Source organism: Coenobita brevimanus, chromosome 40, assembly GCF_032717465.1.
Source record: "Coenobita brevimanus isolate Jiangsu-jjx chromosome 40, ASM3271746v2, whole genome shotgun sequence".
Lineage (NCBI taxonomy): Eukaryota > Metazoa > Arthropoda > Malacostraca > Decapoda > Coenobitidae > Coenobita > Coenobita brevimanus.
The window spans coordinates 45530553-45602641 of NC_136993.1; the positions used below are offsets into that span (position 1 = coordinate 45530553).

A 72089-nucleotide genomic window follows, 5' to 3' on the forward strand; every position below is an offset into this window, starting at 1 on the left:
ACACACACACACACACAGCAAGCTTTGTATGACTCCATAAGATTTTGATACGAATTTTCTAGTAAACAAGAATCTGACAATACTGTTGGGATATTTTGGGCAGCTCACTACCTGATATATTATTTCAGTGATTTGAATGGTAATCATCGGTAATCATGAACACATCTCCGCAAAAAGATTAAGCCTGGCCAACAGATTTATGAGACTTCCTAGCACGTTGCTGCAAGGCTGAAGCTACGTGATTATCATTATGACAGAGCAATTTCTAGAGGTAACTACCACTATTATATTGTGATTAAACACCTTTACACTTAAATATTCCGAAGAAAGTGAGCCCTCCTTACGACTCACCAGACAGTCGTGACCCAGAATGAGATTCCTCTGTATGTAGCTTGAAGAGGAAAATGGCATGTAGAAAATAACTCACTGGTAAGCTGACTAAGCCATCCCTGAGACGTAATAGTCACCAGCTCGTAGCAAGGAATGTGTAATACATGCTTTCTCTCTCTCTCTCTCTCTCTCTCTGAGAATGGCGTTCGGCAACTTTTAACAAGAAAACTGGTAGATTTTGTATTCATCATAAGCCTAGTGTACAAAATTCTTTCGCCATATGTTGCTTATTTACTTAGTACGGACTCTAATATTTAGTTTCCATTACAGGAAAGTAAAGAGATACCCCTCAGCCTCAACCACACGCAGGGTGGCTTCTACTTACTCTTCATTACCAGTGTCTTGGCCTCCTTCACGATGCTGGTGGAAATCATCACTTACTCTCGTTTCAAGATGAAATCGTTACTTTAACATTAACAAAACAATGACGTTTGTTTCTAGTGTATCCTTAGAAGCTCCAAGTGTTTATTTATTTTTTTTTATGTTTTTTTTTAAGAAAAGGTGTGAAGCTATCTCGATTATGCATCACTTCCTTAAAATCAAATTAAATAGATCAAACGATGACAAAAACTGATATTACGTTCTCGAGGGGTTGGGTGTACTGTCACCTTTGCGATCCAGACTTTTACGTGGTCAAAAGGGCCAGAAATCAAGTCACTAGTGATGACCACTGTGTGTGAAACGGTCGGGAACTCAGACTGACGGAGACTCTCTCCAACTAGGGGCCTGTTCGGTTGCGTTTATTACTTTTCAAGTGGTCAAGTTGAGAGTGGTAGCATGCCAAAATGATAGTGTCAGTCTCCAACTCGGCCAACCCAAGCCTAACCTTCGCAATTTCCAAATAATACTTCTAAGGTTACACATTAACAAACTACTAGGTAAGATCTATACCACCAGTTCTCAAGGGTTATACAAACAATAAAGTTCGAGCGGGAGGAAATGTGTATTAACAAGACCAAACAGAAAAAAAAAGTAGAATCTTCCTAGCTGCCAGCCTTACAGAATAATCCTGAATCAGTTGGCACATTATTATCTCTCTCTCTCTCTCTCTCTCTCTCTCTCTCTCTCTCTCTATATATATATATATATATATATATATATATATATATATATATATATATATATTGTCCTAATGTCAAATGCCACAAAACTTAGCTCCTTCGTCCCGGGTTCAGTCCAGTGTGGCTCTCCATAACCGTCCCTCAGATCTCATAGTTCACTGGTCCAATCGTCTCATATTCTTGACCTTTACTTCCACACTGGGACCTTGACCTTGATTCACTCACTGGGACTAACCTCCACACTTCGACCCGCTAGAAGTTAATATGTACAATGAATAACTATTCTCCCTAATGCATGTAATCCCTTCACATGATCAAGAAAGTCTCATAATAACGAAACACTCGACATTTCAGTTACAAACAGAATAACACATGGTACTACAGACACATAGGTCTGCTCAAAATAATACTTACGGTAGGGATAACGTAGAAGAAAAATACTGCAAATAAGCATGAATAACTCTAACTCTAACCAGGATAAACTTCATTGCATCGATATCATTGTGCCTCACAAAGTAACTACGTGAACATTAACTCACAACAAACACAGTCCTAATAACCACTGAATTGTAAAGTCATCTCAACACATATTAATAATTCACAGTTCCAAGGCACCTGATATTTGGCCCAAAATAATCACACATTTATATAAGGCTCAGACAGAACTCTGTAGCTAGCATTCTGTTATTCCAGTTACTATATAATAATACTATAAAGTACAGTACACAAATATATGGAAAATACCTCACTATCCAGCTCAAGAAATACAAGGGAGGTGAGCAGGAGCACTGACTCGCTTCTCCAAAGGCTAATGGCGTCACCTCACGTGACCGTTACACATTTCCTGAGGAATGACAACACTGATACTAACACGAGTCTATTTCTTATTTTCGTCACTATTATCACTTGTGGAGTATCACTTATTCGCACTTCAACATAGCAAATATCAGTATTATCAAAATACTTACATAATTCCTTGGAGGGGAGGGATGAGGAGGATGACAACAATACCGACCATCCGTTACATATCACCACCAGTGAGCGAGTGAGCATGATGGTCTTGCGTGGTGGAAATGGAGGGGGGGGATGATGACGGATTACACAATTTAAAATTTTCATTACTATAGACTCATGATAAGCACTGTGTGATGCCTTTCCCCTTACAGTTGATTACCCGAAAATAATGACATTCCCTAATTACAATAATTACTCACCAACACCTCTCTCTATAGGCTTGCATTGAAAAAACAATGAAGAATCATTGTACCTTACATCACTTGGCACATGCGTACATGATGCTAGATTACATGACCATTGGCATACATTCCTTCTCACTCGAGTTTTTATATTATAAAGAGACTTAATAGTAATAAATTTCTGTAGGAAAAAAAAAAAATGAACTAGCAACTATGTAACCTAATCTACGTTCTGATCACGTCTGCATGGAAACAACTATACCCTGGCCACACACTCTCACTAAACCGAACTTTGGGTCCTAAATTTAACAAAATACAACTCATTATCACTTCCAGGCACTACATCCGCTCACGGTTAGGGAAGACCAAAAGTTTGGACGACTGGACCTGAACCCCTCGGAAATACCCAGTACCCATACTTAAACTCTGTACGTAAGTTCACCTACTTGACCAGTCTCCCTCAATACAGCTACTGTGGGGTGTTCCACACATTCCTTGCTCATGAAGGGAAACCAATCTACATGCCTCCAAAGACACCAGCCAACCTGTCCTATACTGCAACTGTGGGATATTACATAAGCTCCATGCTCGAGAACAGTTGGTGGCAATCCTGTCCGCAAAGAAATAATTCCTCTACCACGAGTAAATCTTCTCATGCTACTCACGATATGCAACTGACGACGTAAGCCACTCACTAGGTACATTACCCACAGGAGAATGCCCTGCTACAAGGAGAAACTTTGTGCTTAGCTGAAAGTAACATGAGCTGCTCCACTGTGTTCTGTCCAGAGAGACTGAGTGAAACCTACCTACCTCTCCTAACATGCGAGAGCCCCATAGTTCAACTTCTCCAAGCCCTACTGAGAAACTGGAAACTTCCCCTCTCTCTCTCTGAGCAAGCCTATACTGCAGTTTGGGTATTACATACACTCGGCGCTCGAGGTTCTCAAAGCAAGTAGGAAACCTCCAGGCGGGAGACCATCAGGTAGAACTACCCCTCACATGAACAATTCCCTAAATCTGGGGAAAAAAAAAAAAAAAAAAGTCCTGACTGTGAGATCTCATTTTCTCTAACTAAGCCTAACAATCTAACCTAAAAAAAAAAAAAAAAGAAATCGAGGTAAGGCAAGAACGACGGTCTATACACTGTGGTGCACTCGATTTGACAACACTCAGCTTCCACGTCTCATCTCTCCTAAAGCTGGACATACCCTAAACAACTACTCAACCCTATTAATCAACCCGAAATTAAACTCATAGGTACTGGTAAAAAAGATAAATACACAGGTAAAGTCTGGAGAGACCTGGAAAGGCATACCTGACTCCATGATCCCAGCCTGTTAAGGCAAGGACAAGACGTGCTCTGAGAAAGAAAAAAAAATGAATATATACTTTACATACACCCTACACCCATCATCAATGTCATCACCATCCATCATCACCACAACCATCACCATCATCATCAATTGCGGATGTTTCCTGCTTTACACCGACTCCCTCAGGCATTTCAGTCTCCAGGTCGATTAATTTTCCAACACGGGACTCCATCATGAATTATACAAACATGAGCAACCTCAGGAGGTGAGGCTCAACTATTAAAATGCCCAACTGCAACACCACAATAGTACACACTACAGTACAAATACCCTACAATTCTACTTATAATGCCAAGTACATATACCTTTGAGAACTGGGGGATGAGCTACTACCTTAATCAGATTTAATGACAATCATCTAAATGACCTCTCAATTACTGTTTACAAGTTTAATTACCCTCACATTAATAGGTCAGCCCAACGCTGTGCCACCACCTGTTCTGTCGGCTCTGTGATCCAGACTTTTACATGGTCAAAAGGGGCAGAAATCAAGTCACTAGTGATGACCACTGTGTGCTGGAACGGTCGGGAACTCAGACTGATGGAGAGTCTCTCCAACTAGCGGCCTCTTCGGTTGCGTGTATTACTTTTCAAGTGGTCAAGTCAAGAGTGGTAGCATGCCAAAATGTTGGGGTCAGTCTCCAACTCGGCCAACCCAAGCCCAACCTTCGCAATTTCCCCAAAATACTTGTAAGGTTACACATTAACAAACTACTAGGTAAGTTCTATACCACCAGTTCTCAAGGGTTATACAAACAATAAAGTTCGAGTGGGAGGAAATATGTATTAACAAGACCAAACAGAAAAAAAAAAAAAGAGAATCTTCCTAGCTACCAGCCTTACAGAATAATCCTGAATCAGTTGGCACGTTATTAAATAAATATCAAAGCTGGGAATAGGGCCGCTATTAGTAGTGATGATGGTAACGCCATTATTTTAGCCGGTAGCGGAACTCACAGCATTGCTACTTTTTGGCTGTACTCACGCGTTATCGCGCTCCTTGCTACTCACGCGACGAATACAGGTCCGGAGTCGGTGACTACATACAGATATGCCGACGGTTTGGTTGTATTTATTAATGACGAAAAATAATACCTTCGTCAGTTCTGTCAGTTAATGATGTTTGTTCTACATTGCATCAGTAGTTTATCAAGTATTATTTATTAGTAATGTGCAATAATTAGACAAGAATTTGCTAGTTAATTATCGATCATTAAAATTTAGTAAAGATAAAGAAGGATGTCAGCTAGATGTAGGCAACACACACACACACACATCTAACAATCCCCGTCTCTAACTCCCGCTCTCTTCCCCACTCTCTCTTTCAGACTAATTCTTACTACGTTATTATTTCGTAATAGTATGTTACTTTCAGTTTAATGAAAAAAATAATAAAATAAAACATTGCTACTGTATAAACAGCCTTTTAAAAGAAAGCCCCAGTTCATTTTTACTTTCGTTTTCGTACATATCTTAAATAGATATCATTGAAAATATAATAAATCTGTATAATATGTATCAATGGTAGGCCAAAATTTTTTGCCCTTTATTTACGTATGTTACTTTCAATAGGTATACTAGGTAACAATGTAAAAGAACATTTGTTACATTATTCAGTAAATAGCTTTTTCCAGTACCTTCGGCTCTAAGCTTCATTAAAGTGACACCGACATGTATATGATTTTTTGCATTTTTCAGAATAAATATGCAGTATACTGACACTACTGGTACACAACATACCCACTCAGACTGACTAATATTATCAAAACAGTATATAGTGCATTGCTGTATTACAGATTTTTTTTAACTTTTCTTCGTCTACGGTTTCTTATTCAAAGTAGCGGGAGCGGGAGCGACGCTACATTTCGTATCAAGTAGCGAAACCAGTAACGCCACTATATTTTCGAGCTAGTATATATCTATCTATCTATCTATCTATCTATATATATATATATATATTATATATATATATATATATATATATATATATCAGTGTTGGGAGCGCCGCTACTTTTTATTAGTAGCGTTCCCAGCACTGATATATATATATATATATATATATATATATATATATATATATATATATATATATATATATATATATATATATAAAATCCAGACCACAATGCCCATCTCTTGGATTTATTCTTGAGAAATAATCCAAATCAATACAGGATAGAGGTACTGTCACCACTTGGATCCTCTGACCATAATCTCATCAAAGCCTCATTAGTTAACCCTCCCACACCTCCCCGTTCTGAACCTGTCAGGGTGACCTGATGGCACTTTGATAGGGCTGACTGGGATGGATTTAAAAATTATCTTGCTGATGTTCCATGGCACTCTTTCTTCTCTAGTGATCCCAGTTCTACCTAGTCCCACACTTGCGACTTAATACTAGCTGGTATGGATTTATTCATACTAAGTCAACAGTTCACTAAAGGATCGAACTCTCCAAAATGGTTTATGGCAACTGTGCCAGAGCAACAGCCCAAAAGTCATTAGCATATAACTCTTACTTAAAACAAAAAACATCTGAATCACTCTTCCAATTTAAAATTGCTAGAAATCATGCAAAAGCTGTATTAAATCTACCTAAATCAAACTTTCTTCAAAAGCAAGCATCAAAACTACTTAACAACCCTAATGACAATAGAATATTCTGGTAAACTCATAATTCTTCCAATAATAACTTTAACAAGTCATCTTCCATTCCCCCACTAAAATCTTCAGATGACAACATTTCAAATGACCCACGTGGGAAAGCAGATATCTTTGCCAGTACCTTTGCCAGAAACTCTACCATAGACAATACCAGCCAGAATGCCCCAGTACTGGAACTTGATTCTCCTGAAATTACCCCACTTAAAATACAGACAAGATACGTATAATCCATCCTAGACAATTTACCTACCAACAAAGTTCCAGGCCCAGATGGAATTCCGCCAATTGTTTTGAAAAAGTGTTCCCCTGAACTTGCCTCTGTCCTAGCTACATTATTCAGACTATGCATACGTACTTCTTTATTCCCAAATTCATGGAAAGAAGCCAATATCCACCCAGTTCCAAAGAAATGAAGTTCGTCTGACCCCTCCAATTACAGACCAATATCTGTCACATCTTCTCTTGGTAAGGTAATTGAAACTTTAATTACTAAGCACATTGTTAAACATCTTGAATCCAACAACTTAATTAGTGATAAACAATATGGTTTTCGCCACGAAAGATCCACCATTGACATACTCAATCTCTTAACTCATACCATCCATCAATCAATTAATCTTTTTGGAGAAACTCATGCAGTAGCTCTTGATATCTCTAAAGCTTTTGACAGAGTATGGCACCGTTCCCTGCTGTCCAAACTCCCTTGCTATGGACTAACGTCTTTTGTTCCTTTGATATCTTCATATCTTAGTGACAAGAAAATAAGAGTAAAAGTAAATGATGTATATTCCAATTTCCACTCAATTAACGCTGGCGTGCCGCAGGGATCAGTTCTGATGCCAACCCTATTTCTGGTTCATATTAATGATCTCTTATCTGTCACCCACAATCCCATTCACTCATATGCAGATGACTCAACACTACATAGTTCATTCACACTCAGACATCCATTTACAGAATCTTATACTTCTTCCTCTCAACTCAGTACAGCCATCTCCATAATTCAAGATCTATCTACGATCAGTGAATGGGGACAAAACAACCTTGTCTCTTTTAATGCTAGTAAAACTAAATATATACAGTTTACTAATAGACAGATATTGTCAGATTCGTACATTATCTTCAGTGCTACTAATATTCCCATCTCCAAAAGTATTGAAATTCTTGGCATCTCACTTAACAGTGCCCTCAGCTGGACCTCTCATGTCAGATCACTTGCTAAAACCGCCTCAAAGAAACTTGGATTATTGTACAGAGTCCGTAACTTCTTCGCCGATAAGCAGTTAGCTATAATTTGTAAGAGTCATGTGCGTTCTCAGCAAGAATATTGATCACCCTTGTGGAATGGTTGTGGAGGAGTTGCATTAAGACAACTAGATAAAATTCGGAATAAAGCTGTTAGAATCATTAACAACCCTGCCATTACACATGAACTTCCTCCCCTGCAAGTAAGAAGGAATGTTGCCTCCCTTGCATTATTTTACAGATATTTTTTTGGCAAATGCTCAGACGAAGTTGCGTCCATGGTGCCACCTCTCCATGCCTTCCCTCGTGCTACACGGGCATCTGGTAGTGCTCATGACTGGAATGTCACTCAGCCATATTGGAGAACTTCTGCCTATCAGAATTCTTTCATTCCCCGAACTGCATCTCTCTGCAACTCGCTTCCCCAGGGTTATTTCCCTCCAAATTCCAACCCACAACTGTTTAAGTCTAACTGTTACAGATATTTTATGAACAGAGGACACCAGTAATCTGGTGTATGTGTTATTTTTTTTTTACTCATTTGTTTTTCCTTCCTCCGTTCTGTTATTTATAATATTATATATATATATATATATATATATATATATATATATATATATATATATATATATATATATATTGCCCTGACGTCAAATGCCACAAAACTTTGCTCCTTCGTCCATGGTTCGGTCCAGTAGGTCTCTCCATAACCGTCCCTCAGATCTCATAGTTCACTGGTCCAATCTTCTCATATTCTTGACCTGGACTTCAACACTGGGACCTTGACCTTGATTCACTCACTGGGACTGACCTCCACACTATTCTCCTTAATGCAAGTAATCCCTTCACATGATCAAGAAAGTCTCATAATAACGAAACATGAGTTACAACACTCGACATTTCAGTTATAAATAGAATAACACATGGCACTACAGACACATAGGTCTGCTCAAAATGATACTTTTGGTAAGGATAACATGGAAGAAAAGTTCTACAAATAAGCATAAATAACACTAACTCTAACCAGGATAAACATCATTGCATCAATATCATTATGCCACACAAAGTAACTACGTGAACATTAACTCACAACTAACACAGTCCTAATAAGTACCGAATTGCAAAGTCATCTCAACACATACTGTATTAATAATTCACAGTTCCAAGGCACCTGATATTTGGCCCAAATTAATCAGACATTTATCTGAGGCTCAGACAGAACTCTGTAGCTAGCATCCTGTTATTCCAGTTACTATATAATAATACTATAAAGTACAGTACACAAATACATGGGAAATACCACACTATCCAACTCAAGAAATACAAGGGAGGTGAGCAGGAGCACTGACTCGCTTCTCCAAAGGCTAATGGCGTCACCTCACGTGACCGTTACACATTTCCTGAGGAATGACAACACTGATACTAACACGAGTCTATTTCTTATTTTCGTCACTATTATCACTCGTGGGGTATCACTTATTCGCTCTTCAACATACCAAACATCAATATTATCAAAATACTTACAGAATTCCCTGGAGGGAGGGGGGGATGAGGAGGATGACTACGGTACTAACCATCCGTTGCATATCACGGCCGGTGGGCGAGTGAGCACACTGGTCTTGTGTGGGCAGCGTGGTGGAAAGTGAGGGAGGGGGGGGGGATGACAGCGTACACAATTTAAAATTATCATTACTATAGACTCTTGATAGGCTCAATGTGACTTCTTTCCCCTTACAATTGATTACCCGAAAAAATGACATTCCCTACTTACAATAATTACTCACCAACACCTCTCTCCATACACTTGCATTGAAAAAACAACGAAGAATCATCATGCCCTATATCACTTGGCACATATGTACATGATGCTATAACAGACTTAATAGTAATATATTAGAGTAGGAAAAAAAAATGACTTAGCAACTAGGTAACCTAATCTACGTTCTGATCATGTCCGCATGAAGACAACTACCCTGGCCACACACTCTCACTAAACCGAACTTTTGGTCCTAAAATTAACAAACTACAACTCATTATCACTTCCGGTGTCGTTTGCACAAAGTGACTTTATGCTGGAAGTTACCGTACCTTTCTCTATTAAGCCTAATCTAACCTAACCTTAACCTAACCTTATCCTAGATCAACCAAACCTAAATTAAACTAATCTTAATTCACGAAATGACTAATTTCACAATCTGCCTGTAACATACATATATATCTTCATTTATATATCAATCAATCAATCAATCAATCAATCAGCTTTATTTCATATCTATTGATACATAATGGTAATCAGTAGCAGTAGCAGCATCAGTATGGCATCAACAGCAGCAGAGGTACATATATATATATACAAAAAATCTGTACATATAGACATCACATTATAAGTGGTGTACTGTACAATTATATATCTATAAAAAAAATCATATTAAAAGACCTGAGGGCATCACGGTGCGCATACACATTATTAACATATTAGAAAAAAAAGCATTAATAAAATATATAAAAAAAAGTAAAAAATAAAAACTACCATCAGTGCAATTACAAAGAAGTCCAAAGTGAAATATAAAACTGGCATCAATAACCAATACAGAAGGTCCAAATAAAATATGAAAGATAGCATCAATTAAAAATAAAAAGGTCCAAATAAAATACATTATCTAGCATGAATTAAAAGTAAAATGATCACAATAAAATATCAAAGGTAGCAGCTTTAAAAAATAAAAAGGTCAAAAAATAAAATTATAATAAAATAGTCCAAGTAAAATATAAAAGCTGGGGACCAAGAAAAAGTAAAGAGGTCAAAATAAAATCTAAAAAGCTAGCATCAATAAAAAATATAAAAGAAATAGCACTGGCTCACCTTAAGATTACTACATGGTTTCGTCTGTGCTCATGGTTCTGCACCCAAGATATTCGTGATCGAATTATATCCATGGCATGACAGGTAATGTCCACTCTGTAGTGTAACTTGAAATGATTAATAACATATTTACAAAAGAAACCCATTTTTCAGTATGGTAGGTTCAAGTTAATGATAGCACTATTAGATTGCATCAACCTTTTGTAATAGCGGCACTGTGTGAGGGCCACATGGTGCCTCAGTAACAGCTGGTTACAGGAGGCAGCCACATCATGGTTGCTGGCATAGGCTGGCATTCCAGTCATTCGTTTTAAAGCTTTACTGTAAGCCCCCTCAAATGCTTGAAATGTACATGATCTTCGTGTATCCTTATGGTTTAAAAGAGGCAGACCATAGTCTGGCTTACAGTACGAGTTAAAAAGGAATAAGAACGTATTAATATCTATACCACTAAAATTTCTAAAAATGCAATTAAAACTTGAATAAAACTTATTAAGCCTTTTCATTACATCTTTGTCATCTTTAAGGTCATGCCTAATTATGTGTCCCAGATAGTCATATTCATATACAATCTCTAATTCATCGCTGTTTAAAGTTAAATGAGTTATATAATTTTGCTTGATCTTTGAGCCTAAGAACATGCATTTTGTTTTATCTTTGTTAATTTTAAGTTTTATATCACTTATCATTGATGAAAATTTGGTATACAAATTATTCATGGTTGCAATGGAATTCGCACAGAGCACAATATCATCGGCATAAGCTAGAATATTGATTCTGCTCATACCAATCATGCACCCTTGGCTCATGCTTGTAATTTCAGATAAAACATTGTCTATATACAGTTTAAATAAATAAGGAGATAGAACACCACCCTGTCTAACCCCGTGTTCCACGTAACAAGGTACACCATGCGCCCCCTTCCATTTAATACTAGCTATCTGGTTCCTTAAATAGTGCATAAGTATGTACACAACATCTATTGGAATGTTCAGCCTTAACATTTTCTTCCCCAAAACGAAATGGTTAACTAAATCAAATGCCTTAGAGAGGTCAATAAAAGTTATAATGCCATTATCACTCTTGCTACTATACTTATTCATTATCTCTTTAAGCAAGAAACAAGCGTCTGTCGTAGACATACCTCGCTGGAAGCCAAACTGTCTTGAACATGGAAAAACTTTTTCTTTTAAAACATCCAGTATTATCATCTCAAATATTTTTAATATACAAGATGACTGCATTACAGGTCTATAATTATTAGAGTCTGTTAAATTACCCTTACTATTCTTAACTATTGGAGTTACTATACCTTTTAAAAGTGGCTGTGGTAAGTAACAATGAGTAAAACAAGCATTAAAAAACCGAGACAAATAAATTAAAAATTCATCAGAGACATTCCGTAAAAACAAGGAGTGGACCCCGTCATGGCCCACCCCGGGGTTCAGACGTGCTATGATCCTCCTCAGCGACACTACCGACACTCGAATAAACATTTTTCGTCCATTTTCCCATTTCTGTTTAAAGTTATTCATGAAATCAAATTTTTGCTTCAGTATCATCATGTTGTGCTGCTAAAAATTTCTTATGAAATATTTTTACAATATCATTGTTACATTGTTTACCGTCAATGATATTCGTGGCTTTCATTTTCCCTTGTTTTCTTTTCACTTCACACCAAAATTGTCTTTTATCTTTATTTCTAAACTTTTCCATAATGCTCTCGCATACTTCACTCTGCTCGTCCCTCTTACAGTCATTCAAAGCCTTTTTGAAATCCTTCCTAGAAGCTATCATTTCATTATGTTCAACAGTCCCTGCTTTCTTACCTGTTGCTAACCACCGCAGATATTTCTCTCTGGCCACCGAATGCAGGCACTTAACGCGCCTGTTCCATCCGGGAATAACCTTATACTTATTTGTCTGCACAGTCGTTCTTGTGTACTCCAGTGATGCTTTTACAAGAGCAGAACCAATACTATTATATAAAAGATCAATACTATTAAGGTGAGAGACATCTCTACAGCCCACCGTCACACACAGATGAGCTGGGAGATCACGAAGCTTACTCAAGTCATCGTCAACTCGTCTACGTATTTCATTTATTTCATCAGGCCTTAATTTATTCCAGTTTATTGTATTCAGAGCTTCGTCTTCATTGGATGTAATAGTTGCTAATTTACAAGGTTTGTTAACATTTATTGAGAGAGTAAATGCCATCGGCAAGTGATCCGATCCCATCATACCATATAATATCTGAAATTCGGAGACAGTCATTGCATAATGATCCCTCCCTACCACATGATCTAACCATCTACTATAAGTGTTCCCGTAGCTTATAAATGTGCAAGTACTCCTCTCTAATTTCTCGACATCAAAGCATCTTAATAGATTTTCCTGCATAAACGTTGTGAGATTACGCCAAGCCCGTCCTGAGTGAGGATCCGCATTAAAGTCTCCAATAAAATATATATTGTCATATTTCATATCATTTATAATTCCTTCGAGAGCAGCAAGCGTCTCTAGGTATTGCTCCAATGTGTGGCTCTCCCATACATCACTATTGAGATAGACATTAACTAGTAGAAGTCTCATTTCATTAACATTAATATCTAAAATAATAAAGTTCTCATGTAGAGAGATCTGATTTATGAAAAATCTACAGTCTTTCCTGTATAAAACTGCAAGACCCCCTCAGGACGTCCCGCCATAGCCGTTTTCGCTCTATCAGACAAATAAGCGGCCACACCCACACTCTCATAGTTCTCACTTACAAAATCTAATTTCCATAATTTATCGTTCACTAGGAAAGTTTCCTGCAAGAATATTACATCAATCTCTTTCTTAGTTATTTCTCTTACCAAATCAATATTCTTTGTAAGTGAGCAGCAGTTAAATGTACATATTTTCAGTGTGTGTGTATGCATTGTTAATCCTTGAAAACGCAAAAGTAAACTAATAAAACTGTAAACACCCAAGGAAAAGTCAGAGAAAAAGAAAGAAAGAAAGAAAAAAAAAAACTATGCTATAGAAGGTCTATTAATAGACTTTTTTGCTCTGTTATAAAATTTGTCTATAACAATATCTTCCGGCCATAAGTCTGCCTGAAAGAGTTTTTCTCTGTCTTGTAATCTGACAGTTATTTTAAAAGCACTGAACTTATCGGATAATATTCCTAATTTTGTTATATCCACTATATTCACACCAAAGGTATTAGAAATATATTCGTTTATATTATCACTAGTTACCTCCTGATCCACTCGTCCCAAAAACAAGTCAGCAAATCTTGCTGCTGCTTTCAGTATAATATTCTCTGTCTTCCTTGAGCCCGTTATTCCACGGAAATAATTTCTTTTCTGAGTGTTATATTCTCGCTTCCTTTCACTGCGAGATTTCACCACTGTCCATTCACTGTTCTCCATGGAATGATGTCGCTCATCCACTCTTGTATTTGCTCGAAGGTTCTTTGTAATGGCACCTGTACTAGGATCGTTCACCTTAGTTGATGGGGTAGTTGTCCTCACACTGGCCACGGATACCGTCGTTGTAGGTGCACCAACACTGTCCCACACTGCCTCACCTCGTCTGGCCGATCTGTCTGCCCCATTTGGTCCCAGCATCGATCCTGAATGCACAGCGGTCGTTTTACCCTGACGGTGACCAACATCGCCTTGCTTTCGGGTATTGGGGTGCGGCATCCCGTCGCGGAGTTCCTTCCATCCCCGCCACTCCACGCTGCACCCACATTCTCCGTCGATGCTGCCTCTGCATAGCTGCGCGTATCACGTGCATCATCTCTTATCACATGAACACTACGTCCTGGTGTCGGCATGTTCATTCTCATATCCTCCATATCCTTAACATCATTAATGGTTATGTCCTTAGCAGCTTCCTCCATGCCTGTGATTGCGCTCGCGAATTTAGTTTTTATGTCGCACAAATCAATCTTTATATCACGAACAGTATCAGCTGTGTTTAGCACTTCAGATTTGATATCTAAGATTTTTGGAAGCAAATCATTTATCTTAGCTATTTCTTCAGATAAGTTTGTCAGCACAGGAGCCAGAACCTGGAGTCCCACAGGAGGCATTGTTTTATATGAATCTGTCACGAACTTCACCCTCATTTTTGCTTCACTCAGTTCATTATGGAAATCAAACAAGTCTCTCAAATCCTTTCCCTTCTTATCAGGATCTCTGCGCCACACGAGATCTTTGGTAAGTAGACCACAGAGTATTTCCTTTGATTTCTTAATTTCTTCATGTGAATAGAATGTCCTCACTACATCTGAGAGTGCAGCAATGTCATAATCTTTTACTGCCGAGTTGATGAAGCACAGCAGGCTGTTTATTATTATTTCCTTATCCGCCATGTTGTTTCTGTCACTGTCTCACGTTTCATTCACTGTCATGATCGAGACCCCCAGATCAGCCTTGAGGGAGGATATGACGCATTATATAAAACACAATCAGTTTAGCAGCAAGAATTTACGTAATGATTACCACAATCCTTTCTCAGCAGTATAACAGCAAATGTTCTGAGACATCTGTTCTCTACACTCTATTCAGAGAGCGTTAAACCGTGTGAGGGTTCGTCGACGCCACAGCTGTTTCCCATCACAACACTGGCCAGGCCCCACTCACTACATAAAACGTTCATATTACAATAAATATGCACATGATACTCACTGCACGCACAAAGTCCAGTACTTGGTCACTTTAGAAAGGGCTGTAACACACAGAATCAGTCTCAGTCTCACTGATGACAAAAAAATGCAGAACAAAATCGAGAGCAGATCCAGCACCTCCGTCTCCGATGGCGGCCATGGCAGTATGCATATGTCACCCCAAAGTGGGTGTCTCCAGATTCTTTAAACTAACTGTACAAATGACATACCAGAATGTACAAAGAAGGATACACAAACAACCTTTGTATTGGCAATTAAAAATTTAATTTCGAATATCAGATTTAAACCCCATTTAAACTTACACAATTCCCTAATGAAACACATTTAGCTATATACGAAAGCATACAGTATATATCGGTATATATACATAAACCCCTCCCTGCAACAGGGACTTAGCAACACACACCTACACACACACACACACACACACACACACACACACACACACACACAAGACTAGAGGGAAACCAATTAGGATAACATACACCCAAATACCATACTTATTACTGTCCCACTTCAAAGCAACACCGCAGTCCCCCACACAATAACCCCCCTGGGACCTGAAACAGACAAACGGTGTACTGAACTCGTACACCTCGCAGGGTATCAGCTACCTTTAAACTACCAGAGTCTCGGACTCCGATACAGCCAAACCTAGACACAATAACATAGCATATTAATACCAGACAATATGTAAATAACCAAAAGGAATGTGCTACCTGAGCTCACACCACAGTGCCAGCTCCAGTCCACCTGCCACCGCAAACCCTTCCACCGCAGCAATCACTGGCTTATCACTCTCATAGCGGGATGGGCCCATTGGTCCTCTTCCATATTCAGCAAGGGGTAGGACTGGTGCTCCCTGGGCCAGTTCATTTAGGTCATAACCAGCACAGAAGTTGCCGCCAACACCGTACAGCACCGCTACCTTTGCCTCACTGTCATTGTTGAAGTCCTTGAAGGCTTGCAACAGTGCCTCGGCCGTGGGGGTGTTGACGCAGTTCCGCACCTCGGGAATGGAAGCATATATCGGCCTATAGTTACCTTCAGGTCGACAAGACATCCAACTATCTTCCTGACACATGTATTTCATACAACGTTGTTGATAAATGACACAAAATTTGAGATAACATGCGGATACTTTCAAAATAGAAACTAAATGGCCACTCAGTGCATGCGCTTTGAGCTGAACGGTAACTTCCAGCATAAGTCACTCCATGCATACGACACCGGGCAATACATGGGACATAAGTCACTCCATGCATACGACACTGGGCAATACATGGGACATAAGTCACTCCATGCATATGACACCGGGCAATACATGAGACATAAGTCACTCCATGCATACGACACCGGGCAATACATGGGACATAAGTCACTCCATGCATACGACACCGGGCAATACATGGAACATAATTCACTCCATGCATACGACACTGGGCAATACATGGGACATAAGTCACTCCATGCATACGACACCGGGCAATACATGGGACATAAGTGACTCCATGCATACGACACCGGGCAATACATGGGACATAAGTCAGTCCATGCATACGACACCGGGCAATACATGGGGACTTACTTCTGACTATGGTAATTTTTTTTCTCTTAGTTTGTTCATGTTACATCAAGGCGATTCCACTACGGTGAAAGCCCTTGTACTGAATCAATTATTGAAACCTACACCTAACCCTAACAGTTTGAGTAATCTTTCCAAAGCAGAATGCAAGTATCTGTAGATAAGACGAATGGAATACTAAAGACGTCCGTATGTTGGTTACCTTAGGTAAATGAAAGATAATTTTCACTGTTAACTGGCTCATGAAAGCAATAATTAGTATGTATATTCCAGTCAGGTTTAGGACCACATCACCCATATACGGTTTCTGATCGAAAGATGGAACGTACTGTATAGTAGTAATAATCATTTTGATGTGAAAACTGAGGTCTTACCTATCCACCTGCTTTGTTGAATTTTTTTGTTTTTCTGTACATTACTGTAATTTCTGGCATCAAACTTAATCATATTTGTGCAACATGGTATGAATTACAATTCCCTTATGCAACAGAAACGTCAAACAATTTATTACAATAAAATCAGACTTACACAAACAAGGAATTAGGCTTTACTCTTCATAGACATTTATTCTATTGTATAATTGTACAGTTGAGCAAGTCGAAATTGCGAAAAAAGTATTGGGGTAAATGGAGACGTCGGGCAGTTTCCTGTGGTAGGAATGAGTCACTCAGAACCTAGAGCCTGTCAGGTGGAACGTGATTGGCTCAGCTCTTGAGTGGTGGTGAAGCAAATATTCTCATCATTATATGTAAATGAGGGTTAATAACTAAGAAGTGGAAGAAAGCAATTTTTAGAGAATACTACAGTATTTAATGAATGAACGTGGAGTATAATGGAGTAATGAGCGTAAGCAATCTGTAAAACCTAACTGGCAACATAGCACAGAAGAGCAGCACGTCAGCTGGTAGTTTCGTTTATTCATGGTCGTTGAAGCTGCTGACACGAAGTCTAATGAATCAGACAAATTGATGTTGACATTTAACGAAGAGAACCTGCAATGCTTTCTTTAACGAATCTAATATTGTTATTATATTTCGTCGATTTCTAGGGTTAATACGCTCTATGATGCATGACGTCTTAAAATGCGTATTCAGTAAATTAATACTAAATTATAGCCTTATTACCCGTCCACTTCCCAGAGGGTCTTAGGAACGGGTATTGTTTTCACTCGTTTTGTCTGTTTGTTTGTCTGTTTGTCTGTTTGTTTGTGTGTTTGTTTGTCTGTCTGTGTTAACAACTTTACGCAAAAACTACTAGTGCGATTTTGACAAAAATTTCTTGGATGAGGGGCTAGGACCCGCTGATCATGTGATTACATTTTAGTTCCAAATAGGGCCAAGGCCCAGGCTGTAAGCCTCCCAAAATAAAATAAAAGCGTTTTTGCCATAACTCCATTCAAATTCGTCGTATCGACATGGAACCAAAACCTAAAGGTACATCTATCAAATCTGTTTCCAATAACATGCCTCATTACATCAGGAGGGTAAACCCCCCCCCCCAGTTGGCGCTAGGAAGGTCTATGTCAGGTGGGTCGGCCTAAAATTTCAATTAGGCAAGAATAGTCAATTTCTGCCCTATTAACTCCAAATTCGATACGTGACATCTTTGACAAGATATCCTGTTGTGTTTTTACATCAGCACTAGAATGCCTGCCGGGGACGGGTTTGCTGTGCCTTGGCACCGCTTCTTGTTGCCTTTTATATTTCTTCTCAGTAAAATATATTGAAATAGGAAGAGACAATATTACGCTGGGCCAGAAAGACCTCATAGTGCGAGGAAGAAGGAGAGAGAGAGAAGGGACAGCAAGCACGAAGGAAGAAGGAAAGGAGAGGCAGCTGAAGAGCTGAAATGGACTGACTCGGGACCAATGGGATGCCCAAACCCTTTCAAGTATTGCCAACATTTCTGCAGGCAATATCTTCCTATGGGGTCCACCTCAGTATAAATGCATTGCACTGGAAACGCATATATTTAGTCAGATAATCATTAACTTTCATATATTGTGAGTCGGTTACCTTAAAATTCATCCTTGCAGCTCCACTTAATTACTTTCACGTCCATGAGATGCATACAACATTGTTTTGTAACATGAAACAGAGACTAGGTAACATAATATCCAATTTTAAATGGCAACACCCAACCAACACCGATCTCTCCTCCACAATGTTTAGAGAAGAGGGTAGGAAAGAGACAGCAATGAAGACAGTGAATTGAAGAGGTTACCAAATTGGTGACTACTGTCAATTAACACTGGCAGCCGTGTTTTTTTTCTCTCATTTGAAGACGTAATTTTATTGCTTGACACTAGTCAGTCCCGAGACTGAGGTTGTTATGCCCCAGCCACACTATCGGGCAGTGACTGGCGGAATATGCCATCATCGGGCACGGTCTGTTGGGAATGACTGTGATGATCTCCACACTGCTGTGTAGCTGGTCAAGCGGTAAGGTCGGCCAGTTGTCAGTAGGTGGTCGGCAGCGCTTGAGTGCTGTATCACCATGTGCAACACAGCTGAAAAGAAAAAAAGCAGTAGCTCGGTATGGCATACTAATCGTTGGAATCGTAATATATTAAAAAAAAAAAAAACAAGAAAAAAGTACCGAAGAGCAATCTGGTTAAAGAACCAACTTTTAGAGCATGGCAGGGTCGTGGGTCCATGCCCGGCGCCAAACCACCGGGAAGTGTCTGGTGATATCGCTCAAATAAGGGCACAGGCTGTTCGCTGGTGTGCTTGTTGCCACAAAATGTTCGATGACGGGCTTATCACTCGTGCCCGCCAGGCACTGCCCGATAATGTGGATTATACGCTTGCTTTTTATATGTTTCATAGTTTATTTGTGTCTAACTTACAGGCATTCATTATCGATTGCCAGGATGTTTTCCGCGTGCTATATAGCTGCAAGATGAGGACAACACTGATTCCAACACATATCTCACGAGGGTTTAAGCCTGTGTTATCTTTTTCAAGAAAATTCATAGCAATCATTCAATACGACATGTTTTCTAATGTGGTGAAAATGAATACAGGAACGGGATGGTAATCAGTTATGAGGGTTTGTTTTGCCTAACATATATTTGTCACTAATGTTGATAATGATTCAATTACGATATATCTAATCATCGGTAGGCATAGAACAAAATCATAATAATTTTTCAGTATACTTATTTCCTCGGACAAAATATTCATTGCTTATAACATTACAAAATAATGTTTTCTCCAATATAACATGCGTGGTCTATATACGAGGAACAAATGAATAATACTCCTCTTTTATTCAACTCATCAAGTGTCCCTCCTTTCCTTCTTTTTCCTTCGTGCTTGCTGTCACTCTTCTCCTTTCCTTCTTTTTCCTTCGTGCTTGCTGTCACTCTTCTCCTTTCCTTCTTTTTCCTTCGTGCTTGCTGTCACTCTTCTCCTTTCCTTCTTTTTCCTTCGTGCTTGCTGTCACTCTTCTCCTTTCCTTCTTTTTCCTTCGTGCTTGCTGTCACTCTTCTCTATCTCCGTCTATTTTGCACTAAAAGGTCTTTCAGGCCTAGTACAGTCATGTCTCTTCCTATTCCATTATATTATATTGAGAAGATATATAAAAGGGAAAAAAGCTACATATATTTTAGTGTTAAGTTATTGAATGCATATTTAATTTTGTGGTAGGTGGGGGCGTCCATCATTCACCCACTTAGTGTAATGGTACCCAGTTTTTAGGGTAGCTCTACATCGAGTGGCCAGCTAAATGATTTCCTGTTAACCAGGAAATCATTTACGATGCTGGATGGTAGCCTTGTAACCAACAGACACGTGTTCCTTATGTGACAGTAAGTGGGTTGGCGGAGGGTTAATGCCCCTCCCCAGAAGACAACTAACTAAAAATATGAACAAGAAGCCTCGGACCAGGACTGATCAAAAGTTGACGACTAAGGACCAAACAAAGGACATGATATGGATAGCGACGTGGAATGTAAGAGATGCAAATAATGAGGTGAGAGAGAGATTGTCCATGTGCTTGAGGGTGTAAAAGTGAATGTATGTGGATTAACAGAAACTAAATGGGAGGTAAGAGTGTAAATGGGAGTACGGATGGGGTATACTGTATGTGCTTGAGTAGGTGAGAATGAGAGGGCAAAAGAAGGAGTACGTATTGTTCTGAGTAACAGATGGAAGGAGAATATAACAGAGTATGGATCAGTTGGCTCAAGGATTGTGTGGGTAAGACTGAAAGTTGGACTACAAATGTGGGCGATTGTGTGCGTGTATGCCCCAATGCGAGATCGTGCAAGCAGAGTGAGAGAGGAGTTCTGGAAAAACGTGGACGTGTGCATAGAATAAGAGAGTGTTTTTGATTGGTGATATGAATTGTAAAGTAGGGAATATGAAGGTGGATGAAGTAGTTGGTGAGTGGGGTGTGCCTGCTGAGATAGATGAGAATGGCTGTGCTTTAGTGGACATTTGTGCTGGGGGGGAGTTGGTGACAGCCAATACCCTCTTCAGGCAGAAAATGATCCACAGGTATGCATGGCGAGTGATGAGAAGGGTGGATGGTGAACTGAGTGAAAGGAAGGCAATGATTGATTACGTGTGTGTGGATGAAAGGATGCGAAAATGTGTAATGGATGCAAGAGCATACAGAGGCTGGGGGGAGGTGGGCTTTCTGACCAGCACTTGGTGGTGATCAGAGTCAAGGTCCAAGTAAAATGGAGAAATAGAAGTGAAGGATGGGAGGAAGGAGTAGATGCAAGGAGCCTGGAAAGGTTACAAGAGGATGAGGAAAAGGCAGAATATAAGAGAGAAATGGAGGAACCATTGGGTAAATATGAATTGGACCAGATGGGGGACGTTAAACATGTGGGAAGACATTCACAGAAGAAATCTGTGCAGCATATGAGGTGGTGTGTGGGGTGAAGAGGAGACGAAACGGGGTGCAAAGAAGAGCATGGTGGAATGAAGAGGTGAAACAGGCTGTGGCACAAAAGAAAACAGAATGGATAAGAAATAGGGGAGTGGAAAAAGTTGAGAGACAGAAGAGAGAGTTATATGTGGAAAGGAAGAGAGAGGTGAAAAGATTAGTAACAGAGAGTAAGAAGAGAGTGGTGAGGAATTTGAGTGTCAAGTGGAGGGAATGTAAGAAAATGTTCTGGAAAGAGGTAAAGAGAGTCACAAAGGGTGGCAGTGAAATTAGTAGAGGAGTGAAAGATAAAAATGGTAGAGCACACTTTAATGAACTGTTGAACATGGAGAATGAAAGTAATGCGAGTATAAGTGGCTGGGGAATGGCTGTGAGAAAGAGAGAGGTAAGAAGACAGGAAGAAATCAGTAGGATGGAAGTTGTGGAAGCAATGAAGAAAGTCAAAATGGGGAAAGCCCCAGGAATTGATGGAGTGTGTGGTCAAATGCTGAAGCATGAGGGAGAGATAGTAGTAGAATGGATGTGGAAGATGTGCAGATTGGCCTGGGAGGAAGGTAAAGTCCCAAAAGATTGGAAGTCAGGTACAACTATTCCCTTGTACAAAGGGAAAGGGGAAAAAGAAGTGTGTGGTAATCATAGGGGCATTTGTCTTCTTAGTGTAATAGGAAAAGTATATGGTAGGACACTTATTAACAGAGTCAGGGAAATAACAAAGGAGTTCTTTGGAGAAGAACAGGGAGGCTTTAGGAAGGGAAGAGGTTGTGTGGATCCAATATTCATTCTTAGATCATTAGTGGAAAAATTTCTAGAGAAGGGAAAGAAGTTGCATAAACCTTCATGGATCTGGAGAAAGCATATGACAGGGTGGATAGACAAGTATTGTGAAAAGTATTAAGAATATATGGAGTGGATGGGAAGTTGCTCAATGCTGTGAAGAGTATATACGAGGGTGCTAAGGCTGCAGTGTGTGTGGATAGTGAAATGAGTGACTTTTTCTCTTTGAAGGTTGGGTTGAAACAGGGATGTGTCATGTCTCCTGGTTGTTCAAGCTGTACTCTATATGAATGGGGTTATAAAAGAGATACAAGGTAGGGCAGTGGATGCTGGAGTGGCCCTAATTAGAGAGGGCATTGTTTGGAAACTCCTTGTACTGTTATTTCAGATGATACTGTGTTGTTAAGACAAAGGGGAGCTGCAAGGCTTGGTGGATGAGTTTGGGAGGGTGTGTAAGAAACGGAATCTAAGGGTGAATGCAGGGAAGAGTAAAGTTATGGTCTTCGAGAGAGGTGAAGTCAGTTAATGTACAATGAGGTTGGATGAGGAGGAAATGGAAAATGTGAGTACGTTTAAATATTGGGTAATGTGATGAGTAGGGATGGTAGTTTGGAGGGTGGATTGCTTGAAAGGGTACAACAAGGAGGAAAGGTTGCGGGTTCTTTGAAGGCAGTGATAAGAAACAGAGAAGTGAGCATGGAAGTGAAACAGTTATTACCTTGTGGTATCTTGACCATATAATATGTGAATCTTGAGATTAATTTTAGTTATTGTGTTGTCGAAGTGAAGATGAATGGGAGTTGCAAGGTTTGGTGAATGAATTTGGGACAGTGTGTAGGAGGAGGAAGCTGAAAGTTAATGTAAACAAAAGTAAAGTTATGGTGTTTGAGAGGAATGAAGTCACAGAGTGTGCAGTGAGGTTGGATGGTGAGGATATGGAGAATGTGAGTGCATTCAAGTACTTGGGTAGTGTGATGAGTAAGGATGGAACTTTGGGGGATGAAGTACGTGAAAGGGTACAGCAGGGAAGGAAGGTTGTTGGCACACTGAAAGCAGTGATGAGAAATAGGGAGGTGAGTATGGAAGTTAAGAAGTCACTGCATGATGGTATTGTGATCCCTACCCTGACGTATGGAAGCGAGGCGTGGACCTTGCAAGAGGGGAACAAGTCAAGAGTGAGAGCAGTGGAAATGAGTTACTTGAGAGGAGCATGTGGAGTGACATGGAGGGACAGGTTGACGAATGAAGAAGTGAAGGAACGTTGTGGGATAGATGTGGATGTGGTTGAAAAGATTAGGAGAAATACACTGAGGTGGTTTGGACATGTGGAGAGGATGGAGAATGAAAGACTGACTAAGAGGGTGTATGTAGGTGAGGTGGAGGGAGGGAGAGGGAGGGGTAGACCGAGGATGAGGTGGAGGGATGGAGTTGAGAGGTATATGAGGGAGGGGGTGAGTTGGGGGAGGGCAGTCAAATGGTGGGTGACAGAGTGACTTGGAGGCGTTTTGTCTGCGGCCACCCTTTGCGGGATTAGGGCGTCGGGCTATAGATAGATAGATAGATAGATAGTGTTGTCGAAGACACGAAAAGCTAAAGATGGATACAGGGTCTTGATTGTAGTTTACTATCTTCAAGAGAAAGTTTAAGTTGAAAGACTGTGTATATTACACAGGAATGTATATTTACTAGCTAAGATCTCGTTGGACCCCTCTTTTCTTTACCACCTCTCACTACTATCGCTAGCCCTGTTCTCACTCTCTAATCCTTCCTGACTTCTCTAGGAGGGCTTGTGTTACGTGTGTAACCCATAGGTATGGGTTCTAGAAGCTTGTGTGTGTATTTGTGTATGTAGCGCTTACAAGTGCCTTCTGGCATTCCTTTAGTAAACCCTTGGTAACATATTTCCTTTCCCACCTAGTTTGACTACCTTTAAGACTACACATTTGTGTTCCTATCTATCATGATTTGTATTATTATAATATGGAGTCCTGACATCGCTCAGTCACACCAGCTGGCGGTCCTACGACAGCATATAACAGTGACATTACTTTTTTAATACATAATACTGATTATAATATTGTGTAGACATAATATTCATGATAATATTGTACTGACCTAATAATATTCTAGAAATATATTACATTGTAAACATATTGTTTACATAATGGAGTAAATGCACTACAGTTAAACTGAGTATGGAATATTGTATAACATAGTGTAAAATGTGTATGCATAACAGGCACATATATGCAAAAAATAGTTCAAAGTTAAGTTTATAGTAAGAGTTATTAATATTTTTTTTATTTTATATAGATATAATAATATTAATTCAATTGTTGTCCCATTTAAACAAAAATTAATTCAACACTATGTACAAATTATTTACACTTCATTCAGGGAGCCTCACTTGAATGTTCAGTCTTCCTCCAGTAAATACTGACTCCAAGTTTACAATTCTTGCATGCATTCCATAGATTGCGAACAGCACTACTGCAAATACAATAGAGAAGATTATAAAGACAGTACGTGCTGGGCCATACACATAATGTGGGTTGAACATACTCTGACTCAATTCTTCCTAGGGCTTCATTGTTTCATTGATTAGTTGCATAGTTTCAAACTTAGGTGAAGTCAACTTAACAGTTGTGCTCGTGTTTAAATCCATCTTAGGTACAGGGTGGAAATATTTGTGTGTATGATTCAGGATGGCATAGTGATTGGTGGTAGATAAAGTGGACATGGATGGTGTAATTATCGCACAGTAGTCTGGTGCTATGTATAATCCTGATGCTGAAGTATTAGATGGTGGTGTATCTGGGCAAATGATATAAACTGATGTGTTATGAGTGAAGTAAAAAAAACTGTAAGCGTCCAATGCACTGATAGTGTATAGGTTTATCTGGAGCAAATGTGAAGTTGCAATAGTGATAAATGTCATGATTTCTTATGATAGCCATTTCACAAGCGACTGTTCCAGTAGGCTGAAATGTGAAGACGTACGCAGGACAAAGGTGAACAGCATGTAAGGATGTACGGCTCTTTCGTTCAATCGTTGATTCACTGGCGAAAGTGACAGTGTTCCATCTCTTGGAGATCATGATGAGTTCGATGTCTGTGTCAATGTTGATGATGACCAATGTGTCATTATTCTTAGAAGGAAAGGGGTATATATGATACACTGTGAACAGGTTGTCTGTTGTGAATGGTCCATGGAGGAGTAGACTGTAGCACCAGTCGAGCGGGGAAATACTCCCAAGGTGGATGGAAAGCTGATGTCAGGGAGAGCTGGAGCTCCCATTTCATCAGCCCTCGGGACTAGTTCCTGACCATCCCTTTTGCTGAATTTTTTCATTGCTTCAATAACACAGAGAGTAGGCCAGCATGCTCTCCAATACAAATTTCTCTAACTACCTGCACCAAACTACATACACAGTACACACTACATTTCCTTTTAAAGATTAAAAGAAAAAAACAAAAATGTGCACTACAACAATGCCTCAGAGTCCCCGAGGAAGGGGGGGGGGGACATAAATGCCCCCACCATCCGCCTCTCTCCCGATGACGACTCTTTGAGCTGCCTGGATCCACTGTCTGACTCATTTCTTCTTCATTTCTGCAACATTCGCGGCCTATCCTCTAATTTTCCATCTGTTAAACACCACCTTTCCTCGTCTAAACCCCACCTTCTCTTCCTTAGTGAGACTCAGCTGTCAGAGGCAACTGACAGCAAACCCTTTTCTGTTTCCTCTTACTTTGCATACTTATTTCAAAGCTAAAGGTGGATGTTGCATATATGTACGCAACGACCTATCTTGCTCTTGTGTTCCTGAAGTTGTTTCTTCTGAATTCTCTACTCTCTGGCTTCGGCTTTCCTGTCATTCTCTGACTAAATATATCTGCGCTGTTTACTTATCTCCTAATTCTGTTGACTATTAAAAATTCTTCGACTATCTTACTTCTACGATAGAACACATTCTATCCATCTCTTGCTTCTCTGAAATCTCCATTCTAGGAAATTTCAATGTTCACCACCACCTTTGGCTCTCCTCTCCTTTCACTGATCCACCTGGTGGACAAGGCTTCATCTTTTCTATCCTTAATGACCTAGAGCAGCTTGTACAGCACCCTACCCATATCCCTGACCGCCTTGGAGAGAGCTCCAACATACTTGACCTCTTCCTTACCACCTAACCCTTCTGCTTACACTGTTTATCTTTTCTCTTCGTTGGGCTCCTCTGATCATAACCTTGTTACCTTAACCCTCGATAGGAAGGCGTCCCTTCTGACCTCGGGATAGGAAGACCTGTGCCAATTGGATACACTGAAGAAAAATAATTTTAAAAAATATATTCGGAGATGTTTTAAGCAAAACTAATGGAGCTGAAATACAAATAAAAATCCTGCGGAGACCAAATGACTAGGAATTAATAAAACTGAGCTAAAATAAATACATTTATAAGTTACTTGAAAAAAAGAGTGAAGACAAAAAGTAGTACTGACTTATTCTCTTCCTGAGATGCACATACATGGAACGGAGCAAAAAAACTACCTAAACCTATAAATCTAATACCTAAATATCACACAGTCGGCCTGCCAACCCTGGGTTCCACAGAAAACTGGGTGCCTGGCATAAGTGGTAAGAGGTAATAAATATATACACTGCTACCCTCAGAGCACTCAGTCAGTGTGTCAGGCTTCTGTTGGAGGTCCTTGTGTGGTGTAACGATGGCCGTCACACCACCACTAGGGTCACTGGTACACTCAGTCACATCACCCACACTAACTAACACCACGGGTTTCTGTGCCACTCTGAGGTTCCAGTGTGGTTTCAACAGTCCTGTTGAACTCCTCCGACTTCAGATACTCTGCCAGCTCTTTGTCTGACAGTTATCTTGTTCATTTGGGGTCCATGACTACACACCTGTAAATAACAATCCCCAATTATCCATTATTCCAACCAACATTGATCCCTAAAACCACCCAATTACTGGGTCACTGCTATAGTAGGTCAATTTCCCATCACCCACAATAACAATCAAGGGTTTCTATGTCAGTCAGGGGTTCTAATGTGATGTCAACAGTCCTCTTGAAATACTCCAGCTTCAGAATATTCTACCACCTCTGTGTGGAACAGCTATGTAGCTCGTTTTGCCTCCATTACCTACACAATTACACTAAAAACCAAGGAAAGCCATATATACTACTTTATACTGCATATAGTGGGATATCTTTCACGCATGTACATGGTCATATTGTGCCTAAAACACTCAAAATGTGCATTCAAGTCTTTGACCTTGATCAGAATGACCCTCTTCACTCTCTCATTGTTTTTACAAAAATTATACGCTACAGGAAGACGTACGCCAATTGGATACACAGGTACTCACCAGAAAGTCGACAATGATGGGGACTTGAGCTTGCGGGCAGAAACAGCAGAGGATGGCTCAGGACTGCTTGGTGTAATGAAAAAAGTTGCCCATTACCCATTATTCTGGACACCATTAACCATGAAACTTAAACTCACCCTGGCCTTGTATCCATATGTCACAGGTCTTTCAATCTAGGGTTAACCTGTCCTATCACTCTAGTGCGACCTGTGGACCCTCTAAAGAAACGTCATCTGTGGCACTTTGGAGCTTCGGATTGGTAGGCCCTCAGGCAGTACTTCTTTGATTTTCCCTGGAAAGATTATTGCTTCCATGGCTAGGAGCCATCTGAGTGTGCCTTGCGCATTACGGAGGTTATTCTCATGGACATGGAAGCATGCATTCCTTTCTTATTTCCTTCGACTAATGCAAGAAAGACTTGGTTTAACCCGAGGCATCCCATCGACATATGGGTATGTCACAATGTTTTGTCACAGCTAGACCCGTCAACGTACTTGTACGTCATGGAATTGCTAGGTTCATAATTTGCACAATTTTCAATTTTCATACGTGATTTTTGGTACGTATACACAGGACACCTTCCTCTATTCCTCTACAAGATGCCAGGCAGGGACAATGTCTTGCCCCGCATGACCTCCCCCTTCCCCCCACATGCCATTGTCTCAGCAATTCACCTGTTACCAGTGACCTGGCCAATAAAGACATTCAGGGCCAGAGTGATTTCCCAATCGATGACAATGTGGAGGACAAAGTTTACATAGCATTAAAGGAAGAAACAGTCAGAAATGATGATCAGGTAATATCGCCAAAAAAGGTCAAGTATGTTGATGAGTTAGTGAGTGAAACAATGCTTATAATGCCTATATTACTGTTTGAAAACCAATATACTCTCGTACTACGTATAAATTCGTGCCAAATAAATAAATAAATACCGTTTATGAGTGGTGTGGAATAGTTACCCTCCCATAGAACTCGTTCTCTTTGGAGCCAGCCTGATATAAAACCCATTAGTGTAAGGAGGTACTGCTACCTGTATCGAGTATTTTAAACCTCAGGTGAGCGATTTCTCTATAAATTTTCGATATTTCTCACCAAAAGCGGATGTTTGAGCCAAAAAATAATAATTTCTAAAATTGGTCGGGACTGGGAGGAGTCAGTGGTGGAAAATCAGTAGGGACGTAATGGGTTAATGGCGTTTGTTCTAGTGCTGTCCACAACAAGGTGAGGGCCAATAACAGGTACTGGAGAAAACCCTCCCCTGAATCACATCTTTTTTATGTTTCTGCCCGGAATCGAGCTAAGTCTGTTCTTCGCTCTGCTAAAAAATAATTTCATCCGTACTAAATGCTCTCAACTCTCCAACTCAAATTCTTCCCGCTTCCTCTGGCACCTTGCCAAAAACCTTTCTAACAACTTTGCCTCATCATCCTTCCCTTGTCTTTTCTACACTGGTGGCTCTGTAGCTATTTCTTCCATTGATAAAGCAGATCTGTTTGCTCAGACTTTCTCCTCCAATTCTACCTTAGATGATTCCAGTGCTATTCCTCCATCACTTCCTCCCTCTGGCTTCCTCATGACTTACATTAAAATTTCTTCAGCTGATGTATTTTCTGCCGTCACTGGCCTCAATACTAACAAGGCTTATGGGCCTGATGGAGTCCCTCCTGTTGTTCTCAAGAACTGTGCTTCTGTCCTCATGGCCTGGCTAGGTAAACTCTTTCGCCTTTGTCTTTGAACTTGTACCTTTCCTTCTTGCTGGAAATTTGCTCTCATTCATCCAGTTTCAAAGAAGGGTGACCATTCCAAACCCTCTAACTATCGTCGAATTGCTTTAACATCCTGTATCTCAAAAGTTTTCAAGTCTATTCTTAACAGAAAATAATTAAAGCATCTTTCCTATCGCTTCCTTCTCTCTGATCGTCAGCATGGGTTCCGTCAGGGACACTCCACTGGCGATCTCACCAACCTTTCAGACTCCTGATCATCCCCCTTTCGGGACTTTGGCAAAAGCTTTGCCATTGCACTTGACATCTCAAAGGCTTTCGATCGAGTCTGGCATAAATCTTTAAATTCCAAACTGCCCTCTTATGGTTTCAATCCTACTATCTGTGCCTTCATCTCTAGCTTCCTTTCTGGTCGTTCTGTAGCTGCTGTTGTAAACGGCCATCGTTCTTCTCCTAGATCTATCAACAGTGGTGTTCCTCAGGGCTCTGTCCTATCACCAACTTTCTTCCTTTTATTCATCAATGATCTTCAAAGCTGTACATCTAATCCTATCAACTCGTACGCTGATGATTCCACCCTGCACCTTTCCATTCGGTTCCCGCAACATCCATCTCAGCAGTTGCTTCAACAAACAAGGGATGAGGTTATGGCACACCTAATGTCTGACTTAACTCGTATCTCTGACTGGGGTGAAGATAGTCTTTTTGTTTTTAATGCATCAATGACTCAGTTTTTACACCTATCAATCATCAAAATCTTCCACAGGAGTACCCACTTATGTTTAATAATATCCAGCTCAGTCCTGCATCATCCTTGAACATGCTTGGTTTTCATTCACACGGGACTTATCTTGGAAAGATCATATTGCATCTCTTGTATAATCTGCTTCCAAGAGATTAGGTGTGCTAAGCTGACTCCGTACCTTCTTTACCCTTGCTCAGTTGTTGACTTTCTACACGTGTCTTATTCGCCCCTTCTTAGAGTACAACTCTCATGTGTGGGAAGGCTCCCCACATAGAGCACTTCTCAATAGGGTGGAGTCAAAGGCTATTCATCTTATCAACTCTCCTCCTCTTACTGGTTCCCTTCAACCTCTGTCTCGTCGCTGCACTGAGGCCTCTTTATCTCTTGTCTAATGCAACTTCAATGGTCACTGCTCCTTTGAACTATCTGCTTGGATCCCTTCACCTCTACGATGGGCGCTACCTCCCGTCTAGCAACAAACTTTCATCCCTTTTCTGTCCAACTCTCTAATGCAAGAGTTAACCGTTACTCCCAGCCCTTCATTTATGCACCAGGTCAACTTTGGAACTGTCTCCTTCTGTCTGTATTTCCCACTTCCTGTGGTCTCCAGTCTTTCAAACGTAGTGTGTCCAGGAATCTCGAAATGAAGGGATCTTGAATTTTGCTCTCTTTTGTGTGTGTGTGTTTTTTTTTTGGAAGGAACGTTCATGTGGGCTAAGCCTTTGGTTCCTTCTTCCTCACATAAATAAAAAAAAAGAGAACTACTACTGATGCTGGTGTTAGTGTTGCTTCTATGTATGGATAATATAACATGAAATCTCTACCCCAGAACAAAGGCTTCAAACCATGATTATGAATGCCTTGACTAATTATCTGACGTAGCTCATGAACTGGAAGTTCATGTGGTATCTTCACCATATAATATGTGAATCTTGAGATTGATTTTAGTTATCGTGTAGTCGAGGACCGGAGAAGTTAAAGATGGATACAGGGTCTTGATTGTAGTTTATTATCTTCAAGGGAAACTTAAAGCTGAAACACTGTGTGTATTACGCAGGAGCGTATTTTTACTAGCTAAGTTCTCTTTGAACCCTTCTTCTCTTTTACCACCTCTAGCTACTATCGCTAGCTCCCTTCTCACTCTCCAATCCTTCCTGACTTCTCTAGGAGGGCTTGTGTCACGTGTATAACCCATAGGTATGGGTTCTAGAAGCTTGTGTATGTCTGTGTGTATGTAGCGCTTCCGGTGCCCTTTTGCATTCCTTTGGTTAACTGTTGCTGACATATTTTCTTTCCCACATAGCTTGACTACCTTAAGACTACACATTTGTGTTCCTATCTATCATGATATGTATTATTATAATATGGAGTCCTGACAACCTGACAGTATTGTGATACCAACTCTAACGTATGGAAGTGAAGCCTGGACGTTGTTGGAGGGACACAAGTCAAGAGTGAGAGCAGTGGAAATGAGTTATTTGGGAAGAGCCTGTGGAGTCACAAGGAGAGACAGATTGACAAATGAGGATGTGAAGGAGTGTTGTGGTGTGGATGTGGATGTGAGAGGTAGCGTTGAGAGAAACACATTGAGGTGGTTTGGCCATGTGGAGAGACAGAGACTGACGAGGAGAGTGTACATGAGTGAGTGAAGGGACAGAGGAGAAGGGGATGGCCAAGGATGAGATGGAGGGATGGAGTGGGGAGGTATACGAGAGAGGGCAGTGTTAACTGGGAGCAGGGCAGTGAAATGGAGGAGGACAGAGTGATGTGGAGGCAATTTGTTTGTGGCCATCCCATATGGGATTCAGGCATCTGGCAATAAATAGATAGACATTTTAAGACTTTTTTTTTTTACGTGACCGACTCTGGGAAAAGGCTTCAGGGCCTATTCTCAAGTCGTAGTTATATATGGGTAGATTTTGACCTTCTAGAATCTCATATGGTAGTTTGTTTATCTGTCCCATATGTAATAAAATGTGGTGTCACCTACAGCTTTATTTAAAGATCTATTAATTGAGGCTTCTTCACTGGGAATCCAATCATCCCAGCTTGCATAATTTTCATTGAGAATATCGTACTACATCTAATACGTTTTTGTTTTTTTCTCTATACTAACCCACTGGATGCTGGGTAATAGGCTAAAATGTAAACCTTTTTGATATTGTATAGTTTACATATTTATTGTAAGATATCAGAATTAAATTCTCCTCCATTATCACTTATTAGTAACTATGGGGTAGTAAAGCGACATTTTACATTATCAGTTATTGTCTTTCCTCCTGACTCTGCTGTTTTACCTTTAATTTGGGCTAAAATTACATAACGGGAAAAACGATCCATTGCTACGAAGATATGATATGGCATCTTGAGTAAATCAACAGCGACAACGTCCCATGGTTGATGTGGTACAGGGTAATTACCCATCGGTGCAGGTGTGATTGGGTATCCTTTGTGTTTTGCACATGATTCGCATCTGTCTATATGATTGTTTATATCTTTTTGCAATGATGGCCAGTAATATAATAACTGGGCTTGTTTGAATGTCCTATCCTTTCCAGGATGTCCTACATGTGGGCTGTCGTGTATCGTTCGTAATACTTGGGGTATCATGTCATTAGGTACTACCAGTTGTTTATTTCTTTGGCGTTTTGGTTGTCCTGGGTTGATCCTGTATAAGGCATTATTGATTACTGTGAATTGTTCTAGTGGTACATGCAGTTTGGGTAATTGTATGTCATCTCCACTTTCTAACTTGTATATAAATTTAGACCATGTTGGATCAAGTCTTTGTGCTTTCGCGATTTCATTGTGGTTTGAGATGTCTCCTTTGAGATCTAATCCTGCGACATGAATTGTCTTTGGGTTCCTACATAATGCATTCATTTTGCCTAGTATATAATGAATATTGACATTGTAGTTTTCGATTGTACGTTTCCATCTTGCTCTCCTCCCAGAGAGTTTTTCTTTAATCATACCCACTAGCGGTTTATGGTCGGTGAATAAGTGTATTTCGTAACCATTTACCAAATCTGGAAACTTTCGTAATGCAAAAACCACTGCAAGTGCCTCTAAGTCTGAAGTGCAATAATTTTTCTCTGCACCTTTTATTTGCCTGCTGGTAAATGCAATTGGTTGATTCTGTCCTCTTTTATCTTCTTGCATCAAAACAGCCCGTAATCCTATAACTGATGCATGTGTACAAATAATAAATGGTTTTGTGAAATCCGGATATGCTAAACATGGTGCATTTGTAAGTTTTTTTTTATAATTTGTTAAGTGCATGTTTTTGTTCTTCTCCTTATTGGAATATAGCATAATTTTTGAGTAGTTGGAATATGGAAATGCTATATGAGAGAATTGTTGTATGAATGACCTGTAGTACCCTGCTAGACCTAAAAATTGTCTAACTTTGTCGGCTGTAGTGGGTTCAGGGAAGTCTCTCACTGCCTGTATTTTGTCATCGGTGATGTGAATATCTTTAGCACTTAATCTATGGCCTAAGAATTTTATTTCCTTAAAGCAAATTTTGCATTTAGAAAGCTTAATTTTTAAACCAGCATCACCAAGCTTTTGTAAGAGTAGGTCTAATTTCTGGAGATGTGCTGTGATATCGTTCGTTGCGATGATAATATCATCAAGATAAACAAATATTCCTTGTCCCATGATCAAAGTGGGGGAGGTCAGCCAGAAAGCGCGCCGCGTGAGCCCGCGTGACGTCACATCAGCCGTCTGGCGAGTGAGTTCTGCTTCTCCCATCCGTGCACGCGCAAGAGAGAGAGAGAGAGAGAGAGAGAGAGAATGAATGAATGAATGGGGACACCATGATCTAGACACCACAGCATCAGGCCTTGGGAGAGAGAGAGAGAGAGAGAGAGAGAGAGAGAGAGAGAGAGAGAGAGAGAGAATGAATAATATATACACCAATAATGATGGCTGTATTTTTCACACTTATAAATGATGGAAATTACATTGATCTCTGCATTTACCTGTGTAAGAGCCATCATAAACGTTGCTCGCATTATTATATATATATATATATATATATATATATATATATATATATATATATATATATATATATATATATATATATATATATATAGTGGTAGGTGGTGGCGACCACCATCCACTCACTTGATGTAGTGCTGCCTACTTCTTCCTAAGCCTTTACCATTCTTTTTCTGTGCCTGCCCTCCTCTCTTCCTATTTCTCCCATCTTTCCTGTCACTTCTTATTGCTTTTCTTTCCCTTACAGGTGGCTTTACATCGAGTGACAAGCCAAATGGTTTCATGTAAGCCAAGAAACCATTTACAACGCTGGGTGGTAACCATATAACCAGACCATACGTGCTCCCTACGTGTCAACAAGTGGGTTGGTGGAGGGTTAGTGCCCCTCCCCGTAAAACAAATAACTCAAAGTCAAATGACCACCCGTTACAGGATTATGGCGTCTGGCAATAGATAGATATATATATAGAGATGGATAGATAGATAGATAGATAGATGAATGAGTAATGATCGAATGTGTATTTGTGTGTGGAGGTTTTTGTTATTTTGGTATTTTCTTTTCGTTCGTCGTATCGATACCCCACCTTGCTGGGAGGGTGCGATTAAGTATAAAACAAAAAATATAGATAAATGGATAGGAGAAGCATAAATTAAGTGTTGCTGTGGAATGTTACAGGCGGATAATGTGATTTATTGATGTATTGACTATGGCAATGGTTATAAAGACATAAAATATACTGTAGAAGAGATGAAGCTATGAATGAAGCAGTGTTGTCGAATCTCAGATAGCGCGTCCAGGCCAATGCCAGCCAGCCAGCCTTGAGAGCAAGGATTGGGAGGGCAGTGGGGCGCGTGTGACGTCATGCAGGCGGGGATTCCCCGCTGTCTGGCTGACCTCCCCTACTTAGACCATGCCTTGTCTAAATTCCGGACAATACGAAATTCAGAAGACGCTGGAATGTGCCCGGGACTGTCTTCAGTCCCGTGGGCATTCTCCTGTACTGATAATGCCCTGTAGTAGTGGAAAAGGCAGTATATTCACGTGACTCCTGATGTACTGATATTTGATAGTATCCACTGAGCAAATCGATAGTCGAAAATACATTATTTTCTGGTCCAATATTCTGTAGGATGTCGCTTAGCAATGGCATGGGAAATCGGTCTGAAATTGTGTGATTGTTTAGTTTACGGTAATCTACTACCGCACGCATTTCTCCATTTCGTTTGGGCACAAAGAATAATGAGGCATTCCACGGGGAGACTGGTGGCTCAATAATTCCAAGTTTTAACATTTCATTGACATACTGGTTTGCAAGTGTATGCTTAGATTGTGGGATTCGATAGGCAGGTACGAAAATTGGTGCTGTATCTGGGTGCACGTTAATCTTGTAATTAATCAGGTTAGTACACCCTAATTGTTCTCCGGGTAATGCTACGGTGTCCCTATGTTTTTCCAACAGCGTTAACAAATCATTTTCTTCATCAAATTCACCTGAGTGAATTAAATTCTCTTTTATGCTTTCTCTATCCGTAGATTTTATCTCACTTGTCACTCCAGCTAAAACTATTTCCATCACGGGGTCGGGACATTTTTCAGTATTAACTATACAAGTCCCCCTTTTCAACTGTACTTCCCCATTCATGTGATTAATTAGGAACATCTGAGGTTGCCCATCGTCATTCATCAGACATAATGTGTTTTCTACTGACAATCCTTTTACTTTACATAATTCTTCTAAGACAAGAACAGTACTATTCTGTAATTTGCTCTTTATGGTAACTTTCATATAGGAGTTAGTTGGTATAACTAAATCATTGGTGAGATGGGCGGGAAAAACTGATGAGACAGTACCATTACCTGGGTTTTTAGTCCTGGAGGCCTGGGGGGAGGGGTTCTGAGAGGATCTACAGTACAGAATCCAATCATCTGTTTGTGTATGTTTGTTTAAGCTTTTAATATTACCAATTCTTTTTCGTTCTGTTTTACTAATCGGTGAGGACTCTGATGGTATTTTCTCTATGAATTCATTATCAAAGTCTATTCCATTCATTTGTGGGAGTAAAGTTATTTTCTCTGTTCTCATGCATCTTAAGCCCAGTAACATATGAGCTTTAATTGCTTAGTTTTCAATGATATAAAAAAATGCAGAGACTGGTCTTGTAGTTTCTGTGACGCTGATGTTTAACCATATCATACCTTTTACTGCAATTTTTTTACCATCTACCGTATATAAGTCTAAATCAGATTCGTCCAGAAAAGTTACTTTCTTCATATTTCTAAAAATTCTAATTCTTCTTGTGTTATTAAGTTCACTGGAGACCCTGAGTCTTAAAATAAGGAAACGTTTTGATCCTCACATACAGCTGGTATCCAGAAGCACTCTCTTCCCATTATGCCTCCTATGTGAATTTTAGAATTGCTTTTCTTTACGTTTGTTCGTTTTTTGTCATGACTTGGCCTTCCCCCGATTTGAAAATGGAAACTATTTTCCCTGCTGTCTTGCAGTAACTGGTCCAATATCCTTGGCACAGGTGATGCCTAGAGTAGGGATCAAATCCTTGTGTCTTTTGTTCGTCTTCTTTTGTTTTGATAAAACATTCATTCTTTGTGTGTTCTAGTTTTGCACAATAATAATATAGAATGGACCTATCTCCTGACTGTGATCTGGGAGATGACTTCCCATATATACTGGTGTCTGTGGCATGAGATCTGATTGGACAGTGCGGAAATTTATGAGACTGCCTGTGTCCTGGCGTTTGAGATCGTTGCCTCAATGCGTTTAGTTGTTTGCTCTGTCTGCTTTCAGGTCGCGATCGATTTTGTTCTCTGTTTGGGGTAGTTGTAGCTGTTTTCACAGCTGATACTGTCTCAGGCACTCTCATTCTACTAGAATGTGATTGTGTTTCGATCACCCCTGCTTTGCTACATTGCATCTCTACCTCGTTAATTAAGTCTAGTAAGCACATGCCTGGGGTGTACGTGATCATCTTGGCGATCTTGAGGGTCCTATCAGGTAATTTACATAAGGCAGCTACATAACCAGTGATGTCTACGACAAGGTCTGGGGACATCTTTCCACATTGTGTTATCCAGTTTGAGTTTTCTAGGGTAGCTAATAATGTTCTTTTGATGGTGGAGACATCAGCAGTTATTTCGCTGAGCACATGATTTGTAGTGTGCTCCCTTACAAGATCTACAATCTTATGTAATTCTGGGATTATACCTGGCAAAAAGTTCAAACCTCCAGAAAATTTCTTCAAAAATTCAGTTTTAAACTCATCATATGTCTTAGCTTTGAGAAGCTTATCAGACTTAACCCCTTAAGACCGCAATTGTTTCAGGCAGGGTACCTCCCACAACTGCAATTTGGGGGTGTTTTGGCGACTTTCACAAAGGGCAAATTGATCATGTTCTGGCTAAAGAGGAAGAGTTTACACACCTAACTATGCAGTCCGTACTCCCGTAGGCCTAATGGTTACTGCACAATCGTGTGTCAAAGTTAAAAAAAAAAAAAGTTTATAATAGTTATCCCTCAAAAACAATAAAAAATATGAAAATTTTGATAACTACCTATTTTTCTTTTTGAAACAGGTCATTTCAAAGTGTTTTGTCACACCAACCATGAAAACAGGTGTAGGTGTGGGGAGATTACTAGGCTGTGGGGAGATAAAGTAGGCTGTGGAGAGTAGGCCTATAGGTATGGGGATTGGAAATAACCAGCTTTTTGCATGAAGAGAAAGCACTTCATTGTGTTCTGTAACATCTACCATGAAAACAGGTGTGAATGTAGGTGTGGGGAGATAACTAGTGTGGGGAGTAAGCCTACAAGGCCTTGGTAGTACTTGAAGAGAAAAATTTTAGCAACAACCAAAGTCTCTTGTGGAAACCCTCCATTTCAGTGGGATTTGTCATACCAGCCATAAAAATACAGGTGTGTATGTAGGTGTGGGGAGAGAAAACAGGTGTGGGGAGTAGCCCTACAAGGCCTCATAGTCAATCCAAAACTAACACAGACAGATATACTGTAAATGATTATAACCGTCAAGGACATCAAAATAAAGTTGAATAATACTATAAATGCATGGATAAGAAAGAAAAAAAAACAATAATTTGTTTCTGATTTCTCTTTTTACTATCCCAACTTATTACACATTTATCACACCATTCCAATTATGATATTATTATTACATTTCATCACACATATCATTAGAGTTTTGGCAACAACCATATTCTCTTGTGGAAACTCTCCATTTCATTTGAAATTATCACACCAGCCTTGAAAACAGGTGTGTTTGTATGTGTGGGGAGATGAAACAGGTGCGGGGAGTAGCCCTAGAAGGCCTCATAGTCTTTTGAAAACTAACAAAGACGGACACTACTCAGAGGTGCTAATCTAGGCAGGTAGGGAGAATGAAAAAATAATAATAAGATGCGTCATATGTAGTGCACCATACAGCATTCTCCAACTACGTAAGTATAGAAACTGGTAGGTATGAAGTAAGAAATGAACTAGGTGTAAAAATTTTTAGAAATAATATGACACAAGTACGTACATCGGGCCTGACACTCGGGAGCCTGTTGGGGGTTGGAATGGTAGTGAGAGACAAGGAGGGAGAGGTGGGGTGGGGTTCAGGGAGGGGGACGAGGCTAGCAGGGAGGGAGGAAGGGTAAGAGAGGGTGGGAAGGGATGCAGGTTGTTGTGGGAGGAGAGATGCAGTTGCGTGGAGGGGTGGGAGAGTGAGGGGGGACAAGGAGGGCATGAGGGAGTGGAGTAGAGGGTGGCATGGAGGCGCTCGAGAGGGGGGTGCCTCCCACCATCCGGGTTGGTCCGATCCCCCCTCACGCCACATCAGGGGCGAGTTCTCATTGGCCTGAAGCCATGTACGTCATAATCGGCGTGGAGCAAGCACTCCGTAGTTTTTTACAGACCATGTTCAATTGATGTGATTAGGCATTTTCGCATAAAACTGAAATCGCATCAATTGATGCAATTAGGACTTGAGGGGTTAAGCAAGTCTCCTGCCGGGCACCTTGCCTGATTAATCCAAGAGGAAAAAATAACAATTTTCTCTTGTTCATCTGTGATGTACCTTTTTACGAAGATCTGTTCGCACTGACTGATCAATGAAAAAACATCTATACGATCTTTTTACATGCCAGAGAATTTTGGGGCAGTTTTATCCTCATGATAAACATAAACATGAGGTGGGGATGTTTGATCTGTGGTATTGGTTGCGTTACTCATTTTCACTGGTTGCTTTGTCAACCCCCTCAGGCACAGTCATGCGACTCGAGTTCCATGTGGATTGATCTAAAGATGATCAGTCACGCAAATTGCGTTCCTAAGCACAAAAAAATTCACCAAAAATAAAATTTCTGGCCGATTTGCATCAATTTTTGATGCGTGATAGTGAGCACAGCGCTTTCCCATGGTAAGGCTTTGGCAACACTGAGCTGCCTCACGGGGCCCAGCACTTAGCTATAAACCTCAGTCTCTTCCAAGCAGCCAGGTAGTGAGATTGCATCGCATGTCCTGTCCCTTTAAACTCCTACTAATTCTCCCCCTCCTGCCCGAGCCGAAACCCCTATGGACTCAGTGTGATAATCCAATATTTGTGAGCATATTTGTATGTGACATTGTCGATGGAACATTGATATATGTAACAAAAAGGAACTGTGGCCATGATCATTCGGCAGGCTTAGAGGCAATTTGTGTGTTCACTGTTGTGGGGTTTCGCCTCTCGCCCTTCCCAAGGCCCTATGGCGTGATTACAAATACGTATATAATGAAGCCAATGCTTAAACTATATTCTGTGTGAAAGATATTGTGGCTGGCTTGGTGAAATTGTGGCACTAGTTAGCGTTATGGATGCCATAAATCATAGTGTGGAATGCAGCAGGCATCTCGTACAGATTTTATAGTTGGGAAGGGAGAATTAGAGGTGTTTAGGGATGGAATTATTGTGATTCTGATAGTGAAAATGCGTATGGAATTATGTGAAATATACGTCAAACATGCTGCGGGTGTTCGTGAAGGAGTGTGGTATGTGCCAATACAATAGAGTTGCATCATCCTCTCCCGGCGAAGGATGCTGCATCACAGTCACGTTGAACCGTAGTAAGAAAGGGAATAATTGCAGAGGTTAGGGTGGAATCATTGTTGTAGTCATCTATTTGTGTACGATATTGTGTGAACTGTAAGTGCAATGTGCCATGTATTCTCGTGACGGCATAAATTATTGTGCACAACATAGGTTAGTAATACCATAGAGGCAGGGGTCCTCAGGAATAGGGACACCTAGGAACGACAGACGTCATTGAACAGGTATTGTACCTTGATCTGACAGTGATAAATTATACTTTATGTAAAATACACGTGAACTGTGCCGCGAGTGTTCGTTTAGGTACAGACGTCGGAATAAGTTCGTTTCCTTTTCCGTGTTTGTAACACTGCTCGATGGAGAGCTACCCCCTCCTCCTCCCTTCCTCATTGTCCCACACTCCCACCCAACCCCCCCACTTTTCTCTCCTACCCCATAACCCCACCAGGTACCCTCCATACTCTCGCTCACAGGCAGCTAGGGGTTTCTGTACTTCAAGCACCTCTCTAATTGGGTGCTTTCAAAGCTAGTATTCTGGTAGGTGTCACCACCATTGAGACGAACACATTCCCCCCGCTGTTTAATAAGTATATTTTTCTTTGTTAAATATCCACACGTTATGTGAAACAGTGATTCATAGTAATGTCATATACTGTAATATAAATAATACAAATAGAACACGTATATATAACGTAGCGTGAATTGTTTATATTTATCATAAATGGAAATTAAAATATTATTGATGGAATATGATGGCAACCCACCATTTAAGTGGTCCTACATTATTTAACTTCTGCTACAATTAGTGCAATTTACAGTAGGTTCTTAATACATAGTTTGTTCAGACTGTAAATTACGCCTAGTGGGTGTCTTGACTCATTCAAACTCTATGTGGGCAGAAATTTAATGTTGAGTAAATGCTGGGACTCAACATTTTGCTCACTCCCTTCACCCATGCACACCTCAAGACCCGTGTTGCCACGGTTTGAGAAGGCCATGGTATTGACTCCTCAGACCCTCCAAAGCAATTACAGTACCTTACTTTACCTAACCTAACCAGACCACAAGTAGCCTAGTCTAAATTGTAATATTTTAAGCATTAGCCCAAGTGCGTTTGTTTTGAAAACAAATCTCTCATGAAGAAACTTAACCACTGGACCGTCTTGTGCGCATGCGTGAAGGGAGTGAGCAAAATGTTGTGTCCCAGTATTTACTCAGCATTAAATTTCTGCCCACATAGAGACTGAATGAGTCAAGATACCTACTAGAAATAATTTACAAGCTGCACAAACTATGTATTAAGAACCTAACTTGCACTAAATGTAGCAGATATTAAATAATGTAGGACCATCATATTCCATCAATAATATTTTAATTTCCGTTTATGACAAATATAAACAATTCACGCTACTATATATATACGTGTTCTGTTTGTATTATTTATATTACAGTATATGACATTACTATGATTCACGGTTTCACACAAGTGTAGATATTTAACAAAGAAATATACGCTTTTTAAACAACGCGGGGAATGTGTTTGTCCCAATGGTAGTGACATCTACCGGAATACTAGGCTTTTCAGAAGCACCCCATTACGTGTAGTCCAAACAACTAATAAAGAAATAGTACAGTATATATCATAAACCAAGTTAGGAAAAGGTTTACCACACTGTGTGTGTGTGTAATTCACCGGGTCGGTCAGGATCACTTGATGGTCGTGATGGTCAGCTTTTACCCTCCCGGAAGGGAGCTGAGAGCTCATATAGTCCGATCTAAGGGCAAGGCTGTGACCTTCACACACGCACACACCCGTCCCCTTGCTCAAGGGGGACAGTAACCACCCACTTCGTCAGTGAAACTTTTTGCAACCTGAGCGAGGCGCGAACTCCCGTCCACCAGTTGGCAAGCGGGAACGTTACCACTGCACCAGCGAGCGGTGTGTGTGTGTGTGTGTGTGTGTGTGTGTGTGTGTGTGTGTGTGTGTGTGAGAGAGAGAGAGAGAGAGAGAGAGAGAGAGAGAGAATAAATCTGCTGTTATTAAATGTTGCAGTAGTAGACACCTCTTTTACACACACACACACACACACACACACACACACATACACACACACACAGAAAGAATAAATTTGTTGTGATTAAATGTTGCTGTAGTAGACACCTCTTTTACACACACACACATACACACACAGAGTGAGAGACAGGAGTTGCAAGGAAAAGTTAGGATCTTATGACTATGCAGCCAATACCGTGGAGATACTTCTTGTTTGCCTGGGAATGCATATCCAGTTCACATTTGTTCTAGTGTAAGATCCTGCCGATTAATCCCTTAAACTTCTCTATTGTAAACAACGTCCATGTTGAGTCAGTTCCATTTGGAGCAGATCTTGCCCGTGAAAAAGTTTTCACGTAATTCTGCTGGTAAATTTTCTCATTTACGGTTTCCAACCATGGTTGTGTGCCGAGTCCGTGTTAAGAGTAAGCAACTTTGTATGTAATGACTGTGAAACCCATTCAGATTTTAAACACTTTAATGAGCTGACCTCGTAGTCCACGAGTTTCTAGTATAAAAGTCCCACAACCCTCAGGCGAACCTGATACCTTAGTCTCCTGAACCCTTTTTAAATCGACGTATGTCTTTTTCAAGCGACCAAAATTCCACAGCAACTCAGGAAGTGGCCGCATTAAGGAGATATAGACTGTGAGAACAATCTCTTTATTCTCAGAGAGAGAGAGAGAGACTTGGAATGGTAAGAACAATCAAGAGAAATACTCATAAGAAAAGTGAGAAGAGAAATTGAAGCAGAGAAGAGGAAAACACGCAGGTGAAAAAATGGAGCAATGTTATAGAAGTGACACAGGGACGGAAGCACACACACACACACACACACACACACACACACACACACACACACACACACTTTCTGAATATTTGTCGACCTATCTGTCTGTGCCTGGCTGTGTACTGCCCCTCCCCCTCCCCCCCTCATCTCTCTCTCTCTCTGGATCCTCTCTCACCCCCAGTTTCCTTTTCCCTTCTTCCTCTTTCTTTATAGCTCTCTGCTCAGTCCCTACCTTCCTCCCTCTCGCCTTTCCTTCCTCTGTCTCCCCCTTTGTCACTCCCTCCTTACCTCACTCTTCTTTCTCCCTCCCTGTGTCACAACTTTGTCTTACTTTTTTCAATTGTCATGTGTTACCTTTTTTTCTGCATTACTCTCTCCGTATTTCTTTACTTGTACTAAACCCATTTCCTTCACTGCTTTGTTTCCCCATTAATAAGTGCATGCTCTTTTTTCTCTCTCCTCTCTCCGTCTCTCCCTGTCACCCGAAATCTCTTCTTTCATTCCGCTCTTCCCACTCTTTCCCTCCCTTCCTCCCTCCCTCTCCCTCCCCTTGTCTTCCCTTCTTAACATCCCCCTCCCCTTTCTTGCCCTAATAATTAACCTGTTTTCTTCCCACCCGTAATCTCTACTTTCTCTCCGCAAATTTCTCTAATTTCTCTATTTCTCTCCCTCCCTTTTCACTTGAATGTCATTCGTTCTACTCAGCCTCAATGCTTTCGTCTTATCCTGCTTAGTTCTTTCCCTGCGTCCTTGCCAGAATAACACACTTTCTTCCTCCTCCCTGTTACCTTGCCTTCTTTTCTAATTTTTCTCATATCGTTCTCAGTGTTCCGTTCCGTAGCTCTCTTTCCCACTTTCTCCTTTTGTTATCCCTATTTCTATGTTTGCTCCATTCCAATTTTCTCTCAGCTGTCTCCCCTTTTGTCTCTGCTTCCTGTCTCCCAGCCTTCCGATTCACATCACCCTTTTCTCTTTCCCTTTCACACTGCTTGTATCTCATTTCACCTCTCACTGTCTCTTCTTCTCACTCTCTGTTTCTTAACTCTCGTTGTTCTCTCCTTGCCTCTCCCCTTTTTATTTTCTCCGTAACTGCACTCTCATTCCTCATTATTCCACTCACTCTCCCTCTCCACCTGTCGCCCCCTGTCTTTTAACTCTCTCTCTCTCTCTCTCTCTCTCTCTCTCTCTCTCTCAGTGCAGTAAATTTTTCCTAACTTGGTTTATGTATATACTGTATATACTGTGCTATTTCTTTATTAGTTGTTCGGACTACACGTAATTAGAGGTGCTTGAAGTACAGAAACCCCTAGCTGGCTGTGAGCGAGAGCATGGAAGGTACCGGGAGGAGTTATGGGGTCGGAGAGAAAAGTGGGGGGGTTGGGTGGGAGTGTGGGACTATGAGGAAGGGAGGAGGAGGGGATACCTCTCCATCGAGCAGTGTTACAAACGCCTTAGTCCACAGAAAAGGAAACGAACTTATTCCGACGTCTGTACATAGTGTAGGTGAGCGATACTTTAGCGGCAGGTTTGGTGTGAAAGGTGATGATGCCAAGGAATGAGGGACGTCATTGAACAGGTACTGTACCATAGTCTGACATTTAGTGATATATTATACTTTATGTAAAATATATGTGAACTGTGCCACGAGTGTTCGTTTAGGTGCTAGCACATGTGAGCAGTACTTTAGCGGCAGGTGTGCTGTGAAAGGTAATGATGCCAAGGAACAAGGGACGTCAGTAGACAGGTACTGTACCTTGCAATGCCAGGCAACCACGGACATCAGTGGACAGGTACTGTACCTTTCTAAAACAATTGTTGAAATTTTTTATTCTCTTCTAAAATGTTTCTGATATGTGCCACGAGTGTTCGTGGAAAATACTGTATCATGTGTTGGGGGAATGTTTGGGGAAGGAGGGGAAAATATGTCTGTATGTATATATATATATATATATATATATATATATATATATATATATATATATATATATATATATATATATACTGTATATGTGTGGGAGTATATCATGTTTGGGGGGAACCTTCAGATATTGTGAGGGATTATATCATGTGTGTCGTGAAACTTAAGGGAAGGAGGCCCGAAAAATAAACTAAAAAAACAAAGTTATATATATAGATATATATATATATATATATATATATATATATATATATATATATATATATATATATATATATATAAAGCTCATAGTTGACTTTATATATATATATATATATATATATATATATATATATATATATATATATATATATATATAAAGCTCATAGTTGACTTTCTGTGTCAGTGTTTGCCAAAATGGAGAAGAAAGGTTTATCTTCTGACCAGTGGCAAAAGGTTCTCTTTGAGGAGGAGACCGAGAGTGAAGTAGAGGACGAGCTGAGCGATGTTTCAAGTGAGGAGGAATGGGATGATGTCCAAGAGGATTCCCCTCGGGCAGCATTGCCCACACTTCAAGCACAATGGGAGCAGACACCACCACCACCAGTGTCAGGATTATTGGCCCAATCACCGTCTTCACTTGGACGACAGACATCGCCTTGGCTTGGACCTCTCGCTCCTACAGCCGTCGAGGTCTCTCCACCTCAAGCCTCCAGTTCCCCCTTGGCCGAGCATGTGTTACCAGTAGCAGGGCCTAGGTACACAACACTGGCACCTGCACTGCGCGCATTGTCTGTGGTGCAACTGGTTCAGGAGGCAACTGTGTTGTCGTCCCCTGCCCGGTTGACTAGGGCTCTGTCTCTGACATCATTCATCCTCCCCAGTGTTTTCCAGGAGCAGGAGACAGTCTCGTCCTCTTCATCATTAGGACCCTCACCACCTCAACGAGGCTGGCATGGTCCACGGCCCAGCTATGGGGGGCAGCCAAGGGTTGTCCAAAGAGGAACAAGGGTGTCGGTACGCCAACCCACTGCCACCACTGCGGGAGGTGTTGCCGCAACAAATTCAGGGTGGAGCAATGGCCCTTTCGCATCAGCTAATGGGCCCTTCACAGGAACCCCAGGTATGCAGGTAGATCTCCTAACAACTCCTCTCCAGTTCTTCCAGCTGTACTTCACAAGTGAGTTGTTGACGTATTTCACCCACGAGACCAACAACTGCCCGTCATTCCTGGGGACTCCGTTCGACGCTTGGTTCATCTGCAATGAGGAGATGGCCAAGTTCCTGGGGCTTTACTATTTCATTGGGGTGATGAATCTCCCAAGCATCCGGCACTACTGGATGAGATCCTGCCTCCACAACTACCCCCTCTTTACACAAGTGATGAGTAGAAGGCGTTTCAGGGCGATCCTGAAACACTTCCATGCCTTCAACTCATTTGCGATACCCCAGGACAATCAAGACCGGCTCATCAGGGTTCACATGTTGATGGATTACCTCCTTCAGTGGTTCCAGAACACCTACTTACTCGAGGAGCACCTCAGCCTGGACGAGGGCTCACTGCCGTGGAAGGGGGGCCTAAGCTTCCGCGTTTATAACCCAATAAAGCCCTCAAACTATTCCATCAAGCTGTATATCCTGGCTGAGGCTTCCTCAGGTTACATCTGGAATTTCGAGGTGTATATAGGGCAGAAGAGGGTGCTGGAGACCACTGTGTGGAGCCTCGTAGAACCGCTGAAGGTTCAGGGATACAGAGTTTACATGAACAACTATTATAACTCTGTATCCCTGTGCTAATGCCTCTTCAGTGCAGGAACCTACGTGTGTGGGACCCTACGCCTGGCAGGAGGAGCACCAAAGCAGCTGCAGGACATTGCCAGGACCACAAACCTGCCAGTGGGGGGCATGACAGCGATGCACAAGGTCAACGTGACGGTGTTGCTATGGAGGGACAAGCGCATTGTCAACATGGTCTCCACCTTCCACAGCACAAGCACCATCCAGAAGCAGGTTCAAAGGAAGACAAGGGCTCCTGACGGGAGGACAACACATGTCCTGAGGATCATGGACAAGGCCGTTGTGGTGGATGACTACAATTGACACAAGGGTGGGGTGGACCACTTCGACCAGATGGTCTGATACTACGCCATCGAGCTGTGGACCATGAAATGGATCAAGAAGATCACCTTCTACTTCATTCACATGGCCATTTTCGATGCATTCGCCCTGTTCAAATGCTCATGCGGGTCACTCAGTCTGCTCGAATTCGTGGAGGAGATAGTGGACAAGCTTCTCTACTTTGATGAAGCAGAGTGGCCCACATCAGGGCACATCATCCACCATGCCCCTGACCTTCCAACCCGACGGCCATCAGGACATCCAGCACCTGTGGCACCTGCTGCAGCACCAGCACAGGTGCCATTACCACTGGCTCCTGCACCAACACCACCATCTCCAGGAGGAGGGCCAGCACAGGAGTCAGCACCACCATCACCTGCAGGACCAGTATAGGTGCTGAGAGAACCTTCACCGGTTCACCGGTTCCTAGTCCATCAGGAGAACCTGCTGCCGTTGCCATGCCTGGGCCTGCAGGTGCACCTCCAGGACAACAGGACCGGGGAACGCCAGGAGGACATCCAGCCAAGCGTCGTCACTTCATCAATGACAGAGTGCAGTTGGATAACACACTGGGCCACTGACGGGAGAGGATCCCCAACCGGAGGAGTCTGTGCATGTGTTCCCTGGTGAAGTTGAAGAGGGACACAAGTCATATGTGTCCTATTTGTGATGTGGCACTGTGCGTGGGTGATTGCTTCGAATGGTTCCATGCTGAGCGAAGTATTCCCTAGTGCAGTGTACACACACACACACACACACACACACACACACACACACACACACACACACACACACACACACACAAACACAGACACTCATACACACACTCACACACACACCTAACACTTACACACACACTTACACACACACTAACACAGACACTCACACACACACACACACTTAAACACACACTAACACTGACACACACACACACTCACACACACACTAACACACTTACACACACACACACACACACACACACACACACACACACACACACACACACACACACACACACACACACACACACTACATACCTCCTCATCTTCCAATCTCAGAAGGTCCTACAACTCGATCAACACCCATGGAGGAAATGAGTTCTCCAAATTTTGTTGATATGTATATTGACCTATTATAATTACCCCTATAATTTTCAGGCAAATAACCGTCTTCTGCATATTACACATATGACAGAAAGTAAAGCTTCATTAGCAGTAACTTGGAAAAAGTAGTGTCCATGTGTAGCACCAGTTGAACAGGGCAATACTCCCGAGGTGGATCGCAAGCTGGTGATAGGGAGAGCTGGAGCTCCCGTTTCACCAGCCCTCAAGACTTGATCCTGACCATCCCCCTTTGCTGAACATTTTCAGTGCTTTCATATACACATAGAGTAGGCCAGCATACTCTCTTAATACCTCTACCTTCAACTGTCTACACTACACTACATGCACATAAGATATCACACCTCTACCCCACTCTCTTAGCAATGGCCGCTGCAATTTTACTTTCAAAAGAGGTGGTACCTCGGATTGCCACCACCAGCTGGGTAGGGCTGGTGGCACAGGGTCCTCCCGGTCGCCATTAAGCGACTGTGCCAGCAGCGACTAGTGCGATTTCCGGCCATGCTCGTCAGTGGAGAAGTGAAAATGCCGCCTTATTCTTCACCAACATCTGTGGGTTTAGTACCAACTTAAATTCAGTCCATTTTTTCCTACAGTCCACATCCCCTCTGGCCTTATTCCTCACAGAACCACAAATCTCACCGTCTACTGAAATATCCTAATATTGTTTTCCTGATTACCATCTTACAAACTTCCGTAATAAGGGTGGCACCTGTTGTTATATCAAATCCCAATATGCAGTTGACACCATTTTAAACTTCACTTCACACAGTTTTCATTACTCACTGTATAAACTAAACTGTCAAAATATCACCAAATATATCTGTGTAGTTTATTGCTCCCCCAATGCTTCTTCTGAACCCAGTGTATTTGATTCCATTTCCACACAGTTGAGTAACCTTAATCTCTCCCTTAACACTGAAATTATCATCTTGGATGATTTTAACATAAATAATGTTGAATGGTTATTGCACTCTGCCAGGACTGACGATGCTGGTCTAGAGTGCAAGCTGTTTACAGAATCGTTTAATCTCACACAACTGGTAAAGCAACAAACCAGAATACCAGATAATCCCGACCATAATGCCCATCGTTTGGATCTGTCCTGACAAATAAATCAGATCAGTACAGGAGAGAGGTATTGTCTCCACTTGGATCCTCTGACCACAATTTCATCAAAGCCTCATTAGTTGGCCCCCACAAACCTCCCCATTCTGAACCTGTCAGGATGACCCGATGGCACTTTGATGGGGCAAACTGGGTTGAATTTAGAAATTATCTTGCTGACATTCCATGTCAGTCTTTCTTCTCAAGTGATATCAGTTCTACCCAGTTCCACATTTGCGATTTAATACTAGCTGGTATGGATTTATTCGTACCAAGTCAACAATTCACTAAAAGATCGAACTCTCCAAAATGGTTTGATAGCATTTGTGCCAGAGCAACAGCCCAAAAGTCATTAGCATATAACTATTACTTGAAATCAAAAACATCTAAATCACTCTCTCAATTTAAAATTGCTAGAAACCATGCAAAAGCTGTAATAAATCTTGCTAAATCAAACTTTCTTCAAAAGCAAGCATCAAAACTACTTAACAACCCTAATGAGAATAGAATACTCTGGTCAACTCTCAGTTCTTTTAATAATAACTTTAACAAGTCATCATTCATTTCCCCACCAAAATCTCCAGATGGCAACATTACAAATGACCCGCGTGGGAAAGCAGATATCTTTGCCAGTACATTTGCCAGAAATTTTACCTTAGAGAAGCCAGCCAGAATGTCCCAGCACTAGAACTTGACTCTCCCGACATTGTTCCACTTAAAATACAAACAAGGTACGTGAAATCCATCATAGACAATTTACCTACCAACAAAGCTCCAAGCCCAGATGGAATTCCACCAACTGTTTTGAAAAAGTGTTCCCCAGAACTTGCCTCTGTTCTTGCAAAATTATTCAGACTATGCATACGTACTTCTTCATTCCCTAATTCATGGAAAGAAGCCAATATCCACCCAGTTCCAAAGAAAGGAAGTTCCTCTGACCCCTCTGATTACAGACCAATAGCTGTCACATCTTCTCTTGGTAAGGTTTTTGAAACTGTAATTAATAAGCACATAGTTAAACATCTTCAATCCAACAACTTAATTAGTGATAGACAATGTGGTTTTCGCCAAGAAAGATCCACCATTGACATACTCAGTCTCCTGACTCATACCATGCATCGATCAGTTGACCTACATGGTGAAACTCATGCAGTAGCCCTGGATATTTCTAAAGCTATCGACAGAGTCTGGCACCGTTCCCTGTTGTCCAAACTCTCTTGCTATGGACTAAACTCTTTTGTTCCTTTGATTTCCTCATATCTCAGTAATAGAAAAGTAAGAGTAAAAGTACATGATGTATATTCCACTTTCCACTCAGTTAACGCCAGTGTGCCGCAGGGATCAGTTCTGGCACCAACCCTTTCCTTCGTTCATATTAATGATCTCTTATCTGTCACCCACAATCCCATCCATTCATATGCAGATGATTCAACACTTCATAGTTCATTCACACTCAGACATCCATTTACAAAATCCGATATGTCTAACTCTCACCTCAGTACAGTCCTCTCTTTAAATCAAGACTTATCCACAATCAGTGAATGGGGACAAAACAACCTTGTTTCATTTAATGCTAGTAAAACTGAATATATACAATTTACTAATAGGCAGGTATTGCCAGAATCGTATATTACCTTCAATGCTACAAATATCCCCATTTCCAAAAGTATTGAAATTCTCGGCATCGCGCTTAACAATGCCCACAGCTGGACCTCTCATGTTAGATCACTTGCTAAAACCGCCTCAAAGAAACTTGGATTATTGTACAGAGTCCGTAACTTCTTCACTGATGAGCAGTTAGCTATAATTTATAAGAGTCATGTGCACTCTCAGCTTGAATACTGCTCACCTTTGTGGAGTGGATGTGGAGAGGTTGAATTAAAACAAGTAGACAAGATTAAGAACAAAGCTGTTAGAATTATTAATAACCTTGCTATTACTAATAAACTACCTCCACTACAAGTAAGAAGGAATTTTGCCTCCGTTGCGTTATTTTACAGATATTTCTACAGCAAATGCTCATACGAAGTAGCGTCCATGGTGCCACCTCTCCATGCCTTTCCTCGTGCTACACGGGCAGCTGGCAGCACTCATGACTGGAATGTCACTCAGCCATACTGCAGAACTTCAGCCTATCAGAATTCTTTCATTCCTCGAAATGTATCTCTCTGGAACTCGCATCCCCAGACTTGTTTCCCTCCAAATTTCAACCTACTGCTGTTCAAGTCTAACTGTTACAGATATTTTATGAACAGAGGACACCAGTAATCTGGTGGATGGATTTTTTTTTTTTTTTATTCATTTGTTTTTCCTTCCTCTGTTCTGTTATTAAAAAAAAATGTGTAGTAGGTTACAACTATAAGAAAACAACTTTGAAAGATTTTAGTCTGTATAAAAAAAAAAAAAAAAAATTGGGAGCATAGTCTTTAGGCAAAGGGGGAGAAAACATTTTTTTTTTTTCGCCTGCGGTAAAAGTAGGTACCAACCAGACGAGTAACCTACATTTGTCGTCCTATTACTCGAAAACTATTGGGTGTATCGACTTCCTGTATGAACTTTGATAAAGAGCAGTAAATTCTACATATGTTCATTTGCAGAATATAAGCCTCTGGGAGCATTTTCTGTTGGAAAAGTTGGGGGAACCGACTTTGTTTTTTTCCTCGCTAGCGATAAAGTTGGAAGCGCTTAGAGGAGTATCTCACTTTGTCGGCCAATTACTCGAAAAGTATTGGACGTATCGATTTCCTGTAAGAACCATGATAAAGAGCAGTAAATTCTACGTATGTAAAAGACATAAAATGTGATATCTATGATAAGAATTCGTTGTTACGTAGGTGGGAATATTGCGTATTCTATGTGCACATCACGAAAGTGGCGTACAGACGTGAGTTCCCAGTCGTTTTTGTCGATTTACTCGAAAACTATGAGGCGTATCGAAACCATTTGTAAATCCTTAGAAAGCTGGTGAAATTCTGCATAATATTATGCAATAAAAACATAACATATGCAAAAAAAAGTTCAGAATTAGAGCTCCTTGATTTTTTTTCAAAAATGGCATTCAGTTTTTGGCTATTTTCTCGAAAACTACAAATCTTATCACAACCGGATTTGTCTCTTTAGAAAGCTGATGAAATTCTCTATCAAAACTTCTAATAACATTTTATTGTGTGATGGAAAACATTCGAATGGTGATGTTGAGAAGCGAACATGATGTAGCAAAATGTTTTTTCACGGCCGCCTAATGTTGTTTTATTCGTGTTTTCCTTTTTTTTTGGTGGTGCTTATCAGCTAGAATAAACATCGACGAATAAGATGATATAGGTTTCATGGCAGTATATTGATGCTTGGGTGACGAAAATAAGGAGAGAATACATGTTATTTGCCATGCGAGGGCAGCCGGGCCGGGTGGCTTCCCAGAAAAAATCGTGTGCTGGAAAACTTACTGAAACTTATTGTGCACGAGAGGGTTAATGTAACTTGGACTTGTTTATCGTTGTGTGAGGGAAGAGTGGAATAGGTTTTCCCTGAACAATGAACTCTGTTAAGTAAATTTTCATAGGTATGCAAGGCAGAGACAAAGTCCTCACTCGCTACATCAGAGGAGGTTTGCCAATCATCATCAGTGTCATCTAAAACTGAGGTATTTGTTTCTTTGTCTTTAGTTTACAGTGAATTTTGTATGGTGGGTGTGTTGCCCTGGTGCTCTCCTAATTGTGTATCCGCAGTGGGTGCTAACTGTGTATCATCTGTTACTAACACGGGTGGATGTGAAAATATTCCTGTCATATCACTCAGCTAAAAAGAAAAGGTATGGTATTATGAAATAAGTCTTTTGTTTATGTCCTAACTAAATAGATGAGTAAATGAGTTGTAATGAATGATAGTGAGTGTATAAGTGTATATATAAAAATAAGTAAAGGAGGTGATTGTACCTATTATAAAGCACTGAGAAGAAATGAGTTAGTATAATTACACCCACTTGATTCAGAGGCGTGTTGACAGCAGATGTCGATCTCAGGAGATAAATTCAGAGTTGATGGAAAATCTCCCTCTCGATAATTCCAGGGCTGATTTGATGGATGATATGCCTACGGAAATTCCATGGCCTGATGATTTCAGTGTTGATTGTAGTGATTAACAGCTGTAGTCACAGGCGAACCTCACCATAGAAGGTCGAATTCCCACTCAATACTGTTGGAAATAAATTGGTATGAGTAGGGGCTATGTGAATAAGAATGAGTAACGAGCAGTGGGTGAGAAGTGCCTGGTGTCAGTCATACATTGATTGACGTGGCGTCGTCTCAGCAAACACGCAATGTAACATCATCTCAGCAGATACACATGGTGATGTCGGCTTCCCACTCTGGTAGCTGTGGTGAGTAAATGAGTAGCAATGAGTAACCTGAGAGAGGAAAGGTGAGTAAGATGCGTCATAAATGTGGCTCTGGTATTTGCTGCGTCGTCTTGACCTCTGTCAACATGCGTTAGCGGTGGAGGTAGGGGGGTGGTAGGAGAGAGCGTTTGGGAGCTAGTGCTTGTTGCTTTGTTCTTGCTTTTCATTTACTTGTTTTTTTTTTTTTTTCCTGATACTTCAAGTTGCATGAAGAAGTTTATAGACTTGTCTTGCAAACTTGTTATTTGTAGTTAATCGTAGAGCTTGTTGATCCTCATTTGTACTCGTCATTGCTACTATATGCTAGACCGTGTTTCATTGACCGTAGAAATGATGGTTTGTAGACATAGAGCCGATCGTTACTGCCACCATATATTATATGAGGCTCTTTGGTCTAGTAATATGTAAGTCTTGAATTTTAGTTAAAGTTATTGTGCTAATCGAAGAGCAGGAGGAGTTAAAGATGAATACAGGGAGTTGATCTTGATTAATTATCTTCAAAGAAAGTCTAAGTTGAGCAGCATATGTATTACACGGGAACTTAATTTACTGTCTCGTCGGACCTCTCTTCTTATTTGATCTCTCCACTACCTATCGGTTCTATGTCTAGCCCCTTTCTGATCTCTGATTCCTACATTCTCGTTTAGCAGGGGTCTTGTCACGTGGGCTATACTTTCGTGGAAGCTTCTAGAACTCTATGTCTGTGTGTATGTACTACTTCTGGTGCACTTCTGGCATTCATTTACTTAAGAGTTGCAAGCTCGTTTCCTTTTTGGTTTATTCTTGCTGATACACATCCTATCTCACACCCTGGCTTGGTGCTTCTATCTATCTATCTATGAGTTGTATTATTATAATATGGAGTCCTGACAACAGAGGCTCTAGGTTCTGAGTGATTCATTCATAAAGATACATGGGCTCACTACAGGAAACTGCCAGATGTCTCCATATAACCCATTATTTTTTCGCACTTTCTACTTGCCCGATCGTACGTACTGTCAAAGACAAAATCGTTTCGCGGTTTTATCCGAAGTTTAAGTGCAACACTTGAAACATTATGAAAGCTCTACCACAGTTGCATGTTCGTGGTTGGCTAGCATGACTTCCTCAAGTTTCATATCTGCTGCTGATGGGATGACGGTATGAATGAACCCATGAAATTCCAAAGCCTTAAAATTGATTTGCAAGAATTACTGATTCCATGTTTCGTATGAGAGACGAAATGCCAACAGTTATGCGATGATCATCTGACATTTTATCTTACATCTTATCACAAAATGTCAAGCAGACCTACTATACCATTGTATGGAGAGGTTAAGCAACATGCATCCAACTAATATGAATACAAGAGATGGCATGATCTTCCTTTATTTACGGGTAACGAATCCTGAACAGAAAGCTCAAACATTTGGCATTAGCATAACCATAGAAAGGTGGATTAGGATTTCAGGAGGAAGGCACAACGGAGAACCATCATCGTTCAGGTCGTCCTTGTCTTACCTTACCACTATAGGACCAGGAAATAATCACAACGATGGAAGCAGCCCCCGCAAGCAGTGCTTACGTCGTAAGAAACGAAATGCACCTACTGTAGAATGAAGCACCCGAACCTTTGTGCGTAGACTTCGGTCGTCTGGTTTATGTGTTCGAACTCGTCAGTGGGATTCAGTTTGCCAGCCACTCTAAATGAAAAAAAATCAGTTATCATAATAGAATAACTCTGCTCTCATGTATTGAATTATATAGTGAATTTTGTTTTCCAACACTGTTAAATAATGTCGCAGGTCATTATCAACTTCATTAGCTAATTTAGTTAATAATGATGGAGAACTGAATTCTGAACACCTATTTAGCTAATGGAATTGTAACGTTGCGAATGTGGTTATAAAAAATAAAATATGAGAAACGCTTCATAAATACTACATTAAAACAGCAGTCAGAAAAATTTTATAATTATGTAGACTAGTTTTGTTAGGTTTCAAAAAAATGATATACTGGCATCCACAGGCCGGTCACCTGGAGAACATGGCAACTCAAGTCAGTGATACCAACCAATCGTTCGACACAAAGCAGACCGCTCCAAAACTATAGTCTTTCAGCAGATATTTTCACCAAATTTCACGACACGACGTACAGTCGCCAAACTTTCCACCTGGGCCACCTAGCCATGAGAGGTAGGTAACAGGGGCTGTCATCAGTGTATCTGTTCGTGTGTACATGCTCGGCGAAAGTTCGGTGTGCCACCTGTGGCACACAATACTTTTCCGTGCGACCAGTTTCATGCAACTGGCTAAACTGTTGGGAAAGCCACCTTACTCCTGAGTCATTTTTCTCCCCACCCAACTCCATACCCAGACATCTATTGGATGAACTCTTATGGAGGTTCACTACAGACGAAGAGAGTTGATTTTAACTTTCATCGACATTTACGCACGAAGAGATACACTGCTGCCAGCATCTGTTACCCACCTCTCGCGGCTAAGTGGCCCAGGTGGAAAGTTTGGCGACTGTACATGCAGCATATACTGAGAAGCAGTGTGCACAAATGGTGAAGATTAAAAGGCAGTAGCCTACCTAGATAAATCCAGCACGATTACAATGGCCTGAAGTGAAAACAACTGTCGGGATATACAGCATCTTTTATAATAATAAGGGCGTTCTCGAAATGAGGGGAAAAAAATACCCAAGCACTCAAGAAAAATGACTGAGAATTCATGCTTATCGACTATTTAAATGACATAAAGACAAACATTTTTTGTATTTTTCAATCTTTTCCTGGAATACAGCAAGAACAGTCTATATCATAATCAGATCCCAATGTACTGGTGGGAAAACAGGAACAAGGCAAAACAAACTTTGTCCTGGAGTCTGACAAGCACGTATAGCCAAATAATGAGTTATCAAAATAAGAAGTTCGAGAGAAATGGGATACAGCATTATCTGGGAATATCGAGATGGAAAACGGAATGTAGGGGAACGAAAAGGAATATCAGGATCAGGACGACGTAAGGAAGCGGGAGAACTGGATAAGACTTGGAGTATGCTAAGCAAAACAAAGTGATTAAGGTATATACAGTTGGTGGATGTCCGTAGATCCTACAAATCGTATGAAAAAAAAGGCAACATTTTTAAAGATGTACAGCGTGCTTAATGAAGGCTGGAAAATCTATGAGTGAATACATATAGATAAAACAACAGTTGGTGAAAGTGCATAATTGCGTAAATGTCATACTGGGTTACCATTATCTCAAAACCAAAATTCGACGAACCCATTAAATGGTTGGAATAGTCAGTGCATGCAAACTATACCCATGTTTCTTCCCACGGTCTGTAGCTCTGATATTTCTTGCGAAATGACTGATTATCAACAGAGACTTCGAGGCAGCCATGGACATGCTGCAGACCCACTGCATAGACATGTGTGGTGGAATGTTTTTGCCTGCTAAATGTCAGAGTCGCTGAAATTGCTGACAACAGGGGAAGTGTCAGGAGAAGAAAAGTTTTCGAATACGTGCCACAACCTATTAGAAAAACTTTTGAAATGTCAGCCACGGGTAACTGGAGGCGTTTATTCCTCAAATATAAGTAAGAGGAGAAAGTAGAGGCCGGGCTCACGTACAAACTGTAACATTAACAGAGTAGTATGCTGAACATGAAGACGGTGAAAACAGTATCTAATGCTAATAAAGGGACCTGAGAAGACTGGAGGCCTTAAACGATCTTTTTGTGACATCAACGTGGACCAAGAGTATTGTGGCAGTCAGGTATATGGTTTGTAAACTGCAGATTTTTATCCATACGGCAAATATTTTTGGCTCAAATAATAATACAGAATAAAACTAAAAAAAAAGAAGTTTACATCGCGATACCGCTGGGGAATGTGTTCTGTTGATCACTGTTTGACAAGTCTACTGAACCTTTTTATAACCATTCTTGTTATGAAGGGATTGTGTTTGTGACAGTTCAGGAGGAACATGAAAAAATTATATATACAATAAGAACTTTGTGATTAATTGTTACTAACAGTTATGTGTAACTCTGGAGAGGATGGAATTGATGGTATACAGTATAACAAAAGTTCACACAGGGTTTGTAACACCCGCATTAGTGAAGCAAGTGCGATTTTTTTGTTCTGCTGGACTGTGTGTGTGTGTGTGTGTGTGTGTGTGTGTGTGTGTGTGAAGAAAATAAGTTTTTATCCAACTTTAACGAAATTTTGTGGTTGTTTTTGACAACACAGGTCAGAGGTCAAGGTCGCAGTGCAGAGTCAGGTATTGACTTAACAAGGTCAGCTTGAAAAGTTTTTATTCGATTTATTGCAAAGTTGGAAGAGTTGAAGGTACTGCTAAAGCATTTGGTACTGGTTTTCAGAATAAATTCCAAGAAAAAGGGGTAAGGTTAAAACTTTAACTCATGTGTCTGTATGTGAACAAAATAAGTAAACATATTTATCTTATTTGGATCAAACTTGACAGATTTGAAGTTGAGTCAAGGATGTGACAGTGTTTGTGAGAACAAAAGGTTATAAGGCAAGGGTACATGGCAAGGATAGCCTAAACGGTTTTTATTGGATTAACACTAATTTGTAGAAGAGTTCATGGATGGCAAGGATAATGAGATTCTATTTTGAGGACATTCGGATTTGGCCAAAGTTTAATGTAACAGGGAATGGTCTGCATTTAATGTCACGAGACACGTTCAACTCTCACAGTTTTGATCTTATTTGTAGTATGCTTGGAAGGTTATGAATCAGGATGGAGTGAAGGAATTAGATTTGGGGGGCAAACCAGGCGAAGGTAGAGATCAAAGTTATAGTCCGATGTTCGGTCTTTCAGGTCAATTGGTAGGCACGGGTGTTGCTATCTCTAAGTACTCCTTAAAGTTCCTGAATTTTTTCCTATGGCGGGTTATTAAAAATTTATATATAATAAGTAATAGACAGCAATTCCTATGACTCTTAATATGTCAAGGACCAGTTATTTGACTTTGATCTTTAACTCATAACGATTACTTTCTAAATCGAATTACTTCCCTTTTGCTTGCCCATTATCTTTTTCACCAACTATGCCCACAAGTGAATTACACCCGTTTCACTTGACTCCATCCTGAGACTTTAATTTTTACCTTATTCTCATATTTAAATGTTCATACCTGCCTTAATCTCAGTCCTTCAAACAAGTCTGATTCATATTAAACAAAAATGGTTAAGAGTTATAGGCTTGATCATTTGAATTTGTCCTGCTACCTTGACCATTGACAGAATGTTTCCAGAACAGTTCCCTTCATTTCCCTAAACCCTGAACAAAGTTTGGTCAAAACTGGATCGAATCTGCTTAACCCGCCCCATCCCGACCGATTTTCCACCACTGACTCCCCCCAATTCTGACCAATTTTGGAAAAAACAAATTTTTGGCTCAAGCCTCCGCTTTTGGTGAGAAACATCGAAACTCACAGAGAAATCGCTCACCTGAGGTTTAAAATACTCAGTACAGGTAGGAGTACCCCTAACTTTACTGGGTTTTCTATCAGGCTGGTTCCAAAGAAAACGAGCTCTATGAGAGGGTAACTATTCCACACGACTCATAAACGATATTTACTTATTTTTTTGGTATGAATTTATATGTAGTACGAGAATATATTGTTTTTCACACAGTAATATAGGCAATATAAGCATTGTTTCATTCACCAAACACATCAACATACATGGCCTTTTTTTGGGGACATTACCTGACCATCATTTCTGACTGTTTCTTCCTCTAAAGCTACATAAAGTTTGTCCTCCACATTGTCATCAGTTGTGGAATCACTCTGGCCCTGAATTTCATACCATGGCACGACAGTACTGGCCAGGTCACTGGTAACAGGTGAATTGCCGAGACAGTGGCTTGTGGGGGGTGAGGCAGGTTATGCGGGGTAAGGCATTGTCCCTGCCTGGAATCTTGTAGAGGAAGGTGTCCCGTGTATACATACCCAAAATCATGTACGGAAATTGAAAATTGTGCAAATTAGGGACATTGCAATTGATGCTCATTTATATACATCAAGGGGATTGACAGTGACAAAAAGTGTGGACATATAAATACGTCAATGGGATGTGGCGGGTTAAAGGTTCCCTACATATTGCCTTGACCTTTGGCCATTCCTTGTGACCTTCATTCTAAATCATTTATCATCACAATATCATGGCCTCTTCCACAAAGTTTTGGTCTGATTCATAAAATATGTTAATTTTGTCATGGTCCCTTGACCTTTGACCTATTCTCAAAAATTTTGGTCAACTCATTGGCTGATTCTGAATTCTTCAAAGTTGCACCCAGATCAAATTAAAACTTATTTTGTTCACACACCCACGCACACATGGGTAGATATTTGACTTTACCCTTTGACCCTTGACCACTGGCAATGTTTTGAAAAATGACTCACACTCTGCCTCACCAACTACCTCAGCATCAAATTTGATTCATGTCTGATACCAACTTTGTTTACTTTGATAGGTCAAATTTTGGCCTAGGAATGTGACCCTGACCTTTGACCTCACAGTTGCAATAGGTATCCTTAATAGCTGAATCACAATCCCTCCATTGAGCTTGAATAAAACTAGGTAAAACAGTTTTGAGTTATTTTTTCCAGCCACTGCCACGCACTCGCACACACATGCACATACAGTGACAACCATGCTCTGTGCTTGCTTCTCAAGTACTGCTATTACAGGGAACGAGCGTCAAGAGGCAGGGAAGGGTCACCTGAACAGTGCCAGCAAAATATTGAAAGAAAAGCCGAAGAATTTAATACTGAAGTGGCCAAAAAGACATGGAGTACGACTGAATAGATGAACATAATGAGCTCTGTTTATGAGATAGGTTTTTAAGAGCTCATTGCTGCAAAATACCTCCTACCTAGTCTTGTGCCACTAGGAAAGGTGAGTGAACAGTGTCAATGACAGTAAATGAAATCGAAAATATAAATTGGAACAGAAAAGAAAAAAAAAAACTGGGGGAGGAAGACAAGTCATCAGACAGCTAACAAAGATTGTTGTAAAGTTAGTTTGCCAACGGCCATGCCACCTTGAGTGCACCGCTTCACATCCAGGTAACGTGAGTTTAGGTTATTTGTAGGTCAAATATGTGGCAAAGATGAGAGGTAATTGTATAACCAGTTTTTACTGTACTGGCACCAATACTGACAAACCTCAGCATCATGTGTGTTAATATTCCTAGTATTTAAACAAACAGACAAAAGCACATGAAAATGCTATGAATTCCCATGGAAAAATGTCAATATCGCCATGTCAGCAAAGCTGACTTACTTTTTTTTTATTATTTAGTTTATTTATATTCGCTGTCAAATCGAAAACAAATGTGTGTGTGTGTGTGTGTGTGTGTGTGTGTGTGTGTGTGTGTGTGTAGAAAATAACTCTGGTTTTATCAGGTTTTACCCAAATTTGGTGAAGGGATCCACGGAACAGTTGATCTATTGTTTTATACAAGGCTACAGTAGATCAAACTTGCCTGAAATCGACTTAAGACAGCAAGAAAATCTAGAAATTTACAGCAGATTAACAAGGTTAAAATACAGTATCATAAAGGAGATACCATGGAAAATAATGCTTAACGTGATGAAACCTAGCCTCGTGCCAGACCATTATAACTTTTTTGCAACATTTCAGATTATGTCTTTATTTATTTTTTCACATTTTAATTAGATATGGCATGATTAACTGTCACTCTGCACTGTCTTCCCAAACAACCAAATCTGCATTATTACTCGTCCTTTGTTTTAAATTATTACCAGATTAGCTTCTTCAATTTTCACATCAACTACTGACCCACCAGTTGCCTCCTGTTTATGGAACCAGTCCTCTATCACTTCACTACAGTAGTTTCTCCAGCCAACATTCGCACATACCTCAGTAAAGAGTTTCCTGAACACTGAAGAGTGCTTTTCTTACGTTGGTTTGTAAAGAGGAAGATTTGCCAGGGCTGCGATTTTTTAAATACAAGGAAGAACCAACCAAAGGCTAGAAGCCTGCAAGATTGATCCCCCCAAGAAATAATAATAAAAAAAAAGGTAACAGAGAGCCAAGTTGAAGATCCACTCATTTTGAGATGCCAGAACACATTGCGTTTTGAAAGACTGGAGGTAGACACTTCCAGATTTGACCTGTTGCATACATGAAGGACTGAAAGTAATGGTTTGTTGGTAGATGGGTGCTACACGCACACCATACCATAGGGAGACATGCAGACAGTTCAGAGGAGCCATGACCATTGGAGTGACGGTGGAAAAGAGATTAAGATGGAACAGTGTGGCGAAGCGACAGAGGTTGAAGGGAGCCGGTAAGAGGAGGAGACTTAATGAAACGAGAAGACTTTGACACAACCTTGTTGAAAATAGGTGTATGTGAGGTGCCTTCCCACACATGAAAGTTGTACTCTTCGCAGGGGCAAATGAGAACCCTGTATATAGTCAACAACTATACAGGAATAAAGAAGGCATGTAGTCTACTTAGCACACATAATCTCTTGGAAGCAGATTTCACAAGAGAGGTAATGTGATCCTTCCAAGATAAATCCTGAGAGAATGAAACCTCAGGTATATTCAGAGATGATGCAGGATTGAGATGGATGTTGTTAAAAATGAAAGGATAGTCCTGTGGAAGGTACTGATGGGATGAAATATGTAAATACTGAGTTTCTGATTAACTAAAAACATGAAAATTAATTTACCCCAATCAAAGGTATGAGCCAAGTCAAATTTTAGCTGTGCCATAGGCTCATTCCTTGTTCATTGAAGTAACTGCTGAGATGGATGCTGCGAAAAGCAGATGGAAAGGTGAAGAGTGGAGTCATTAAGGTAGTGTATGAGTGGATAGAGATAAATGTGCAACTCAGGTCATTAATGAATAGAAGGAAGAGAGAAGGTGACAGGACAGAGACCTGGCTAACACCACTATTGATAGCTCTAGGAGAAGAGGAGTGACCGTCTACAGCAGCAGCTACAGAACGACCAAAATGAATGGTAGGAATGAAGACACTGATTGAAGGAGAGAAATCGTAAGAAGGCAGTTGGGAATTTAACGATTTATGCCAGACTCGATCGAAAGCTTTTGAGACATCAAGTGCCATGGCAAAGATTTTGCCAAACGAATGAATAATGAGAAAAGCTAGCACCAAGCTTAGAGAGGTTATGTGGCACTAAGGTAGCAAAGAAGGAAGGACAATTGAAACAGATGCATAACATGCAAAGAAGAAAGAAATGCAATAATAAGAGAAATTGAAAACTTAGGAGAGTCACCAAGGAAATCAGTAATCAATGAGGGGCAGGATAATAAGGAGAGAAAGGGAAAAGCAGAGCGACAGACATGGAGTATGAACGGGGAGTCGAGAAAAGGGTGACGGATAGTCAGGTGGCGGACGGGGGGTCACCACTCACTAAATGACCGTGAGTGAGGCGGGTGTGACCCAAACGAAGGTGAGCAAGGACAGGCTTCCATCGACGATTGGGATGAGTGAAAACAGACCATGGAAGAACAGAATGTTTAACAAGAAGTTTATTGGTGACCTGTGAGCCCCAGGAAAATTTCCATAGGTCACAGAAGAGGTGAATAAGAACAGGAAAACAATCAAGAGCAGGAATGGCTCGAGGAGAAGACGTGAGAGGCTGTGCAGCACAATGAGCCAGCAAGTCTGCTTTCGCCAAAGGCCTTGAAGAAGGATGACGAGCAGTCTGGAAAGGAGGTGAGAATATCACCAGCGGAGCATCCTTGCCGGGACCAATACTGACGATCGGAAAGAAAATTATGATAGGAAAGGTGCTTGAATTTTCTTTTGTTAAGAATAGATTCACAAGCTTTAGAAATACAGGATGTTAATGCAATTGGGTGATAGAGGGCAGATAATGGTAACCCCTTTTTGGGACAGGCTGAATGAGAGCAAACTTCCAGCATGAAAGAAAGGTTCATATTGACAAAGGTGACAGAGTTTACCTAGGCTGGGAGTAAGACCAGCAGCATAGTTCTGTAGGATAACAGGAAGCACCCCATCAGGCCTATTTGTCCTTTTAGTATTGAGACCAGTGATGGCAGAAAAATCAATTGAAGAAATTTTAATGTCGGCCATGAGAAGTCAGAAGAGCGACATGATGGAGGTACAGCACCAGAATCATCTTGTGGTACTGAAGGAGAAAGTCTGAGAGAAGAGTTCTGCTTTATCAGTAAAAGTAACAGCTACAGAACTAACACAGTAGAAAAGAATAGGGAAGGATGATGAAGTCTATCAATCTATCTATTGCCAGATGCCTCAATCCCGTTCGGGGTGGCCACAAACAAATCGCCTCCACGTCGCCCAGTCTCCCGCCATTTCACTGCCCTACTCCCAACTCACACCCCCCTCTCTCATATACCTCTCCACCCCATCCCACCATCTCATCCTCGGCCTCTCCCTCCCTCTTCCCCCCTCCACCTCACTCACATACACTCTCTTCGTCAGCCTTTCACTCTCCATATGGCCAAACCACCTCAGTGTATTCCTCCTAACGCTTCCTATCACATCCACATCCACACCACAATGCTCCTTTATATCCTCATTTGTCAGCCTGTCTCTCCATGTGACTCCACAGGCTCTTCTTAAATAACTCATTTCCACTGCTCTCACTCTTGATTTGTGTCCTTCCAGCAACGTCCAAGCTTCACGTCCATACGTTAGAGTTGGTATCACAATACTGTCATGTAGTAACTTTTTCACTTCCATGCTCACTTCCCTGCTTCTTATCACTGCTTTCAAGGAACCAGCAACCTTTCTTCCCTGCTGTACCCTTTCAAGCACTTCACCCTCCAAACCTCCATCCTTACTCATCACACTACCCAAGTACTTAAACGTACTCACATTTTCCAATTCCTCACCATCCAACCTTGCTGTACATTCACTGACTTCACCTCTCTCAAAGACCATCACTTTACTCTTCCCTACATTCACCTTTAGATTCCGTTTTTTACACACTCTCCCAAACTCATCCATCAAGCCTTGCAGCTCTCCGTCTTCACACAACAACACAGTATTATCCGCAAACAACAGTACAGGGAGTTTCGAAACACTACCCTCTCTCACCAGGGTCACTCCAACATCCACTACCCTACCTTGTACCTCTTTTATTACCCCATCCATGTACAGATTGAACAACTATGGAGACATGACACATCTCTGTTTCAGCCCAACCTTCAAATAGAAAAATTCACACAGTTCACCATCCACACGCACTGCAGCCTTAGCACCATCATACATACTCTTCACAGCATTCAACAACTTCCCATCTACTCCATATATTCTTAATACTTTCCACAATCCTTGTCTATCCACCCTGTCATATGCTTTCTCCAAATCCATGAAAGCCGCATACAACTTCTTTCCCTTCTCTAGAAACTTTCCCACTAAAGATCTAAGAATGAATATCTGATCTACACAACCTCTTTCCTTCCTAAAGCCTCCCTGTCCTTCTCCAACTAATTCCTCTGTTCTTTCCCTAAATCTGTCAATAAGTATCCTACCATACACATTTCCTATTATACTAAGAAGACAGATGCCCCTATGATTACCACACACTTCTTTTTCACTTTTTCCTTTGTACAAGGGAACAATTATACCTGACTTCCAATCTTCCGGGACTCTACCTTCATCCCAGGTCAATCTGCACATTTTCCACATCCATTCTACTACTATCTCTCCCGCATACTTCAGCATTTCACCACACACTCCATCAATTCCTGGGGCTTTCCCCAATTTAGCTTTCTTCATTGCTTCCACAACTTCTATCCTACTGATTTCTTCCTGTCTTCCCACCTCCCTCCTCCTCCCAGCCATTCCTCAGCCACTTATACAAGCATTACTTCCATCCTCTATGTTCAACACTTCCTTAAAGTATTCTCCCAGTCTGGTCAGGTTTTCTCCCTTCTCCATTAGTAATCTACCATTTTTATCTTTCACTCCCCTGCTAACTTCACTTCCACCCTGTCTTACTCTCTTCACCTCTTTCCAGAACATTTTCTTACAGTCCCTCCACTTTACACTCAAGTTCCTTCCAAATTCCTCATCCAGTCTCTTCTTACTCTCTCTTACTAATCTTTTCACCTCTCTCCTTCTTTCTACATATAACTCTCTCTTCCGCCTCTCAACTTCTTCCACGCCCCTATTTTTCATCTATTCATTGTATGCTTTCTTCTTTTGTGCCACCTCTTCATTCCACCACGCTGTTCCTTGCACCCCCCTCCGTCTTCTCTTCATCCCACACACCACATCACATGCTGCACATATTTCTTCTGTAAATATCCTGCACACACCTTCCACGTCCCCCATCTGCTCCAATTCATATTTGCCCAATCGTTCCTCCACTTCTCTCTTATACTCTGCCTTTTTCTCATCCTCTTGTAACCTTTCCACTCTCCTTAGAAATACTCCTTCCCATCCTTCCCTTCTTCTATTTCTCCATCCTAATTGGACCTTGATTCTGGCCACCACCAAGTAGTGGTCAGAGAGTCCAATCCCCCAACCTCCATAAGCTCTTGTATCATTTCACATCTTCTCATCCTTTTATCTACACACACATAATCAATCATTGCCGTCCTTTCATTCAGTTCAACACCCACCCTTCTCATCACTTGCCATGTATACCTATGGATCATTTTGTGCCTGAAGAGGGTACTGGCTATCACAAACTCCCTCCCAGCACAAATGTCCACTAACGCACTGCCATTCTCATCTATCTCAGTAGCCACACCCCACTCATCAACTATTCCATCCACCTTCACATTCCCTGCTTTACCATTCATATCACCGATCAAAAACACTCTCTCATTCCTTCCAAACTTTTCCATGCACACTTCCACATTTGTCCAGAACTCTTCTCTCACTCTGCTTGCACGATCTTGCGTTGGCGCATACACACACACAAAATCGCCCACATTTGTATTCCAACTTTCAATCTTACCCACACAGTCCTTGACCCAACTGATCCATACTCTCTTATGCTCTTCTTCCATCTTTCACTCACAACTATACATACTCCTTCTTTTGCCCTCTCATTCTCACCTACTCCTGCACATATACACCATCCATACTCCCATTCTCTCACACTCTCACCTCTCCATTTCGTTTCAGTTATTCTGCATACATCCACTTTCGCACCCTCAAGCACCTGGACAATCTCTCTTTCACCTCATCATTCGCTCCCCTTACATTCCAAGTTCCAATTACCATGTCCTTTGTCCGGTCCTTGGTCGTCAGTGAAGAAGTAGCCTAAAGTTGTTAAAAAGGTTTTTGGCAAGATGCCGGAAGGAGCGGTAGGAATATGAGTTCGAGAGTTCAGAGCATTTAGTATGTATGCCATTAGTTTTAGCAGAGTGAAGAACAAAGTTATTACGATTCTGCACAAAAATATAGTGATGAGATTCATGGTTGGGTTGGCTATAGTACCTTTTGTAGGTGTTCTCCCTGTTGTGAGCAGCCTTAGAACATTTGTAATTAGGACAAGATTTTTTTTTTTTTTTTGCATTAGTAACAGAATTAGAAAGGAGTATGTGCTCCTGTGCTCGAGAGAATGACCAACGTAATGCACAGGGCACACACAGTTGGCTTTCGGCCATGGGAAAAATAATCATTCCATGGAAAATCAAAGAAGTACTGCCTAAACTGTGTAAGCAGAAGGATTGGTGATAAGGAAGAGGTGAAGCATGTTTCAACTCTTTTGAAGGCAGTCAGGGATATGGGTAGGGTGCTCCACAAACTGCTCTAGATCATTAAGGATAGAGAAGATGTAGGCTTGTTCAGCAGGTGGAACACTGAAAGGAGAGAGGAGCCAAAGGTAGTGGTGAACATTGATATCATCTTGAATAGAAAATTCAGAGAAAGGAGTAATTGGTAGGATTTTATCCATCTTAGAAGTAAGAGTGTCAAAGAACTTTTCATAATTACCAGAATTAGGATATTATTACACAGCCCAGATGTATTTATTCATAGAATGACAGGATAGCTGAAGCCAGAGAGTAGACAGTTAAAAAGATTCATATTCAGGAGAATGAAAGCAAGTTATGTTGTTGCATATATATACACAACAGCCGCCTTTGGCGTTGAAATGAGTACAGAGAAAGTAGGAGGATATAGAGAAGTGCTTGCTATCAGTCACCTCAGACAGCTGAGTCTTGTGAGGAGGAGAAGCTGAGGTTTAGAGGAGGAGAGGTTGTGTTCAACAGAGAGAAAGTTAGAGGATGTCACGAATCAATTCGCGACATTTCCCTTTTGTGAGAAGCCACGAACTATTCGTGGAAAACTCACTGTGTATCGCTCAGCTAACCGTTTCTCCCTCCATTTCGGAGTATACTTTTCAAAACATTCGTCACTTTCAAAAGTGACCGATTTAATGCACGTCACTAAGTGCTCTACTGAGCGATACAATTGTTTCTTTATCGTTCGCCTCTGCTTGCCTAAACCGTTAGCCACGCCCTCTTCCGGTGGCTTGTGTGTCCTGCCCATACAATGCATTTGAATTCAGTCCAGTGTTTGCTGTGACGGAGAAAGGTCCTGTGTCCAGAAGTGTGAGAGGTCGCTAGCACCCAAGCTCCACTGAGACAGTTAATCCAGTCCTCCCACCCCCCGGGTGATACATAGCATTCATCGACTGGTATTTCCTTTTTGTATAATCCTAGTTATAAGAGTTTAATTAAGGTGTTTTTTTCCTAGGCGTAAGTATTTAGCTATTGCGTGTGTGGGTGAGTGCGTCTCATTGATTTGATTTGAATTGTAACGTTAAATTTATTTTTTGTAATTAATAAATTTAACAGTTCTTTTCCTTGAGCTCAGTGTAAAGTAAAATCTTGTTTCATTTCTCCAAATTAAGCTTATTTTCCATATAGCTCCTAGCTTGCATAAACGTTTTACTATTCATAACTGGTACTTAGACCAGTCTTGTTGTAATAACTTAAAATCCGTTGTGCCATAGGAGTTAAGCATCGGCAAGAACCTGATGTTAGTATTAGTTATTTATTGTCAGGGGTGAAGTAACTTTCTCCAGAGGCTAACAGTACTAATTCAGCATTTGTGAGTAATTAGTCTCTGCTGTGTACTGTTGAGAAAGTTTATAAATTCTCGTTCTTAGAGAATCGTAGCAAGTCAGCGTAAAGTAATCGTTGCTTGATGTAGCAAGACAATCATTGTCCTTGCTCTTCAATATTATTGAATATTATTATCAATTTAAATAACATTTAACCATTTATATTCCAAAATTACCGTTATATTATAAAAACCCCGTGACAGAGGAAAGGCCACAAATCCTACAGAAATGAAATGGTGAGTTAGACAATGGTTCCAGGCGTGTCTCTCGGCCGTAATCTGGAGAGGAGCGGATGTTGGGAGGCTTTTATGTTCCCTCCCCCTCCCCCCCCAAGATACTCCGAGGCTGGTCTTGAGATGATGTTATTCTTAAGTTTTGAAGAGGAAGTGTGGTATGTAATGAGTATGTAGTTTGGTGCTGACAGTCAGAGGAACTTGTATTGGGAAGCATGCCGGCCTGCTCTCTGTATTACTGAAAAAGAGATAAAGTTCACCAAAGGGCGATGGACAGAAGCTAGTCCCGAGGGCTGATGAAACGGGAGCTCCATCTCTTCCTGTCATCAGCTTTCCTTCCACCTTGGGAGTACTACCCTGCTCAACTGGTACTACAGTCTACTCCCTGGTGACTTTCTCTAATATCTTTAATTTTTTCTTTAATATCCACACTTCCTCTTTTTTTTTTTTTTGGTATATAGAATCATCTATGTAGGGCGCATAGGTTCGTGGTATGAATAAGTCCACGGGCAATATATTGCTGGGAGAAATGGGCCCAAGGAGCAACATAGAACCAATGGTCATCATGGAAACCTATCGGTCGTCTCCCAGAGAGGGTGGTCCCCTAAAATCCCAGGCATTCCAAAGATCTCATGTCTTGCAGGTATGCATGGTCACTTTTCTTTAACCTAGGCAACCCCTGTTTCCCTGTTAGTTCACAGTTATCCCAGGCGTTGCAGGTATACATGGTCACTTTTCTTTTGGTTCCTTGTTAGTTCACAGTAATAATAATAATAATAATAATAATGATAATAATAATAATGCAAGAACAAGAACTATACCATCGAATCCCATTTTGCCTCATATAAAGGGAAGTGTAAGAGTCCTGATACTGAAAGTAATGGTGACCAGTTTCACTTACCCTTGGAGTGCCATGTGGCAAACAAGTAACTCCAATTACCCATCACATGAAACCCGTTCAAGCTCTATCTGGCTGGAGCGCCATGACCCGCTAAACCACCAGGTGTCATTTTGTTATATGGTTACCATCCGGCGTATGAAACTGTGTCCTGGGAATTAGGAATCTATTTTCCCTGTTACTCAGCAAAGAGAACTACATGAGTGAGTGAATGATGGTCGTCCCCCACCTACCACTGTACAACCATGAATAGCCTAAATATAAACTTTGAAATCGAAAAAAAGTATTGTATTGTTGAGTTCCCCGGTATTGAGACTATTGTAACCTAAGAGCAAAGTATGGTAATATTTACAAAATTCCTCATTTATCACACTTTCAATGAACACGCATGTTTTCTGCTAATTAACGCTGCCAGTCAAAGTAGAAATTTTTCTAACACACCACTGATCACAATTAATGCACTGAAGGGTTAGGATGGATACAACTTACACTGCTACACATTTCAGTATCTCCATATTTTCCTCAAGACTTATTGTGTAACACACACTGATACACCAAAGCATAAAACCCTTTTTGACTTTATATTCATTCATACTGAAACACAACCCTATCTTAATAGTTTTAGGAAGAAACTACAGTGTCATGTGAGGAATTACTGTAATAAGAATGTGCCATTTTATTTCTCAAAAGCATAGGTGGGCAGTACCGAGGTATAAAAGTACCGAGTTACATTACCGAATTACAATTCGAGTACCGGTAGCAGTCGGGACAGTACTATTTTTGTCATGTACTAAAATTGGTACCGACGGTACATTTTTTAGCATATTTTGTCAGTACTCGGTACAGGTACATTTATTTATCTATATTCACGCATCATGTGATTAAAAGGTGAGAAGAAGGCCTACATGGGAGTGCTGCTGCCGACCCTGGCCATGTGCCTGTTTTATACTGCCTTTCATCCCCAGTTCAAGCTATTGTGGTTGGCGTGGTTACCTGGGTCTGCCTCCTACGACACGGAGAAAATGAGGAGGAGGGTGGAGAAGAAGATGGTGTCACTACTGGAGAGCAAGCTAGAGGACGCGGAGAGCAGCACCGTTGATGATGATGACGAGCAGGATGTCAAGGATGAGTTTTTCGAACCCCTGTATGTGAAAGGAAAGAAGAAAAGGGAGACTGGGATAAAGCTAGTAAAGTAATTTTTGGAGTAACCCCAGAAACATAAAATTAACAAGGTCTGCTTTCCTTGCAAGGTTTTCAGAGACTTATTTGTAACTTATAACACGCCAATACCATCCAGTGCTGCTGCAAAACCTTATGCTTTAGTCACCCCATAGTTAATGTGACTGTGACAATTGTCTGACAACATCTTTCGTCTTTCCTCGAGTCCGACTCTGCTGACAAGACTGGTCTCTGGATCCTCAGTGTGGTAAAAAAAAAAAAAAATACTAAGCAAGTTTACTTTATTCATATTCATGTACCGAGTACCTAGTACCGAGTCGGTACTCGGTACTCCTTTTTTTTTTTTTTTTTTAACGGTACCGGTACTGACACTACATTTTTGGGCAAGCACCTGTACCGGTACAAACGGTGCTTTTTATGTACCAGGTGCCCACCTCTGCTCAAAAGTACCATTTCTTCCACAGAAATTTACCAGTTCATGTAAAATGTGTCTATCTA

At 40.8% G+C, this 72089-nt stretch overlaps 1 protein-coding gene across 1 annotated transcript; it reads right to left on the minus strand.

The window, feature by feature from the left end:
• Positions 1-16197: 16197 nt before the first annotated feature.
• On the minus strand, positions 16198-16566 carry LOC145397072 (enoyl-CoA hydratase EchA19-like). The gene has a single exon (XM_080270281.1). It carries the CDS (start codon positions 16564-16566, stop codon positions 16198-16200), a length of 369 nt encoding a protein of 122 aa, XP_080126407.1.
• Positions 16567-72089: the final 55523 nt, after the last annotated feature.

Bases quoted from the DNA above. Each gene is read 5' to 3' on its own strand.
- LOC145397072 (XM_080270281.1), bottom strand. From the start codon at position 16,566: ATGTGTCAGGAAGATAGTTGGATGTCTTGTCGACCTGAAGGTAACTAT.